Source organism: Ursus americanus, chromosome X, assembly GCF_024610735.1.
Source record: "Ursus americanus isolate L20-20 chromosome X, mUrsAme1.1.p, whole genome shotgun sequence".
Classification (NCBI taxonomy): Eukaryota; Metazoa; Chordata; class Mammalia; order Carnivora; family Ursidae; genus Ursus; species Ursus americanus.
The window spans coordinates 9,045,239-9,117,327 of NC_142164.1; positions in this window are offsets into that span (position 1 = coordinate 9,045,239).

Here is a 72,089-nt window from a genome sequence, read left to right on the forward strand (position 1 = left end):
ATGTGGAAAAAATCAAGAAGGATCTTCTCTAAAGTCACTTCTAGGCAGTACCTTAACCTGGGCTTTCAGAAGCAGGGTCAGGTGGATTAGGGGCCTTTTTCTTTGCACAGATGTTCTTAGTTGGAGCTTTTAGTGCCTTCTTCATCTCATGGGATGGTTCCTCTTGCCTGTGTTGAACAGTATGGTGCATGCACTGAGGAATCTCAACTTTTTCTTTTGTCAGCTGTTAGAGAGTTGGCTGCCGCAGCTGGCTACCCAGAAATGACTTTCATATATCCTTTAACATTTGTTTCTTATGAGAAAATTGCTTTTCACATCCATTTTTAAGTTAGCTGTGGTTTTTCAAGAACATATCCCTCACAAAAAAACTACTGTATGCCAGTAGTAAATGCATTAGTAGCTAAGAAGCTCAGTCTTGCAACTACTATGTCTGTCTTAAGTTGTGGTGTAATACTTTCAAGAATTTACCTATTCTTGAATAGTCCCCTGATAATATATTTAGATATAAACAGATACATTTGGCCTAACAGTGTATACCTTTCATCAAAATGGCTGTCATAAATAAGAAAGGCACTACGGGAGTGTTATTCATTGGTAGCACCTTGTATAGATTAGGGACTGTGTTAATTATCATGTTTCTTTCATTTAATATTTAAAATATTCTTAAAAGTTCAACATTAATATTCTAGTTTGTCAAAGGAGGCAAAGGAAGAAGAGAGTTTCAGTAATCTGTGCAAGGCTGTAGAGAAAGGATTTATACTCAATTCAGACTCCAACACCCATGAATTGTGTGGAGCTCCTCAGTGACCTGTCCTGTTGGTGCCCCCCCTTTCCTGCTTCTACATCTTGATCACTATGTTCAAAATCAAAATATAATTCTCATGCTTATTTTTTAAATAATATTTATTTTGTTGTATTAGTCACCATACAGTACATCCCCAGTTCTTGATGCAATGTTCCATAATTCATTACTTGCATATAACACCCAGTGCACCATGCGATATGTGCCCTCCTTACTACCCATCACCAGCCTGTCCCAATCCCCCACCCCCCTCCCCTATGAAGCCCTCAGTTTGTTACTCAGAGTCCACAGTCTCTCATGGTTCATTCCTTCTGTTTACCCCCTCTTCTTTCTTCCCTTCCTTCTCCTACCGATCTTGCTATTTCTTATGTTCCATAAATGAGTGAAACCATATGATAATTGTCTTTCTCTGCTTGACTTATTTCACTTAGCATTATCTCCTCCAGTGCCGTCCATGTTGCAGCAAATGTTGAGAACTCGTTCTTTCTGATGGCTGAGTAATATTCCATTGTATATATGGACCACATCTTCTTAATCCAGTCATCTGTTGAAGGGCATCTCGGCTCCTTCCACGATTTAGCTATTGTGGACAATGCTGCTATGAACATTGGGGTGCGTATGGCCTTTCTCTTCACTATGTCTGTATCTTTGGGGTGAATACCCAGTAGTGCAATGGCTGGATCATAGGGTAGCTCAATTTTTAACTTTTTAAGGGACCTCCACACTGTTTACTTTATCCAGTCATATTTTTTATGTTAATGCCAGGCATAGAGAAATTCATGTTCCTTATATCTTTTTGACAAAGATACAATTCAAATTTCCCAGCGCACAAATTTAATTCTTAAAAAAAAATTCTTACCCATGTCTCCCTTGTGAGCAAGAACTGTAATTAAAACAGTGGTTAGCAATTCCTGGTCCAGTAGTCTAACAAATAGATATCTCCTAACCTTGGTGTTTCATTTTGTTTTTCATTGTGTTTAAATAATTTTTATTGACATTCACGTATTTAAAATGAGAGCAATTTAAAAATATAATTAGCTCAAAGCAGGATTCCACAAAATTAGCCCTTCATGCATGAGCTGAATGACCTGTTCACATACAGAGAAATATGGCAGCGCCTATCTCAGAAGGACAAAATTTTAAGGCTTGAAGATCCTCACACTGCCTGTATTGAGAAACACAGCTCTTACATGATTGTCTTTAAACTGAACCCCAGCAAAAGAATAAAAATGATAAGAAATTTATAATTCTTACTTAGGGAAGGAAAGTACAATTCTCACTGCCCCACCATTCTATTATTGATTATTACTATTGTTATAGTTATTTTTATTGAAGCCATATAGTTATTTTATTGAAGTTATTTTTATTGTGCCAGGCATTGTGCTAGGTGTTTTATTTACATTCTCCAAGTACCCTTGTGAGGAGATATTATTAACATCATATTTTTTGATTCGGTAATGCCAAATGCTGACGCATATAGCATTTGTCATACAAAAGGAATCAGCCAACTAGTAAATGACAGAATTGGTATTCAAAAAACATTCCCTTGACTCTAAAAGTCCATGTGCTTGTCACCAGGTTGTAGCTGCTCCACTGAAGTAAAGGAGAGGAAGAGCTAGGAGATGTACCTGCTATGCCCAGCTTCTTGGGTTAATGGAAAAGAAGCACAGAATAGTTGAGAAGTGTGCTTGCATTTCTATATGCAAACCCTTGCAGTGTTAGTTTGAAAACATCTAAAAATATTCTTTGCTTATATTGTACAGCTTGGAGTGTCAGGAGTTATAGATGAAAGTATCATGAGTTTTTTGTTTGTTTTTCTTTCAAAATTGTGTTTAAATTCTAGTTAGTTAACATATAGTGTAGTATTGGTTTCAGGAGTAGAATTCACCGATTCATCACTTACATGTAGCATCTATTGCTCATTACATCACGTGCTGTCCTTAATGCCCATCACCCATTTAGCCCATTCCCCCATCTCCCTCCCCTCCAGCACCCTCAGTTTGTTCTCTATAGTTAAGGGTCTCTTATGGCTTGCCTCTCTGTTTTAATCTTATTTTCCCCTCATTTCCCAGATGTTCATCTGTGTCCTTTCTTAAATTCCACATGTGAGTGAAATCATATGTTATTTGTCTTTCTCCGACTGACTTATTTTGCTTAGCATAGTACCCTCTAGTTCCATCCACATTATTGCAAATGGCAAGATTTCATTCTTTTTGATGGCCGAGTAATATTCCATTGTGTGTGTGTGTGTGTGTGTGTGTGTGTGTGTGTGTGTGTGTGTATATACTTCATCTTCTTTATCCATTCATCCATCGATGGATATTTGGGCTCTCTCCATAATTTGGCTATTGTTGATAGTGCTGCTATACATTTATAGCAGCAGTATCATGGGTGTTTGTTTGTTTATTTTTTAGAAAAAACAATTTTGTCTCTGGAAAGAAAATGGAGAATTGTGTATAGTTTACAAGGGTCATTCCTACAGAGACACATATAACCAGGCCCTGAATATTTTCACTGATTTTGTGTAAGACTTTTCAGGAGAGGCTTGTTTATCCCAATGAATGATATAAGGAAAAGTCATGTTCTGGTATTCTAATAGCCATAAATAAGTGATTAAGTTCACATTATGTTAAATTTCTAAATAAGTGAGGAATGACATTAAATGTGAACTAGTTGAATCATATATACTTATTTATTTGTAAGTTCTTATATTTTAGGAATATTCACCCACTGTCTTTGAAACGTCCCTCAATTCCCATGTAGTTGTAGTTTTGCTTGTGTTTGTTAGAGTTTGTTTACTTTTTTGATTTGCCTTGCTGAAATTCTTATTATGTAGTCAAAACTGTGTATCTCTTCCTGTATTAAATTTAACTTAAATATTAGGCTTCAAAAGGCCTTTTACATCTATCCAAACATTACTAAACCATTTGCTAATATGTTTTTGTACTTTAGTGGTTTAACATTTTAATTAAAATTTAATAGGTCTTCATCAGATTACAGAAATTGGCACGTGATCATCTTGAAAAATTTAAAGAATACAGAAGTGTATGATGAAGAAAGTAAAAAGAGCCCCAAACAGTAGAATTAAAAACTTAAGATATGTTGAAAATATTTTTTCAGATATATTAGTGATGTGTACATTATGTGTGAGAGTGAGAGTGTGTGTGTGTATTGCTCTACACACTTATGCATTCTGCTGTCACTCCTTAGTGACAATATGTTGTGGTGCTTTTCTTGTGTCAATTAATATAAATATTCCTCATTATTGTCAGTGTCTTCACAGTGCACCATTTAATAGATTTACTATAATAGTTTATTAACCATCTGTTTCCAATTTCTCATTATTTAAACAAGTGTTCAGCTAAATCATTTGTGAGCATGTGTGTGTGTGTGTGTGTACCTTTACCAAATTGTCATATTATTTCTTTATGATACATTTCTAAACTTGGAATTGTTGAACCAAAGAATATTGCTATTTAAAATCTTGATAATATATTTCTAAAAGAGTCACTATAAATATTGAGCCATTTTCAACTTATAACATCTGCTTAATCGTTACAAACCTGATACTCAGAAGCGCATATCTCATTAAAAGTATATTTAAATGCCAGAGAAGTTAACACACACATCCCAAGTGTAAGATTAGATAAAGTTCTCAATTTAATTTGCCAAGAATACAAGTTTGTATTTTAAGTAAAATGGCCACACAAGGTAGGAACAGATGTAGCATATTTTGATGTAGTTTTTCTTGGCTCCATGCAGTTGCCAATTATACTTTCTAGACAAATTTGCATCTTGCCTGATTCATGAAACTCTAGACTTCCTTTCCCACTGCCCTTTTATACCCAGAGTTTGTAATCCCATTGCAGAGGGACTGACAAAAACAGTCTACTGTGTTTTATTTCAGGGCATGTGTGCACAGTTTTTTAACCAAAATTAACACAGAAAATCCATATTCTCACTTGGGTGGTGATGAGCATGGTGTTGGACTTGAAGAAATGAGAGTAGAACCTAAATATCCCTAAATAATGTCTGCTTCTCTCTTCCTGGTATCCCTAGATAAACAGACAAAGCGAGTATTTCATGCAGAGAAAAAAAAATATGAACAAAATCATGAAATAGTAGAGAGTGTGTTGGAATTTCACAATGTTGTCAGTCCATCAAGCATGGTTGTATACAACCATATGCCATGGCTCAAAGCATTTCAGTGTTGCAGCAGTGTAAAGTGTAAGTCCAAAGTTGTAAGAAATGAGAATTGGAAAAGATGTAGTCTATTTTAAAGAGTTTGGATTTTCTTCAACAGGCAGTTGGGAACTATTAGTCTTAGGCAATGCAGTGATATGGGTAGATTTGAAATGCAGGTAGCTCTGGCATTTTTGTGGAGACTGGATTAGAGGAAAATGCACATGAAGAAAGTAGAGTGAGAAGAGTGATGGAAGTCATACTGGCAAGAACTGATGGTGGACTGCAGTAACTAGTGTTAATAGGAAGAGAGAAAATAATCTTTGAGAAGATAAAGTTGACAGGACTTTGTGAAAGATTTTATGAATGGAGGAGGGAGGAAGTACCAAGGATTACTGGTTTATATGTTGAATAGGGAGAGTTAGATTTAGTACAAGTTTTAATTTCACCAAGAACAAATGAAGTGATAGGTGGCAGAGGTATTGAGGATTTGTGCAAAAAAGTGGTTATTATAATTTAATATCAAGTTTATATGGATAAGGAGGGAAGAAAATATATGAAAGAAATAAGGGATATGAATAGATGGTAGTATCTATGGTCCTGGAAGGATGTTGGAATTGTATTTCTAGACGAAATGAGCTGGAAGGATAGGAAGTGTGAAACAGAGAGCGGGCTATTTGAAATTGAGATTATGGAGGGGTTAAAATTATCCATAGTTGCCAAGTACAAGTATGACCATCTACAATGGGATGGAGGACAATGGAAGGAAGGAGGTTAAGATACTGAGAGCTCAGAGTATTGTGAGAATTTTCTATGGGAATATTAAAATCACGAAGAATCATGAAAGGAGTAGGGAGTACAGAGCCCAGAACTGCATGGGATAGAGTTCTGAAGGAGTGAAAATTCTTATGGCATTAAAAACTTAAAAGGCAGCCATGGCACTGTTTATTTAGAGATGACCATTGTGACCATCCAACCCATGCCACAACCTTAGAAAATACTGCCAATCTACAGCCTAGAAGGGTAGATTTACACATGTATTACATAATGGCGTCAACCCTGGGCCACAGATTAGTGTAATAGGGGTGGACACCTGACCATCAGATTTTTTTTTAAAGATTTTATTTATTTATTCGACAGAGAGAGAGACAGCCAGCGAGAGAGGGAACACAAGCAGGGGGAATGGGAGAGGACGAAGCAAGGCTCATAGCGGAGGAGCCTGATGTGGGGCTTGATCCTACAACGCCGGGATCACACCCTGAGCCGAAGGCAGACGCTTAACCACTGTGCCACCCAGGCGCCCCTGACCATCAGATTTTTATCAGATGACTCAAATTCTTATTTTTGGAAGGTGTAATTGACACCCATTGACTGAATCAGTCATTACTAGGGAATCAAGTTTAAGAATCCTGTAGATTCATGGGTTGAGGCTTCAGTTTGGGGGTATCCTTCCTGATTAACCATATGTGTTTCCTGAGAATTAAGCAGAGAAGGCACATCTGAAAGAGAAACAGGAGAACAAAGCAACACCCACCCACCCACACACACTCACGTAGAAAAAAGATCGTTTGAATTCCAAATTCCCATGAGCCCTTATTTTTCCTATTATATTCCCCAAAATTCTCATATATCTTTATAATACATCTTATATTTGGTTGAGCTGGTTTGATTGGGTTCCTCCTCCATGCAACCACATTTGCTCTAATAGAGCAACTATAATTTACTCATTTGTTCTATAAGCATTTAATGAACACTTAGTAAGGGCCTGGACTTTTGGAAAATACCAAGATGGGCAAATGTGGTTCCAACCAGTAGGAAAATCGATAGTAGAGAAAAATATATAATTAAAACACAGGTTTACTTAATGAGTGCTAGACAAGAGGTAGGTGCTAAGTATTATGACGTCAGCTGACAAGGATAAAATATGTTAGTTGAATCTGAACAGTCTCATAGAGTCACGTCAAATGAGACTTGAAATATAAATTTCTTTTGAAGGATGAGTAGATACATGCAAAAGAAAATAGAATAGCTAGACTGAGAAGAGAAGGAGAGATGGTAGCTTAGGACTGCGTCCTTGAACAATTCCAACATTTAAGGGTGAGGTAGATTGGATAAATTGGCAAAGGAAATAAGAAAGGGCAAAGGGAGAGTGTGGTGATGCAGGCTGAAGGAAAAGAGAGTTCAAGGGGACAGATGTCACTAGACTGACCATCACTGAGAGGTTGAGAAAGTTTACATTATTGGCATACAGTAGATTCATAACTCTGGTTGGACAGGTTTCAGTGTAGTGGCGAGAACAATATCAGGTTGGAATGCTGGTGTAGGAGGTGAGGAACTAGAGAGAGTCAACAAAATTTTAGAAATTGGCTTTGAAGGCTAATAGAGCAAAGGCTAAAGTGAGCAGTGGAACCACAGGATAACTAAGATGCTAATGCTTGACTACCTTATAATGAGACTAAATATGGTATATATCAATGTCTACAGGAGAAGTTATTAAATGATGTAATTAGATTTTTTTGAAAAGGTTTAGATTATTCATAGAGATGTTTAAACTTGGCTTTCTTTGGACTAGTCCAAAAAGAAGGGACCCCAAATGTCCCAAAATAAATAATGAAAAGCTTGAATAGTATCTTCTTAGGATTTGGGTGGATTATTATGAAGCCTTTTAAAGTAATGTCTAGTAATAACAATGATAAAAATAAAACTGCTTAAAAATTAATCTTAAGTCAAAAACAAAGTGCAATGCAATATAGAAACAACATGATTTCTATTTTGTCATTCAAATACACAGAAACAGTGGAAAAGACTGGAAAGAAATAACAAACTGTTGAGCAGTCATCTTGAACAGTGAGATTACTGGTGATTTAAATTTTCTTTCCTTTTTTAATATACAACTCACCAATTTTAACTTGTAATAATAAGCATGTGTTAATTTTATAACCAGAAATAAACAAATATTTTTATATACTAGATGGGTTAATCATGCTATATATTTCTCTAGAAGATACAAATCATGTGCTTTTAACTGTTATACATTCTCCTATTTATTATATCATCATCATCATCATCATCATCATCATCATCATCATCATCATCATCTCTTTTTACAATGTATCTCCAGCCCTACCCAAAGTGCATGCTCCAGGTCTCTCAACTCTTGAATATTGCACAGAAACAATGAAGATTTTCAGAATGTGCATATGTCTGTATGTGTATACATGTGTTTAGATGATGATGGAAACATATTTCAGATTCTTTCTTAACTGAAACAATTTTACATCTAGTTTAATTTTTCAATTCTGTATTCAGACTAATATATTTAGAATCATTTCCAATGAAGCCATGGAAACTAATGTTATGTCAATTAATGGTGAGTGTGTGGGCAAAAGGGAGCCTATGTGACTGATTGGGACTTCTTACTCCTTTATAAAAAAAAATGAAATCTTGAAGGGATCCAATTTACTGCTATTAATGATGCAAGTGAGCTTAATTTATAACTCCACGAAGAGCAAAGAAAGAATTTTTTTCGATGTGGATTGCAAAAACTGTGAAAATCATGACACCAAGATATTACCTTCCCATTGTATTCTCAAAGTATTTCAGCTTCTTCTTTTTAGAAATAATTTGAGATGAAAATCCCCAGCATTAACATTTAAAGTAGTGAGCTTCTCTGAAGTGTCTTATTGTCTGCAAGCCTTTAATTTAACTTAATGCCTCAGTGCGAATACTATCAGGGTCACATGTTGTCTCTAGTACCACCTGGATATACATAGAAATCCTTTACAACTACTGTGGACTTGGGGGTTCAAAGCAAATGCCGTGCTCTACCTGAAACTGTTAGCTTGCATTGTGGGTTACCTACACATTTCTCTGAAATACAAGATGGCCATCTATAGTGAGTGACCCTGAAATCAACCAGATCAGTGATCTAATGTGACAGCCTATCTCTCAATGGGAATAATGACAGCCTAGGATTGTCTGCCTTTCTCTGATGCAAAAAAGAGACAAAAAGAAAGAAATAGCTTAGGATGAACTTTCACAAAGTGAATTAAGGATAAGCTATTTGCTTGATTGTGCTGTTTGAGTCAGTTATTTAATAGAGAGCTCAGAAAATTTAAATTTAAATATCAGCAAGTCCATAAACAAGAAACCAGATGAGTTAGAGAAATTGAAAAATCCACTAACTAACCTCCAAATATTCTTTAAAATCATGGCCATTTTTCTATTAAAAAAAAACATAAAACTAGCAAAAGTCCCTATGAAAGGTACTATCTGAAACGATTACAGAGGCATACCAGATCTGGTCAAGATGGTGCAACAAACACACACTTTTACGCTCCAAGCGTATGGCAGTGACAGATAAAATATTAGAAAGGAAACCAAACCAGACAAATGAAAAGTCAATTTGAAAACAATGTAATATCTGTATGAACCAAAAGAACAACAGAAAACCAGGATACTAAGATGGACTGAAGCTGCAGCTCTTCTAGACTCTGTTTGTTAAGCAGGCAGATGTAACCAGCAGTTGTGCTCCTGTGTGGTATTAGAAACTTAAAAGCCCTTCTTTAAAGGTATTGTGCCAGAGAAAAGTTCATTGATGGAAATCAGACCCTGAGTTGGCACTCCCCATCTTTAATTGGGAAATTGTCTGTTATTCGAAACTTAGAGGGAGATCAGTTTCTATGGAGTCAAAAGTATAAAGATAAATGAACAGAAAGTGACATTATCCATTTGTTGGCTCTGTGACTCTCTGAACGATGGCTAATGATTGACATCATAAGTAAAACTAGGGTCTGGGTGGGACCTGGTGGGTTTGGTGGATACAACTATATAAATGTGAGACAAAGAAAGATTATCAGAGAGAAATTGTGTGTGGGGTAGGGAGAGAAGAGGAAGAGAATGAGAAAGGAAAACCCTCTATTAAACATAAGCCTGCACACCAAAATTCTAAAATATAGTAAGAAACATGCTAAGAAAGGCAGACAATGAAATCATATTTAAAAACATATATTTATTATAAATGAAATCAATTTTGTGAAGAAATATTAAAAAGACTGTAAAATTAGTATGTTTAAAGAAAGGAAAACTACAGATCAGTATCCACAATGTCATTTATCTGCCACCGATATACAAAAATCATTAAGACAATTTGGAAGAACAGTAAGTATGGGAATTTGTCCTGTCAAATACTAACATTATTTTTTTAAAAACGTGGTAATTGAGACAGAATCATATTGGTAGAAAGATGGCAAATAGACAAGTGGAACAGAAAACAGTCTAGAAACAGATCCACTTACATGTGGAAACCTAATATATGAAAGAGATGGCAATTCAAAGCTGTGGGAGATAGTAGAGATTATGCAGGAAAATTAGTCATCCATATGGAAAAAATTAAATTAGATTGTGTATAACACCAGGCACAAAAATAAATCCAGGTGGATTTAAGAACTGAATGTGACAATCAAAACTTCAACACTTTTAGAATACAGTAAAGAAGACTGGCTCCATGGTTATAGGATAGGAAAGTATACATTAAAAAACACAGAACAAAAGAAAAAATAAAACAATTCTAAATCTGGTTCACATTATAGTAAAGAGCTTTGGTTAAGATCCATAAAGAGTGAAAAGTTAAGTGACAGGTTGGGAAATTTTATTCGCAACATGTATTGCTGAAGAAGGATTAATATTTGAAATTTATAAAGATCTACAATAAAAAAGGAAAAAATGCTTAGATGATGGTACATCAAAATGGAAAACTCTGCAGCTGTTAAATAATAAAGCAGTTCTGTACCTTCTGATAAGGAAATAAATATAAAAAATGTTAATGGAAATAAGTCTCAGAACAGTGTGTATAGCATGCTACCCTTTGGATATATATATACACATATATATATTTGAATATTTGTACATATTGAGTATATTTGAATGTATATCTAGCATCTTTGTTAGACTATCTTATATATTCATAGGCTACTCTAATAAAGAAGCAACAGAAAAGAAAAAAATGCTTGCCCCATAAGAAGGGAATTGTGTAAAAATTTGAAAAATTAGTCAATACCAAGAGATAGAAGTGGGAAATTTAATATACTGCCAGTGGGAACATGAATTGATATAACCCAGTTTGGAGTATTTCACAGTTTGTAGTGAAGTTGAATATGTGCACACTTCAACCCAGAAATTTTACTTTAAGAAACGTACGTACTAGAATGCTGGTTCTCCAAGTGTGATTCTGAGCTCAACATGGGGAATGGTCTCTGAGATTCTTTTAGAGGGTCGGCAAAGGCAAATGTTATTACCGTAATATTACTAAGATATTATTTTCCCTTTTTACTCTTTTGGCTTTTGGACTGATAGAGTAAAGTCAGTGCTGGTGCATTAGTGTAACTCAAGACAGTAGTACCAAAACATTTTGTTTTAAAAGACAAGAAAAAACAAAATCTTACCTAATAATATCTTTAATGAAACAGTAAAATTTAGTAATTTAATTATATCTTGGACCTTGAGTACAAATCTTTTAAAAATATTGGTGACAAAATGAAAACATAGAGTACTTCTGCTGCATACCAAAATAATATATTCTCGAGGAAAAGCACCTTCATGATTATTAGAGTTCCAAACTAAAGTAGCTGCTCTCATTCGTGGTCCATCATTTTACTTGACAGACTGACTGACAGACAAATAATTATTATTTAGACTTGGACTTTTGGCAATATTTTCTTAGAAAATGAAGTCTATCACTTCAAGGAAAATAAATGACAGCAGTTTTTGCCAATGATAATATTTGAAAATTCAAGTGAAAATTGGAATTTTGGAAAATTTATATTGACCTCATGAGCCTGACAACTTCCCAGTACTTGAAAACTTTCTGATAAGATTGATGGTGATAGCAACAAGTATCCCTTTTTATAGTGCATAAATGAAAAGTATCAGCATTTGGAAGATCTACATAGCTCAGTGAACTGCTGTTTTCCAAATGACCACTGCATGATATCACAGATCAGGCATTGGTAAAGGATCCACAATGTAAAATAAACCAATGGAGTTTAATGCAATTGAGTATAAAAAATCCATTGATTTGGTTTCAAATTCCATATTACAAGTAACCTTTAAGAAACTATCGTCTGTCGAGTTTTGGTAGAGTATCAAAGAGAAATACCCACGGTTATCCAAAAAGGCTATTGAAACCCTCCTGTCTTTTCTGATTTGATTTCTGGGTGTGGCTGCATTTCATTGATATACTTCAATCAAGACATTTCATTCCAGATTCAGTGATGAAGTGGAAATGAAAACCCAGATGTCTTCTTTTAAACAACACATTAAAGATATTTTCAGAAATGTAAAACAATGTCACCCTTCCACTACATATTCTATATTTTGAAAATGTAGTTATTTTTCATAAAAGCGTCATTTAGGCTAATGTGTAATTATTTATTATATTTAATAAAAACATGAATATATTAACTTGTTTTTCACTTTCAATTTCTAAGCACTAAATATTAGTAGGTGTAACCCATATAAACAAAAGCTAACTGAATAGGGTGATGATTGTGAGAATAATGGGCAGGAGTTGGAGAACATTTTCTAATGAGATGATATCTGCATAGTAATAGGAAGTATGCAACAAGTGAACCATGGATTCCTAGCAGAAAGAAGAGTAAGTACAAAGGCCCTGAGCGGGAACATGCTTGCTGCATTTGAGGAACAGTAAGGAGGTCAGTGTGATTATCACAGGGTGAGCAAGGCAGAGTATTTGGCGCTAAGATCAGTATGGTAGCCAAGAGCCAGATCATGGAGGGCACTGTCCCAAAGGAGGATGTCTCTGTAAATGTCTGTGACATGATTTTATGCTACTAAAATCATATTGAACTTTCTCCCTTTATCCACTTGAGGCCACTGCACATTACTCTTCAGTCAGATTGAGTGGTTAGTAGGGCTCCAATCCCAGCAACTGAAAGTAGAGATGGGGAAGCAAAGTCTCTGGTTGGTTGGGCTTTTACATTCAGACACTGTGACAGGAAACGAGACAGCCAGAACACAAGAGGCATGCTTAGCTCACTTAGGCCAGGTCACAACACAACTTGAGAAGGAGGCAACCCCTTCTATTTGATGCCAGATTCAACCAGTCTTTTCTATATGTCTATGGTAAGCACTTGCTTGTCAGTGCATTGGGGAAGATAAGATGTATAAATGTGTAAGTCTTTAGTAGGTCTTGCACCAAGGCAACATCCAGGCTTTCCTTGACTTTGTGAATGTATAGCAAAGGAAATGTGTAATAAGATAGGTCTTATTTATATTAATTTAATTATAAATTATCATTTTGATGATAATCTACGTGATACACAGTTTTCCAAATTATCACATATAGCCTTATTTGATCCTTATAATAACGCTATCTTTATACTAGCCCTGGTTTGAGTCTCATTCACTCAGTTGGGTTCTGTTAGTATTCTGAGCTGATTACTCCCAAGATCTATTTTTCTTGCTTTTCTTCCTCTTCTCTAACTAGGCTCCAGATTTCTATATGCTATATGCTAGAACCTACTAGATGTTTCCAAGTGGATTTTTCTTCCACCAAGAACCTATTCCTTCTCATCTTCATTTGCTCCTCATTCTCTTAAAAACTATTGCTAAGGATCTGTAGGGCATGGGGATGTGAATGGTGAGCAAAAGCAAGCATAGTCTCCATTTCCTGGGTGTTCAGATCTGTGAGGAAGGCATACCTGATCAAGTAATATCACTTAGAAAGGCAGAATTATCTACTTACGTGAGTGCCCTGAAGAAAAAGAATCCTGTTTCATGACAACATATAACAGTGAAAATGGGTTTAGACTTAATGGAACCATAATTAACCTGGTTGTACAAAATACAGACTTGTCCATCACCATTAAACTCCTTTTACCTCAAAGCATGGGATTAAGAACAGAGATTCTAAAGTTAGACTATCTGTATTTGGATTCTGACTCCATATTTACTTTTTATGTATGTATGTTTGTATGTATGTATGTTCAGTTAGCAAGCATATAATACATCATTAGTTTTTGATGTAGTGTTCAGCAATTCATTAGTTGCCCATAACACCCAGTGCTCATCACAACACATGCCCTGTATTTTCTTATCTGTGTGACCTTAAGCTAATTACCTCATTTCTTTAAACCTTAGTCTCCCCTTATAAAATGGGTCTAATAATCAATGCATTCTGTAGGATTATTGTGAGAATGACATGTAATAATTCATGGAAAGCTCTTAGACTCCTGCATGCCCAATAGTGTTTAAAATTGTTGTCTATCATCATTTTCATTGATATTATTATGTTTGTAATGGTAATTGTCATTATCGCATTTCCATTACTTCAGTTCACCTTTCACCTGATATAATACAACAATTTCCTAAGTATTCTTGCTGGGGAAACTGCCTTCAGCCATAGTTAGTTCTCAGCATTGCAGTCAGTGTGATCTTTCTAAAGCTTGAATACGATCATGTATATGCTCTTGCTTAACAATAGTCAATGTCTCCACCACCCCCAGGATAAAGTTCAGACCTCCTAACATGACTTCCTAAGTATATCGTAATCTAGTCCTGGTTTTCTAGATTCATCTCTCATCACTGCTCTCCTTGGATGTGCCAAAACTCTTCTTAACTATGTGCAATATTTCAAGTGTACCATGTTCATCTCTCTTGGCCTAGAGCAGTGGTTCTTAAAGTATGGTCCCTGGACAAGCACCATGAGTATCAGTACCACCTGAGAACTTGTTGGAAATGTGAATTACCAGGTTCAACCTTCAACCTACTGAATCAGAAACTATGGGTGTGGTCCCAGCATCAGTACTTAAGAAGCTCAGCAGGTAATTGTGATGGCACAATAAGTTTGAGAGCTGCTGGTCTGGGACTCTCTCTTCTTTCCAGCTTCTCATCTTTTTGTCTAGCTAATTTCTAAGAAACTTTCAGGACTCACATTAAATCTTAGTCTCTTACTCTCCAAGAAAGCTCTCTGCATTTATTTTCTAATGTATGTGTTCATCTATCACTTTAAAAACTGATACTTTGAGAAGCACAGATAGTGTCTTCATTGGTTTTACATTCCTAGCATAGTGCTTTAACATATCATAGTAGGGTCAGTAAAGAATGGACAAATGGATGAGTGAATGAATGGGCAGGTAATATTTGTGAGAAAATACTATCTTAATAGTGGGCAGTATTAGGGAGAGAACTGTGTTTAGGACAGTGTCTCCACATGTGTCACTTGAGAGTGGAAAGTGACATCTTGAGGGTATGAGAAGGATGCAAGGGAACAACAGAGACAGTTAAATTGCTCTGTGTAAGAGATGAACAAGAATATCTGAAGTCAGAGAAAACAAAAAATAATAGAGGTTAGCCAACATGACAGAAAGATGGAGCATTTTATGGAAAAATGTTGACTGAGAAAAGTCCATTGAGACTTTTAATAACAGATATGTCCAGTATTTGATTCTAGGTCTGTGATATTCTGTCTCTCCAATTACCATTACGATATAATGCAGCTAAAGAGGCTGGGTGGCTGTGTTGTGGGGATCACTAAGACAGGCCAGTAGAAGTAATTGTGCACTGCCCTGCAGTCACCTCTCTACGATGTCTCTAGAGATAACGGAGTTGTCAGGGAGAAGACAATAGTCTGGAAGTCCCAGATAGTGGACTCAGGGGAGGTGCAAAGAAGCAGCTGCCACGTGAAAATAATTCAGTTATAGATACATTTGTGTTGTTGCCATTGCTGCTGCTGTTTCCCTCAAATATGCTAGATGGAGGTCACTTTAGAAGGTGGAGGAGAGTTCATATCAGTGCTATATATTTGATGGTTTTAAATTATATTCACAAGTTCTTTGGCACTCCTCTGTTCAAGAGGTGAAGCTAAATTCACTTTGAGTGTGCAGAACTTAATAACTCGCCTCCAGTGAAGAAAATATGGCAGGAATGATAGGATGTCACTTCCAGTGGTTACAAAAGGACTGTAGGTTTTTTTCTTGGTTCTGTCTGCCTATTTCTCTACTTCTCCCCTTCTCCTCTGGCCAGTGTCCAGTAAGAAATTGAGGAATTGAGGCCAAATTAGTAGGCTTGGGAATGGATCCTTTAGTCCCATTAAGCCTGCTGATGACTGCAGCCCCAGTTTACAGCTTTACTTGTAAGCTCAAGAGAGATCCTGGGCCAGAACCACCCAGCTAAGCCATTCCAGGATTCCTGACCCACAGAGACTGTGAAATGGCAGTTTCTTTTGGTTTTAAGCTTCTAAGATACAGATGATTTGTTACACATCAATCAATAACTAATACACATATGGTTACTTTTTCTGATAGAGGATAAACCGAAATCCCAGCGGGTCAGTGGACTTATCCCATGAACACAAAGCTATAAATTGTCAGAGCTGAAATTCAGACCCTAGTTATATTAGACTGCCACCAGTCATATGTAAGTAAAATATTTCTTATATTTCGAGACCTGGTGTATATAATTCTAAAAGCAGTGTTGAATCTTAATAAAAAATAACAAAATTCAAAGATCAATGATTTAATTATTCCCTCATATCTTAAGCAAAATAGTATCAACACTAACATTCAAAAAACCAATTCTTAGAACCAGAAAGCAGCAAAGAACTTTATCTGTCCTAGAGTTTCATTATATAAATGGAGAAAATTGAGTCTTGTGAAGGAAGAGTGCTGACAGGGGCCACAGCATGAGTTAAAGAGGAAGCAAGGACTCAAACTTAGCTGTATGAAGAGAGCATTTTTGAGATTTGGTATTATTGTAGTTTGTTCCCTGAGAACAGAGCCTTAACAAGTTCATACATGTGAACCTGGCACAAAGACTGGCACAGAGAGTCCAAATTTACCTGATCTCTTACTAGATTAATAATGTTCTTTATTCCTTCTGTAAAACATACTGATTAATACTCTAAGGTACAATGAAAACTCACAGCTAATAGTCTACCCACTTGTATACATCTGGTTCTACCTGTTGGGTTTCATGCTTACTGAGAGCCATTATGGTTGATTCCAAACCTCTTTCTGCCAAGTGTACTTATTATTGTAATAATTTTATTTAATTAAATATTATATAAAGTAATTAATATTGATTTTGAAAGAACTGTTATTTCTATGAAATGTAAATTAATTAGGGAAGACTTCATATATACAGATTGTTAAGGAGAAAATTGTTCTAGAAGTAGGTGGGGAGAGATTGGAAAAGAATAAAACAAAAATCTAGAAGCATTTTGTACCTTAATTCCTTCATAAGTGTCCTCAAATTGCTGCTGCACTTCAAAGAGAGTGAAACTTGATGTCAGAGATGATGCCATATCATGGGGTTGATGTAATAATGACTGTGAGAAACTTAAATCAAAGGACCCCCACTCAATGAAAAAGCCTTGACTCTTTATCAAGAAAGAGAAGAAACAAGGTCTATTAATATGATTTAATATTAGATAAATTGTCTAAGATATATATATCGTTTAAAAATGATTTCCACTTTCAACCAATATTTTCAATTAGTCAACCAAGTATTAAATCGCAAGAACATCAGATAATAAGTCCCAGATACAGATAATAAGTGTTTAGTGAATGAAGGAATGGGAAGTTAGATGGGGTAGATAAAACAAAGAACCCTACAAACTCAAGGCATTTTTCAGTTTATTTGAAAAATTTGTGAATACTCAACTAATACACACCTAATTATCAACTGTGTTTTCCATCATTAGAGGATGTTTGAGCTAAAATAAAAAACTTTTAAATTTCTCCTTATTTCTTTTCTTAAGATTTATTTTTTTATTTATTTTAGAGAGAGAGAGAGAGCAGGGGGATGAGCAGAGGGAGAGGGTCCCAAGCAGACTCTGCCCCAGGCACAGAGTCCCACGCAGGGCTCGATCTCTTGACCCTGAGATCATGACCCGAGGCAAGAGTTGGGCGCTCAATCGCCTGAGCCATTCAGGTGCCCCTAAATCTCTCCTTATTTCATGTAGCACTTACCTCCCTCCTTGACAGAGCAGATTTATTTTTTGGGTGTCTTGTGAAAGTTCTCCTTTGGCAGCTGTAGCTGAGTGGATTCCATGCTGGGCGAGAGTTTCCAGGCAGCTTATTTTTCCAATGCCATCCACAATGTGATAGTGGTTTCTGACAAAGGAGTTTCCAGGGCTGCTAAGCAACCATTTCCGATGGCTAAAAATAGGGGACAACCATCATACTTTGGGACTGTGGAAGCTTAAGAAGCTTTTAAAGCCAATAACTCTGGTCGATAATTACTATTGGATTGTGCTTTTGAAATGGATTAAAAATATGTTGTGTGTGAATCTAGTCATTTGCACAGCAAAAGCTGTTCCTCAAATTAAAGCTTTGTTTGCATTGATTTAGTTTCATGTGAGTTCTGTTTAAAAACATTAATTACATTTGATTTGAGTAGACACTGTCTTCATATGTACTTATTTCCATGAGTTAAAGACCTGTAATAACATGTAAAAGCATGCAGATATAGAGCATGGGCTTAAAACTTCGTTCTGTTTGAACCACCCATCAATTTCTCCAGAGTTTTAGATTTACATATCACCACTATAGCGTGGATCTGTTTACTTCTGCATTTCTTCATTTAACATCAATTGCTTATCTATACTATCATTTTTCTATCTCACCAGCAACTATTTTTCTTCTGTTCTTGGCATTCATCTACTTAGTTCTATTGCTCAGCATATGCCTATCCCTATCAACTTTTGATCGCTGTACTTGTCCATACAGTATCATATCACTCGTCTCTTTATTTTGGAGTTTTACTGACCACCTTTCCTAAACTTGCATCGCCATCCTTTTCTGACCTTTTGATTTTTTTTTTTAAATTCTAGCACCTAGTGCCCTCATAATAATATGTCTAACTCTGAGCTCAGTGAAGACAAAGACCATAAATCTTTCTATTCTTTCTTGTGTCCTCAATGCGTAATATGCTGATTTACACTTAATAATCATTCAGTGAATATTTATTGAATGAATGCATAAATGTCTGCATGTATTTGTATCCTCATCCACTTCTATCTCCTTTCCACCATCACTTCATCATCAGGTTCTCTTATCATCATCTTTCCATTATCTGTTATCCTTCCAACAGGCTGTCTGTCAAGTTCACCACTCTTAATCCCAACTGTACATCTATCCATCTTTATCTGTAAGTGTCTTTAGCTACATCTAAGCAGCTATCTAACATTTTATTAATATATTACAAGATTTTCCATCGATTCATGCTTGTACCAATGTCTCTTTAATCTCTTGTCACTCATCAATCCATCATTCTCTCTCATGCTTTCCTACCTAAATTATTTAGTGTATCATTTTAATGTAGAGTGATAGGTGTGTACAATTTTCAGTGAAAGGCTCAACGAAAGGATTACAGAAAATTTACATCTTTCTTCCATTCATTTTATATGAATTCAATTATATGAACTCAGCAAATAAAAATGAAAGAGGAGAAATAACAACTAGTGCCTGTCACCTGACATAATCAATATAGTCCAGAAATGGAACATGAGCTATCTGCTATTTCCAAAGGCATTTTAAATGAGATTACAAAGTTTAAAAACAGGTATTTTTCATACTACATGGCCTAAAAACACAAGCCAACTATTTTTTGTGCAGCTTACCAAAAGAAACAGCAATCTGTTTCAAATTTAGAGGGAAATTGACTGTGTTAGATCTACTGAGACACAATATAGTGGTTTCTGTTACAGCATTTTCCTACGGGAATGTCAAGTTGAATTTCGACTATTGATAATTTTAGCTGTAGTGGCTGCCTTTTGGAGCCTAGCCTCTGTGTAGCACATGACTCCATCATGGTCATTAGTCACAGGGCAGGATAACATTGAGGGAAATAGTGATGCTTGAGCTTAGTCTTGAAGGGTGATTTAGAATGTTTCAGGCACAAGGGGCGCCTGGGTGGCACAGCGGTTAAGCGTCTGCCTTCGGCTCAGGGCGTGATCCCGGCGTTCCGGGATCGAGCCCCACATCAGGCTCCTCTGCTATGAGCCTGCTTCTTCCTCTCCCACTCCCCCTGCTTGTGTTCCCTCTCTCGCTGGCTATCTCTGTCTCTGTCGAATAAATAAATAAAATCTTTAAAAAAAAAAAAAAAAAGAATGTTTCAGGCACAAAAGAAAGGCAAGAGTAGTCAAGAATGAGAGACAACAAACACTCACCAAGCTTATCCAATTGAGTTTCCCAAAGATATATGCATCTCTCCATCAACTCTAGATTTCTGCGGTTTTCTATCTACTTGAGTATTGCTATCTGTTCTCCTCATTCAGCTCTCTCTCTCTCTCTGCATTTTAGAGTTTTACATGACATTTAAGTGACAAATTGTTGGCATCGGGGAAATACAAATCAAAACCACACCAGTCAGAATGGCAAAAATTAACAAGTCAGGAAACAACAAATATTGGCAAGGATGTGGAGAAGGGGGAAACCTTTTACACTGTTGGTGGGAAGGCAAGCTGGTGCAGCCACTGTGGAAAACAGCATGGAGGCTCCTCAAGAAGTTAAAAACAGAGCTACCTTATGACCCAGTAATTGTACTACTAGGTATTTACCCCAAAGATACAAATATAGTGATCCAAAGGGGCACCTGCACCCCAATGTTTATAGCAGCAATGTCCACAATAGTCGAACTATGGAAAGAGCCCAGATGTCCATCAATAGATGAATGGATAAAGAAGATGTGGTGTATATATACAATGGAATATTACTCAGCCATCAGAAAGGATGGAATCTTATCATTTACATCAATGTGGATGGAACTGGAGGGTAATATGCTGAGCGAAATAAGTCAATCAGAGAAAGACAATTATATGGTTTCACTCATGAAGAATATAAGAAACAGTGCAGAGGGTCATAGGGTAAGGGAGGGAAAACAGAATGGAAAGAAATCAGAGAGGGAGAAAAACCATGAGAAACTCTTAACTATGGGAAAGAAACTGAGGGTTGCTGGAGGGGAGGTGGGTTTGGGCATGGGCTAACTGGGTGATGGGCATTAAGGAGGGCCCGTGATGTGTTGAGCACTGGGTGTTATATGCAACTGATGAATTATTGAACTTGACATCTGAAACTAATGATGTACTATATGTTGGCTAATTGAATTTAAATGAAAAATAAGTGATTAATCATTGTGTGATATATCTAACATTACATATCCAGGTTAAAGTTATGTTTCATTCTTTTATAAAGTAATAAATTGCCCTGTTGTATGAACTTCACTTGTTATATTAATTTCCCAAAGTAATTTATGAATAGGATTAAATATTAAAGAGTACAATGTATAATAAAATTAATAGTTCCTTTCTTTTAAATATCAACTTTAGACATTGTCTAAAGTTGTTGTGAGAAGCAATTTGCATATAGGCTAAAAACAAGAACTCTAGAGTTGGTTTGTCTAGGTTTAGATATGATTTCACCACTCTGCAGCTGCATGACCTGGAGCGGGTTACTTTATCTCTCTATGCCTCTTTCTTCATCTGTAAAGTGGAATTAAAAATGGCGTTTTACAGAGGATCTCTATGAGAATTAAATGATTTAATATATGTGAAGTCCTTAAAACAGTGGCTCATACTGTTTTAACTTTTGTTATTGTTGTTGATATTATTGTTTTCCTCCTTTTAAATATTGGGAATTTAGCTCACTGATATTATCACTTACCTTTTCTGGCTCCCTTCTCGCAATATGGTTATATGATGTCATCTGCAACTTTAAGCAACATCACATGAAGTGCTTCATTTCTCTTGACTTCCCCCTTTCCGAGATGAGGATGATGGTGCTTCCACATTCCCTTCTATCTTGTCCACCTTCCAATCTCTCTTAGTTATATTTTTATGTTTACCTTCTCAAAGTTGATGATTTTAGTCTGTTCTGTAACCATAATTAAGACTTGTATGCTTCGTCCAAAACTCTGAAATGTAAAAATATAGTAAAAATCAACTGAAATTATTATGAGCCTGTAAGTGGTAGTCACTGCAGGCAAGTACTACGCTTAAGACTACATTTCTATCTCTACAGGTCCAATGTCAGTCACTTATGGGAGACTGTTCCAAGAGTAAATTGTGATTGGATGTTCCTTTTCCATAAACCACAATTGATTTTACCATGACCTCAAATTTTCTCAGATAGCAATCATTGTATCTTATCTATCAGTTCCTTTTTATATTCCAGAATCTTCCATCCTGGATCCCTTGTCCTCAGTCCCAGTTGGACTGCTGAGTAACTGTAATTCTGCAATTTCTCTTACTGTTTACTGGATCTCATTGTCTTCTTCCTGGTTTACTCCTTTTGTATTCTACCAGAAGTACATTTTCAAATAACCAAAAATACACGAGATGCAAATTTTCAAGTCTTTGCTGCCTAAAAGTTTCTTTATTCTGCTTTCATGTTTGATAGTCTGGTCCGCATAACATTTCTCCCCCACATACACATTTTCCTCTCAAACTATGAAACATTTATTGGCTTCTTGTATCTAGCATAATTGATGAAAAGTTTGATACTAATCTGATGCTTATTTTTCTGTATGTGGTTGGGTCCTCATATACCCCAGGCCTCTGGGAAATTTTTTTCATTTTCTTTGTTGTTTAAAGGTATTTTTTGCAATTATATTGATAGGAAAGATTCTTAATTTTTATTTATTGTTCTGGGCCCTTTGATCTAAAACTTGTATACTTATTCTTTGGGAAATTCTATTATTTACTGCATATTTTATACTCACAGATTTTCTGTTCCCCCTTTGTAGAACTCCTGTTAGTCATAATTTGAAACTACAAGATAAATTTTCTTTATATTTTCCTTCTTATTTTTGTCTTTTGTATTTTCTACTTTTTCGAGATTTGTTTAAATTTATCTTTGTCTTTATATTGAAAATCTCACTGTCAATTATATTTTTAGCTTCCAAGCCCTCTTTCCTTGTTTCTGATTGTTCTTTTTCCATAGCTTCCTGTTTCCTTTTTATGGATTTGCTGTCTTGTACCCTCTCTGGAAATTAATTATAGATCTTTTTGAAATTATTTTCATTCCTTTATTTTGTCTGTTTTTCCAAACTATTTACTTTTTATTTTTTTGGTTCCTTTTCTGCATTTTTTTTAAAGATTTTATTTATTTATTTGACAGAAATAGAGACAGCCAGTGAGAGAGGGAACACAAGCAGGGGGAGTGGGAGAGGAAGAAGCAGGCTCCCAGCAGAGGAGCCTGATGTGGGGCTCGATCGCATAACGCCGGGATCACGCCCTGAGCCGAAGGCAGACGCTTAACCGCTGTGCCACCCAGGAGCCCCTGATTTCTGCATTTTTTAAATCAAATGTCTGGTGATACTCCTTTGTTCATATTTGATAATGAGGTCTTAAAAGGCTACTAGGAAGCGCTGTGTACATGGGCAAAGATTTCGACTGATGGGTTTCAATTTATTGCAAATGGTGGAAGCTTGGATGTATGTTGGGGAATCACTAAACCGTAGAAAGCCCACTATTTTACTGTGAGATGCTGATATCCAAATGATGACCTCAGTTCTCTCTAATTAATTCAATTTCCCTAGTGGAGAACATAATTTTTTTTGAACAGTTAAATATCTTCCTGCTGGGTGAATTCCACTTCTGGCCTGTTATGTATATTTAAGTCTCTAGAGATAATCCTAAAGACATACAGAAAAATGAAGACACATTTATTCAAGAAAATCTAAAATTCTGAAAGAACAGGGAGAGTCTGTGGTTTTTGAGCTAAGAGCCATTTCCTCCCTTTTTCTCTCCAAGCTCAGTGAGACAGAAACTCCGTGCCAAACTGTTGCAGCCAAGAGCACAGCACCCTCTGTGCTCCAGCTCCCAGTCAGAGGGCTATCTTCCTGGGAATGGCAGGATATCAACATTTCTCATCTTGCCCCCAGCCACCTGTTGCTAAGTGTAAATTGTGGGTGATTGCAACTGAGAGACAGAGGAACCCTTCTTCTGCACAGCCTAACACTTGTGGGACTAAGATTCTACTTTGGGTAAAATACTGCTAAGAATAGTGAGGTACTGATCACCCTGGTCCTGCTTTGTTGGATGGTAGTTCCATAATGAAAGAGGCAAGCCAGAAGAAACAGATACTACTGCCCCTCTCCACTTAGTATCCTGCCCCTAAACTGTGGGTGTCACTTATCGGTAAGTTTGACATTATCCCCATCCCAGGTCCAGAGCCTTGACTCAGAGATTTTCCTTGGGGCAGAGAAGCAGGCTATTAAACAGAGAGCTCCAAATTTCTTCCAAAAGGAACTGACTTCATTTGCAACAGAGTGTGAAGTTCAATCCTAAGGATATTACTATGGGATTGTGTCATTGTCCCCCTGCCACCCCAAGTCATATGTTGAAGCTGTAATACCCTGTGTCGTGGTATTTGGAGATGGGGCCTTTAGGACATAACAAGTTTAGATGAGGTCATGGGGGTGGGCCTTCATGAAGGGATTAGTGCCATTATAAGAAGGGGCACCAGAAAGCATGCTCTCTCTTCCTGTCAAGTAAGGACACAGTGAGAAAGTGGCTATCTATAAGCCATGAAGAGAGCGCTCACCAGAACCTGCTCATGCTAGCCACAAAAACTATGAGAAAATAAATTTTTGTTATGTAAGCCACCCTATCTATAGGATTTTGTTATGGCATCCCAAGCTGACTAAGAGAGGTGTTCTCAAAAACAGTAGAGGTTTGCTGAAAGGCAATTGGGAGGAGATAGGTAGATTAATTTGACATACGGCTAAACTGTAGGCTGACTAATTTTCTAGACATAATTGGGAAAGAGTAATTTGGAAGGAGCCCTCCTGTCATCAAAACAAATCTCAAACACTGGTCTTGCAAACTATGCTTTTTTTTTTCTATTTAATTTCAAGTTTGCTAACATACAGTGCAGCACTGGTTTCAGGAGCAGAATCCACTGATTCATTACCCACATCTAACACCCAGTGCTCGTCCCAACAAGTGCCTGCCTTAATGCCCATCACCCATTTAGCCCATTCCCCACCCACCTCCCTCCATCAACCCTCAGTTTGTTCTCTATAGTTAAGAGTCTCTTATGGTTGTCTCCCTCTTTTTTTCCCTTCCCATATGTTCATTAGTTTCTTAAATTCTACATATGAGTAAAATCATACAGTATTTGTGTTTCTCTGACTGACTAATTTCCTTTAGCATAATGCACTCAAGTTCCATCCATGTCATTGCAAATGGCAGGATTTCATTCTTTTTGATCACTGAGTAATATTCCAGTGTGTGTGTGTGTGTGTGTGTGTGTGTGTGTGTGTGTGTGTGTGTGTGTATACCACATCTTCTTTATCCATTCATCAGTTGATGGACATTTGGGCTCCTTCCATAATTTGGCTATTGTTGATAGTGCTGCTGTAAACATTGGGATGCATGTGCCCCTTCAAATCAACATTTTTGTGTCCTTTGAATAAATACTTAGTAGTGCAATTGCTGGGTCACAGGGTAATTCTATTTTTAACTTTCTGAGGAAACTCCATACTCTTTTCTAGAGTGGCTGTGCCAGTTTGCTTTCCCACCAACACTGCAAAAGGGTTTCCTATTCTCTGCGTCCTTGCCAACACCTGTTGTTTCCTGAGATGTTAATTTTAGCCAGTCTGGTAGGTATGAGGTGGTATCTCATTGTGGTTTTGATTTATTTCCCTGATGCTGGTAGATGTTGAGCATATTTTCATGTGTCTATTAGCCATCTGTATGTCTTCTTAAGAAAAGTGTCTGTTCATATCTTCTGCCCCTTCCTTAACTGGATTACTTGGTTTGTGGATGTTAAGTTTGGTATGTTCTTTATAGATTTTGGATACTAACCCTTTATCATATATGTCATTTGCAAATATCTTCTCCCATTCCATCAGTTGCCTTTTAGTTTTGTTGACTGTTTCCTTTGCTGTGCAGAAGCTTTTTATCTTGATGAAGTCCCAACAGTTCATTTTTGCTTTTGTTTCCCTTGCCTCAGGAGATGGGTCTAGTAAGAAGTTGCTGTGGCCAAGATAAAAGAGGTTGCCCCCTGCTTTCTCCTCTAGGATTTTGGTTTCCTGTCTTACATTTAGGTCTTTCATCCATTTTGAATTTATTTTTGTGTATGGTGAGGAAAAAGTGGTCCACTTTCATTCTTTTTTTTTTTTTTTTTTTTTAATTAATAATGATTTTTTATTATATTATGTTAGTCACCATACAGTACATCCCCGGTTTTCGATGTAAGGCTCGATGATTCATTAGTTGTGTATAACACCCAGTGCACCATGCAATATGTGCCCTCCTTACTACCCATCACCGGTCTATCCCATTCCCCCACCCCCCTCCCCTCTGTAGCCCTCAGTTTGTTTCTCATAGTCCATAGTCTTTCATGTTTCATTCCCCCTTCTGATTACCCCCCCTTCCTTTATCCCTTTCTTCCCCTACTGATCATTCTAGTTCTTATGTTCCATAGATGAGAGAAATCATATGATAGTTGTCTTTCTCTGCTTGACTTATTTCACTAAGCATTATCTCCTCCAGTGCCGTCCATGTTGTAGCAAATGTTGAGAACTCATTCTTTCTGATTGCTGAGTAATATTCCATTGTATATATGGACCACAACTTCTTAATCCAGTCATCTGTTGCAGGGCATCTCGGCTCCTTCCACGATTTAGCTATTGTGGACATTGCTGCTATGAACATTGGGGTGCATATGGCCCTTCTCTTCACTACGTCTGTATCTTTGGGGTAAACACCCAGTAGCGCAATGGCTGGATCATAGGGTAGCTCAATTTTTAACTTTTTAAGGGACCTCCACACGGTTTTCCAGAGTGGCTGTACCAACTTGCATTCCCACCAACAATGTAGGAGGGATCCCCTTTCTCCACATCCTCTCCAACAATTGTTGTTTCTTGCCTTGTCTATTTTTGCCATTCTAACTGGCGTAAGGTGGTATCTCAGTGTGGTTTTGATTTGAATTTCCTTGATGGCTAATGATTTTGAACATTTTTTCATGTGTCTGTTAGCCATTTGTATGTCTTCATTGGAAAAGTGTCTGTTCATATCTTCTGCCCATTTTTTGATTTGTTTATTTGTTTCTCGTGTATTGAGTTTGAGAAGTTCTTTGTAGATCTTGGATACCAGTCCTTTATCTGTAGTGTCATTTGCAAATATATTCTCCCATTCCGTGGGCTGCCTCTTAGTTTTTCTGACTGTTTCCTTGGATGTGCAGAAACTTTTAATCTTGATGAAGTCCCATAAATTCATTTTATCTTTTGTTTCTCTTGCCTTTGGGGATGTGTCATGAAAAAGGTTGCTTTGGCTGATGTCGTAGAGGTTGCTGCCTATGTTCTCCTCTAGAATTTTGATGGATTCCTGTCTCACATCGAGGTCTTTCATCCATTTGGAGTTTATTTTTGTGTATGGTGTGAGATAGTGGTCAAGTTTCATTCTTTTGCATGTAGCTGTCCAATTTTCCCAGCACCATTTATTGAAGAGACTGTCTTTTTCCCACCAGATGTTTTTTCCTGCTTTATCAAATATTAGTTGCCCAAAGAGCTGAGGGTCCATTTCTGGGCTCTCTATTCTGTTCCATTGGTCTATGTGTCTGTTTTTGTGCCAGTACCATGCTGTCTTTGTGATCACAGCTTTGTAGTACAGCTCGAAGTCCGGCATTGTGATACCCCCAGCTTTGTTTTTCCTTTTCAACAGTTCCTTGGAGATTCGGGGTCTTTTCTGGTTCCATACAAATTTAAGGACTATTTGTTCCAGTTCTTTGAAAAACGTTCTCGGTATTTTGATCGGGATAGCATTGAAAGTGTAGATTGCTCTGGGTAGCATGGACATTTTAACTATGTTAATTCTTCCGATCCATGAGCATGGAATATCTTTCCATCTTTTTATGTCTTCCTCAATGTCTTTTAAGAGTGATTTATAGTTTCTAGAATAAAGGTCCTTTACGTCTCTGGTTAAGTTAATTCCAAGGTAACGTATGGTTTTTGGTGCTATTGTAAATGGGATGGATTCCCTGATTTCTCTTTCTTCGTTCTCGTTATTCGTGTACAGAAATGCAACTGATTTCTGAGCATTGATTTTGTATCCCGCCACGTTACTGAATTGCTCTATAACTTCTAATAGTTTGGGAGTGGCTTCTTTTGGGTTTTCCATATAGAGTATCATGTCGTCTGCGAAGAGAGACATTTTGACTTCTTCTTTGCCGATTTGAATACCTTTGATCCCTTTTTGTTGTCTGATTGCTGTTGCAAGGACTTCTAGTACTATGTTGAATAATAGTGGCGAGAGTGGGCATCCTTGTCGTGTTCCTGATCTTAAGGGAAAGGCTTCCAGCTTTTCCCCATTGAGAATAATATTTGCAGTAGGCTTTTCATAGATGGCTTTTATGAGATTGAGAAATGTACCTTCTATTCCTACACTCTGAAGGGTTTTAATCAGGAAAGGATGCTGTATTTTGTCAAATGCTTTTTCGGCATCAATTGAGAGGATCATATGGTTCTTGAGTCTTTTCTTGTTGATATGATGTATCACGCTGATTGATTTGCGAATATTGAACCACGCTTGCATCCCAGGTATGAATCCCACTTGATCGTGGTGGATAATCCTTTTAATGAACTGTTGGATTCTATTAGCAAGTATCTTGTTGAGGATTTTGGCGTCCATATTCATTAGGGAAATCGGTCTGTAATTCTCCTTTTTGAGGGGGTCTTTGCCTGGTTTGGGGATCAAGGTAATATTGGCCTCATAGAATGAGTTTGGTAGCTTTCCTTCTGTTTCTATTTTTTGAAATAGCTTTAGGAGAATAGGTATTATTTCCTCTTTGAATGTTTGGTAGAATTCCCCAGGAAAACCATCCGGGCCTGGAGTTTTGTTATTTGGAAGGTTGTTTATCACTGACTCAATTTCTTCATAATTAATTGGCCTGTTTAAGAAATCAATTTCTTCCTTTTTCAATCTTGGTAGTTTATAGGTTTCCAGGAAGGATTCCATCTCTTCCAGATTGCTTAGTTTATTGGCATATAGCTGTTGATAAAAATTTCTAATAATCCTTCCAATTTCAGTGGTGTTCGTCGTGACCTCTCCTTTTTCATTCATAATTTTAATAATCTGGGTCCTTTCTCTTTTCTTTTGGATAAGTCTTGCCAGTGGTCTGTCAATTTTATTGATTCTCTCCAAGAACCAGCTTCTAGTCCTGTTGATCTGCTCTACTGTACTTCTGGTTTCTGCTTGATTGATTTCAGCTCTAATTTTGGTCAACTGCTTCCTCGTGCGTGGATTAGGCCTGTCCCTCTGTTGCTGTTCCAGCTTCTTGAGGTGAGAATATAAAAACTGCATTTTAGATTTTTCTATTCTTTTGAGTGAGGCTTGGATGGCTATGTATTTCCCCCTTAGGACTGCCTTTGCAGTATCCCATAGGTTTTGGACTGTTGTATTTTCATTCTCATTGGTCTCCATAAATTGTTTAATTTGATTTTTGATTTCCTGGTTTATCGAGTCATTCCTGAGCAGGATGGTTCTTAGTCTCCAAGTGTTTGAGTTTCTTCCAAATTTTTCCTTGTGGTTGAGTTCCAATTTCAGAGCGTTGTGGTCTGAGAATATGCAGGGGATAATTTCAATCTTTTGGTATCGGCTGAGACCTGTTTTGTGTCCCAGAACATGGTCTATTCTTGAAAATGTTCCATGGGCATTAGAATAGAATGAGTATTCTTTGGTTCTGGGGTGTAGTGTTCTATATATATCTAAGAGGTCCAACTCGTCGAGTGTGGCATTCAAAGCCTTTGATTCTTTGCTTAGTTTTTGCCAGGGTGTTCTGTCTATTTCTGAGAGTGGAGTGTTGAGGTCCCCTACTATTAATGTATTTTTATCTATATGTCTCTTTATTCTGGTTAAGAGTTGGCTTGTGTATCTTGCTGCTCCCCTGTTGGGGGCATATATATTTATAATTGTCATATCCACTTGTTGAATACTTCCTTTAAGAATAATATAGTGCCCTTCTGCATCTCTAACTATAGTCTGTAGTTTAAAATCCAATTTATCTGATATGAGAATTGCTACCCCAGCTTTCTTTTGAGGTCCATTTGCGTGAAAGATGGTACTCCATCCCCTTACTCTCAGTCTGAATGCATCTTTGGGTTCGAAATGAGTCTCTTGAAGACAGCAAATGGATGGGTCATTTCTTTTTATCCAATCTGCAACCCTGTGGCGTTTGAAACCAGAATTCAAACCATTAATGTTCAGGCTGAGTACTGAGAGATATGCTTTTAATTCTGCCATGTTGTCAGTAAAGTCTTTGTTTGTATTGGCTGTGACTTTCTGTTTTGTATCACTCTTGGGGCCTTTTTACTTTTATAGAACCCCCCGTAATACCTCCTGTAGGGCTGGTTTCGTGGTTACGAAATTGGCTAGTGACTGTCGATTCTGAAATGTCTTTATTTCTCCATCAATTCTGAATGACAGCCTTGCTGGATAAAGGATCCTTGGCTGCATGTTTTTCTCTGAAAGAGCTTTAAAAATGCTCCCCCAACCCTTTCTCTCATTCCAGGTCTGTGTAGACAGGTCTGATGTAATTCTGATGCCTTTGCCTTGGTACGTGAGAAATTTCTTTGCCCTGGCCGCTTTCAATACTGTTTCTTTGGATCTCATATTTGCGAATTGCACTATGACGTGACGTGGTGTAGGTCTGTCATGGTTGAGCTTGGGAGGGGTCCTCTCTGCCTCTTGGACACGAATTTTTGTTTCCCTTGCTAGATTAGGGAAGTTTTCAGCTACAATTTGTTCAAATATCTCTTCTAGACCTCTGTTTTTCTCCACCCCCTCGGGGATGCCGATGATTCTAACATTGGATCGTTTCGTTGAGTCAGTAATCTCCCGTAGCCAACATTCGTGGGCGTGGATTTTTTTAAGACCATCTTCTAATTTTATTTTTTCCTCTATTAACCCATCCTCCAATTCACTAACCCTTTCCTCCGCTTCCGTGACCCTGGCCGTCAGAGCCTCTAGTTTTGCCTGCATTTGGCTCATAGAATTTTTAATTTCTGTCAAATTCGCTCTCATTTCCGCCCTTAGGGATTGTATATTCTCAGTAATATTTTCCTGAATACTTTTTTCAAGTCTACTCATTATCTTGACCATTGTTACTCTGAATTCCATTTCTGATAATTTGGTTACATCCATATCCGTTACTTCTGTGGCAGAGGCCCCTGACTCACTGTCTTTTCTTTGCTGGGGGGGGCTTCTCCTTCTTGTCATTCTGATGAAGAGAGGTTGCGGGGTTTCCAGAGCCCAAAATTATTGACTGGGTCCCAGGCCGTGCCTCTTGTTTTATAGGGATCTTAGAGATGTGGGCTTCTTCTTTAAAGATTTTATTTATTTACTTATCTGAGAGAGGGAGACAGACAGTCAGCAAGAACGAAACAGAAGCAGGGGAGTGAGAGAGGAAGAAGCAGGCTCCCAGCGGAGGAGCCCGATGAGGGACTCCTTTCCGGAACGCCGGGATCACGCCCTAAGCCGAAGACAGGCGCTCAATGACGGCGCCACCCAGGCGCCTCGGGTTGTGGGCTTCTTGATTTTTCAGCCTGCCTTCTGTGTTCTGGGGGAGGGGCCTGCCGCGCCGATACTCAGGCAACCCTGTTTGGTTAGAGTCTCCGTGTCCCCTGCGAGGGAGGATGGGGATGGGCACTCTCTGAGCTGGTATTTCCAGGCTTTTGTTCTCTGGCGGCTTTCCCTGGCGGCCGGCTATGCCTCTTCTGAGGGTCAGAGCAGCAGAGGCTGCATTGTCGCAGAACAGAGGGATTGCGGCCCGTTCTCCACTGATGTTCCGGCCACTTTAACTCTGTTACTGTTGGTGCTGCTCAACCCTGCGGCGTCCCGGGATGTGCGCACCAACTCGGCGACCCTGCCCTCACTTCCAGGGCCGGCGCGTCTCTGTCCTTTGTGTTTCTAATGCCGCCAGCCACCGGCCGCCCAGTCTCTGTCCTTTGTGTTTCTAATGCCGCCAGCCACGGGCCCGCGCGTCTCTGTCCTTTGTGTTTCTAATGCCGCTAGCCACCGGCCGCCCCGCGCGCTCCCGGGTCTCCCGGTCTCAGTCTATGCCCGGTGAGCACACCTCGATTCCGGAGTTTCGTGAGAAGCCTGGTGTCGCGCGCACCCGGTTCAGGGTCTCAGTCTGCTGTTTCGCGGGTGCCGACCGCGAGTCCGCCCGCTCCCCCGTGCAGGTGGCCCGCCAGCCGCCAGCCGCCCCGCGCGCGCTCCGGGAGTTCCCGGTCTCAGTCTGGATCCCGTGAGCACACCGGGATTCCGGTGTTCCGGGAGATGCCTGGTGGCGCGCGCGCGTTCACGGCTCACCGGTCTCAGTCCGCTCTCTCGCGGGTGCCCTCTGTGTGTCCCCCGCTCCCCCGTGCAGGTGGCTGCCGCTTCCCGGCGCCCAAACGCGGCGGCTCCCTCCCCCTTCCGTTTATCTTCCGATATCCGTGCACGGTTTACAGCTCCCCTCTTAGTACCTCAATACTCAGCGCTGGAGATGTTCATTTGTAGAGATCCAGATGCATCATCCTGCGTCTCAGGCTGATTCCGTGGTTATTTAGGCTGGTCTGGTACCTATCCAGCTCGACTCAGGGGACCGGCTGAAAAAGGGGTCCCCTACTCCTCCGCCATCTTAACTCCCTCCCACTTTCATTCTTCTCAATGTGGCTGTCCAATGTTTCCAATTGCATTTGTTGAAGAGACTGTCCTTTTTCCATTGGATATTATTAACTGCTTTGTTGAAGATGAGTTGGCCATATAATTGTCGGTCCATTTCTGGGTTGTCTATTCTGTTTCATTGATCTATATGTCTGCTTTTGTGCCAATACTGTCTTGGTGATTACAGATTTATAATACAGCTTGAAGTCTGGAATTGTGATGCCTACTGCTTTGCTTTGCATTTTCAACATTACTTTGGCTATTTGGGGTCTTTTCTGGTTCTATACAAATTTTAGAATTGTTTGTTCCAGTTAGGTGAAAAATGCTGGTGGTATTTTGATAGGGATTGCACTGAATGTGCATATTGCTTTGGGTAGTATAGCCATTTTAACAATGTATGTTCTTCCACTCAAAGAACATGGAATGTCTTTTCCATTTCTTTGTGTCTTCTTCAATTTCTCTCACAAGTGTTCTATAGTTTTCAGAGTACAGATCTTTTATCTGTTTGATTAGGTTTATTCCTAGATATCTTATGGTTTTTGGTACAATTCCTTGATTTCTCTTTCTGCTGCTTCATTATTGGTGTATAGAAATGCAGTATTTCTGTACATTGATTTTATATTCTGCGACTTTGCTGAATTCATTTATCAGTTCTAGCAATTTTTCAGTAGAGTCTTTCGGGTTTCGTACATAGAGTATCATGTCATCTGTGAAGAGTGAATGTTTGACTTCTTCCTGCCGATTTGGATTCCTTTTATTTCTTTTTGGTGTCTGATCACTGAGGCTAGGACTCCCAGCACTATGTTGAACAACAGTGATGAGAGTGGACATCCCTGTCATGCTCCTGACCTTAGGGGAAAAGCTCTCAGTTTTTCCCCTTTGAGGATGATATTAGCTGTGGGTCTTTCATAAATAGCCTTTATGATGTTGAGGCATGTTCCTTCTATCCCTAATTTCTTGAGAGTTTTTATCAGGAAAGGATGCTATAGTTTGTCAAATGTTTTTTTTCTGCATCTATTAAGAGTATCATATGATTCTTATCCTTTCTTTTATTAATGTGGTGTGTCACATTGATTGATTTGCAGATACTGCAGACCAGGAATAAATCCCACTCGATCAGGGTGAGTAATCCTTTTAATGTACTGTTGGATCCTGTTGGCTAGTATCTTTTTGAGAATTTTTGCATCCATGTTCATCAGGTTTATTGGCCTGAAATTCTCCTTCTTAGTGGAGTCTTTGTTTGGTTTTGGAACCAGGTAATGCTGGCCTCATAGAATGAGTTTGGGAGTTTTCCTTCCATTTCTACTTTGTGGAAAAGCCTCAGAAGAATAGGTATGAATTCTTCTTTAAATGTTTGGTAGGATTCCCCTGGGAAGCCATGTGGCCCTGGACTCTTGTTTGTTGGGAGATTTTTTGATTACTGATTCCCTTTCTTTACTGGTTATGGGTCTGTTCAAATTTTCTATTTCTTTCTGTTTCAGTTTTGGTAGTTTATATGTTTCTAGTAATTCATTTCTTCCAGATTGCCCAATTTGTTGGCATATAATTGCTCATAATATGCTCTTATAATTGTTTATATTTCTGCAGTGTTGGTTGTGATGTGTCTTCTTTCACTTGTGATTTTATTTGGGTCCTTTTTCTTTTCTTTCTGATAAGTCTGGCTCGGGGTTTATCAATTTTGTTAATTCTTTCAAAAAACCAGCTCCTAGTTTTATTGATATGTTCTACTGGTTTTTTGATTTCTGTATCATTTATCTCTGCTCTAACCTTATTATTTCCTTTCCTCTGCTGGTTTTAGGCTTTATTTGCTGTTCTTTTTCCAGCTCCTTTAGGTATGAGGTTAGGTTGTGTATTTGAGACTTTTCTTCTTAAGGAAGACCTGTATTGCTATGTACTTCCCTCTTAGGACCACCTTTGCTGCATCCCAAATGTATATGGACTGTTGTGTTTTCATTTTCATTTGCTTCCGTGTATTTTTTTTATTTCTTCTTTAATTTTCTGGTTAGCCCATTCATTCTTTATTAGGATGTCCTTTAACCTGCATGTATTTGTGTTCCTTCCCCAATTTTTTCTTATGGTTGACTTCAAGTTTCATAGCATAATAGTCTGAAAATATGCATGGTATGATCTCAGTTTTTTTGTACTGGTTGAGGCCTGATTCGTGACCCAGTATGTGATCTATTTTGGAGAATGTTCCATGTGCACTCAAAAACAATGTGTATTCTGCTACTTTAGGATGAAATGCTCTGAATATGTCTGTTCAGTTCACCTGGTCCAGCATGTTGTTCAAAGCCATTGTTTGCTTGTTGATATTCTTCTTAGATGATCTGTCCATTGCTGTGAGTGGGATGTTAACATCCCCTATATTTTTGTATTATTATCAGTTTTTTTGTTTTTATTAATTGATATATACATTTGGCCGCTTCCAAGCTGGGGGCAAAAATATTTAAAATTGTTAGAACTTCTTGTTGGATAGACCCCTTTATTATGACAAGATATGAAAAGGAAATAAAACTTCACTCAGTGAAAAGGGTTTACTTACCTTCGGGGCACCATGACTCCCCCTCCCCGCCATGGCTCTGAACCTCCCATCTGCCAGTTCTCTCCCTCTGGTTGTACAGATTGTTTTTGTAATCCTCAGACTGGTTTCCCAGTTGTTCAAAATGATTTGATGTTGATCTAGCAGTGTTCGACGGAGGAGGCAATCTCAGGATCCCCCTATTTAACTTAACTCCTCCTTGCAAACTATACTTTTTTAAATGAACTGCATTTGACTGAATTAATCTGTGGAGCAATTATGCCCAAGGACATTTTTGAAAACGATAGAGCAATCAGCCAGTGATTAGTAAAGATTAACAGCTGGGGGTGGATAAGGACCAAGGGATTCAAAGAGAGCCCTGCCAAAACCACTATCATCCCAGGGAGAACTTGGGTGTAGCTAAGGTTTTGCACCATGAAGTACGAAATCAGAGGCTTCAAATTTCTGGGGGAAATATACTTTATTAAATTAACTCTACCAGTCACTAAACAAAAAAGGGAAATAATAACAAGCGCAGTAGAGGATCCAGAGTTGTTACAGTCTATTATCTAGAATGTCCATGTTCCAACAAAAATTACAAGACATGAAAAGAAATGGAAAGTATGGGCCATACACTGGAAAGAAAAAAATCAGGAAGTAGAAACTGCAGGCCAAAGCAATCCAATGTCAGAATTAACAGAAAAAGACTTCAGAGTATCCATTATAAGTATATTCAAAAAATGAAGGAAATGATGATCAAGGAAATAATGGGAAGTATGACAACAAAGTCACATCAAACCAAGAACATTAATAAACAGAAATCAGAAAAAAAGAACCAAGTAGAGATTCTTTATTTGAAAGCTATAATAACCAAAACAACAACGACAAAATCCTAGAAGGGCTCAACAATAGGCTTAACTGTCAGAAGAATTAGAGATTTTGAAGATAAACCAATAGAGATTATGCAATTTGAACAGCAAACAGAGGAAAGAATGAAGAAAAATCAGGAAAGCCTGAGAAAAATGCAGGGTACCATTAAGTGCACCAATATAGATTTTACTGGTTTGTTTTATGAGTCAACTTGGCCAGACTTTAGTACCAGGTTATTAATTCAAATGCTAATCTAGATGATGTTGTGAAGGTGTTTTATAAATGTAATTAACATCTACAATCAGTTGTCCTTAAGTAAAATACCATCAATAATGTGATGAACATAGTCTGTTCTGTTGATAGACCTTAAGAGCAAAACCAGGCAGGTTTCCTTAGAGGAAGAAATTGTGCTTCAAAACTGCACACCCAGCTCCTGTTTGAGAGTTGCCAGGAGGCAGTAGAAGCACCAGCTGCATTGGACTAAGGAAATGACTCCACGTGGTTAACTTAAAACCATAAGAACAAATGAAGAAATCAAGAAATGACTCTTTAAAAAGTTACAAAACAGATGCTATAATTATTTACTCTTTTACATTGTTGTCTCTGAGCTTCTTTAAAACACAAAATTATATAAAGCAATAATTTTAACAATTGTAATTTTATATAATGGTTGCATAATTTTTATTTATGGATGCAATATGTATAACAATAATATCACAAAAACAGAAAGAGAGTAGAGATATATAGAAGTATTATTTCTGGATCTCACTGGAATTAAATAAGTCATTATAAATCTTAAGCTTATTGTGATAACTTAAGATTGACATGATAAACTCTATACCAACCAGTAAGGAAATCACTACAAATATCAGTGAAAGAAATTGAATAAATTAAAATGCTGCATTAGTCCCCTCTTGTCACTCCTTTTCAACATTGTATTGAAAGTTCTAGCAAATTCAATATGACAAGAAAAGGAAATAAAAGGTATACAGATTGGGAAGGAAGAAATAAAACTGTTTATAGATGATGTGATCATCTATGTAGAAAATTTGAAAGAATTAGTCCAAAAAACCTCTCCTAGAACTAATAAATGATTATAGCAAGGTTACAGGTATGAGTTTAGTATAAGAAGTCAATCATTTTATGTACCAGCAATGGACAAGTGGAATTTGAAATTGAAAACACAATACCATTTACATTGGCACCTCCCAAAATGAAATACTTAGGTATAAATCTAACAAAATATATGCAAGATCTCGATGAAGGAAACTACAAAACAGCTACAAAACTCTTATGAACAAAAGGAAAAAACTGAATTAAATAAATGGAGAGATATTCTATATTCACATATAGGAAGACTCAACATTGTCAAGATTTCAGTTTTTCCCAAATTGTCTATAAATTCAGTGCAATCTCAATCAAAATCCTAGCAAGTTATTTCATGGATATTGACAAACTAATTCTAAAGTTTATATGGAGAGGCAGAATATTGAAGGAGAACAAAGTTGAAGGACAGATATTACCTGACTTCTAGACTTACTAATAAAGCTATCAAGGCAATTTAGTATCGACAAAAGCATAGACAGCTAGATCAATTTAACAGAATAGAGAGTCCAGAAATAGAGCAATATAAATATAGTTAACAGATATTTGACAAATGAGTAAAGGCAATACAGTGGAGCAAAGACAGTTTTCAACAAATGGTGCTGGAACAACTGGACATCTACATGCAAAAAAATAAAATCTAGACACAGACTTTACATACTTCACACAAATGTACTCAAAATGGATCACAGACCTAAATGTAAAATGCAAAACTATGAAACTCCTAGAATACAATGTAGGAGAAAACCTGGAAGTACATGAAAGCGGGAATGGCTATAGTAATATCAGAAACAATAGAACCTACTAAAATTTATAGGATGCAGCTAAGGCATTGCTTAGAGGACAATGTTGAGCTGTAAATGTTTTTATTAAAAAACTAATGTCTCAAATTAGTATCCTAGCTTTCCACCTTAAGACAGTGCAAAAAAAAGAGTATACCAACCCTAAAGAAAGCAGAAGAAAGTAAATGATAAAGATTTTGATTCTAGAAATTAATGATATACAGAATAAAAAAAACAGTAGAGAAAAATCAATGAATGGTTTGTGCCTGTTTGGTGCATCTATTCTGTGTATTTTTAATACCTTTATTTTCAGATACATATACCACAGCTGATGTCCTTCATACCTGAGTTTGTACATATCAGTCTTGTCAAGAACTGAGCATGGCAGGCAGGTATTTTCACTGATTGTAGGTCCCCAGCATGTATTCTAGGCTGTGGCTTCCTCTGCTTTGTGTCATCAGTCCTTCATTTGTTTACCGACTTCTAGGTATTTGTCGAAATTAATTCTTTTTGGTGGTTCTTTTCCTATTCTGTTTGTTGTTTTTGTCATTTGAAAGATTTTTATTTATTTATTGGTCTGCTAGGAGGGAAAATATATAAATGCATATGATTTTAATTTTGAACTTGAAGCCCTAACTTGGTTAATTATACACTGTATCATCACCAGAATGGAGATTCATCAATTTCATGTGCCTAAGTCAGTGACTACTGTTTTAAATACAAATATATACTTAGTTTCAGGGATTGTTGTATTGGTTAATCTATTCTTTTTACTTTTGATACATGTGTTATTGGAGAAGAAATTTTTATAAAATTCAGGGGCACCTGGGTGGCGCAGTTGTTAAGCGTCTGCCTTAGGCTCAGGGTGTGATCCCAGCGTTCTGGGATCGAGCCCCACATCACGCTCCTCTGCTAGGAGCCTGCTTCTTCCTCTCCCACTCCCCCTGCTTGTGCTCCCTCTCTCGCTGGCTGTCCAATAAATAAATAAAATCTTTAAAAAAAATTTTTTTTATAAAATTCAATGCTTAAGTGGATTAAACTCTTCATATACTTGAGAGATGTCTACATGTTACTGCATTGAGTTTTCCACCATTTATGCTATAGAATTAAGGTGAATAGCATAACATAATAAAAAATTAAAAAAATAAAGGTCAAGCATTTCTGTCTTTTATTAAGAAGCTATGTGTTTAAATTTTGAAATTTTAAAATTGATTGCTCTTTTAAAATTACATGTATTCTAAATTAAGAATTCTGCAATAAAATGTTACTATGACACTAGCATTTTTCATATGGTGACATTCTAAATAAAATACTTTTTGTATTTTTATATGAATGTGACTACATCTTATGGCACTTCAGTGAAAAATAAATTCAAACAAGAGTGCATATGTTTACTTCTGGGCTTCAATGTCACCCTAGTTCTATTTTACAAGAACAAAACATTGCCACATTATGTTAGTATTGATAACATCTACACGGAGTTATAAATATAATATTTCCCATATCTACAACTCAAAATTCACTCATATAAATTCACTCATAAAGCTATGCTTAAAAAAGTACATCCAACCATAAGTCTTCTGTGCTTTAAGTGGTGACAACAACCAGCTCACATCTGCCATATCATCAAAGTACACTTGCTATGTATCCACATTATCATAGAAATAATTATATGAAAGAATAAACAGACCAATGTTGTTAAAATACACAGTTTGCAATTTGGATGAATAATGACCCATAAGTATAAATAAGAATTGCCATATTAACACAGATTATATAATCAAAGTCTCTTAACTTTGGTTTTTCATTTGTTCAGAATGGCTTAACTAATTTCTGGTATCTTGTAATTTAAATTGTCTTTAAGCATTATAAAAATTGATGTCAGCCTCTCCCTCATTGCCTCTTTTAACCTGAGAGGAAGCTTAAGAGGAAGAGCCAGAACACTGGCCTTTAACTTTGGCTTGTTTTTTGCTTCATTTACTTAACCTTACCTGTCTGATCTTTAGGTTTTATTATATATTAAATGAAAATATAACAGCTGGACTCCCCAGCTCAGAAAGATATTGGATGACTACATGAGATGCCTTATAGGAAAGGGCTTTGAAAATTATCGTTTCCAATCTGGGAAAATTTTATAGAATAGAGATTTCTAAGTTATAAATAAGCAGGGAGGGACTGACTTCCTTATAGGAAGGGGTGTCCTTCCAGTGTCATATATGTAGCTTCAGTGAAGTTTAAAAAAACAAAATATAATTACTTGTATTTATATGAATGGTTTATTTTATAACTTTAAGGTCAAAACCATTAATCTTATCTTATTTCAAGACAATACCCAATCAAGGGTATAAATTCACAGCTTTAGTACTACCTTTAACATTAAATATATTATCTCCAGGCAGGAAAATGAGGATGTGGTGTTTTGAATAAAAAAAGAAAAAAAAGAGTAAGACAATGGTTTTTGTTTTCTGTGTGCTAGAAAGTAGAATAGATTTGAGTTATCTCCAGAGGATAAGCTCTGGAGCCAGACAACCCTGGGCCTCAGTTTTAGCCCTACAGCTTAGTACTTACACCTGACCCCTTTCCTCATCTGTCAAATGGGGATAATAACTACTTTCCACATAAAGCTGTTGTGGGGATTATATTAGTTATTGCATAGGAAAAAGCACTTAGTACAAAGATTCAGGACCTAGTGACTGGTCACTGAATGTGTCTCATCTGTATACTAGTGGCCAAAGCGAAAAATGAAAAAGTACACTAAACCATATCACTAAGACCATTATTGCTCTGCAAGTGGATTCCATTCTGGGCACTTCTGTCAAACAGCTGTGTACTGTTTCCTGAATTGTAGGTTGTGAATAGTTATACCTAGAACAGCTTTATAAAGCATAAAATATGTTATGGTGGCAACAAAGGTATCTGGTTTTTTATCTGACCACACAGAGATTTATGCTTTTACTGAAATTTGAGACAAGATAGTTAACCAGGCAGTACTTTGCCAGGTACACAAAGCAGGAAATTCCACTGTCCTTCTGTCATCTTGCCTGTCCCTGTCTTCTGCCTGTTACTTTTGTCTTCTCTGCCTCTCAGATCTTGACTTTCAGCTTCTAATAGTTGTCTCAGATTCTTTTGGCTTTTTAAAAATTACAATTTTCATATGCTCTTTGGATTTACTGTTTTGATCTGCTCTCTGTGACTTTCAAACTCTCTTACACCATGATTTCATGAAGCCCCCACTGCCAGTCAGATATGCTCTGGTCACTTATTCCTGTGTTCCCCCCGCCTCGAAACCCTACCCCACCTATGGAGCTCACAGGAACTGTGCTGGCCCTCAGGCTCTCTGATGGAGATGAATGAATACATAGTTTGTTGTTTTCTCCTAAAAAAAAATTAATTATACACTAGACTAGTTCCCAAGCCTGGATATATACCAAAAAGTGCACTTGGCAAGGCTTTTATTTTTAACTATAAATCACCAAATTCCATCCCAAATCTACTGAAATGGAATCTCTATGGGTAGGATCCAAGATTCCATATTTTTAAGTATGTCCCCTAGTGTTTCTTATGCCACCAGCCTAGCATCAGGCCACAAAATGGTGTTTGTGGAAACCAATATAGTTGACATTTATTATGCTACTCTAACCCAAAATGAAAGGCATGAAGGCATGAGTTTCGTTGTGTTCGTCATTGAATACCCTGTAAAAAGCATAGTGACTGACTTGTCTTAGTCCTTCAATAAATAGTAGAATGAAAAATGAATGTGCTAATGAATTTAGTACCAAGATCACTATAAAGCAAGTGGAAGGAATAGAGAATCAGAGAAGAACTCATCCTGGATGGAAGGAAGACAACTGAGTGACAACTACCCTGTTGTCAAGTAGAAGGATAACTTCTTATGGAACTAGCAGGACCATTTGACCCAAAGTGTTTGGCAATCTGATTTTACGAGACTGTAAGTGTTTCCTGGTAATTTTCACATCATTGTTTCATTCAAGAGAAAATCTCAGAAACCTACTGTGGCATCAGTAACCTAGCAAAGAGGATTATGGATATATTGTCTATACTGTGAAATTAACCCAGATCATTATGAATGAATCATTTCTTTACACGTGCATATCAGCTCCACTATATTTAAGATGTAGATACTTAAATATGTTTTTATTATGACCACTTCAGACATTTTTCTTCTTGAGTTTTGTGCTTGCTTTTTTTGTGCTAACCATATTTAGAAGAGTCTCAGGACAATCACATATATCCACACCTCTAAACAGGCTCCATTTCTCATGTCACATGGTAGAATACTACTGTGTTTTTTGATGACTTCTGTGATTGCTGTACACAAGTATTTTTAAACCCACACAACGCCCTCTAAACCAGATCAAGCAGGGTTGATTGATTATATACCCATCAGCATCATCTTTTTCTTACCATATTCAGAAATGGAAGCATAGGCTTGAAAAGCTTATTAACGTTATTATAGTTCAGCTGCAAAACACTGGTGATCAATGTCAAGATCTTCTTAAAAAAATTCAGTAGCTTAAGTTCTTAAAAGATTCATGTTTTATATTTTCATTTTTCCTTTTTTTGGTGCACAAGAAAACAAAACCTTCCTTCATGAACCTTTTAAAGCTATTCATGTTTATTTCTCTATAACACTTTTTAAAATCTCCTGTATTCTAAATACCCATAAGAATCATTTTTTAAAATCAAGAGGATGGAGTTGGGGTTAGGGACAGGCTTATGTTGGTTTTAAGTGTCTTTAAAAGAAAATCTATAATTGAGAAAAGTGGTTTCCAGAGAGAGGTGTTGATTTGGGTTTTGACTATAGTAGTATAAGCTTGCAAAAAATTTTGCCTCTTAACTGATATGAATTTTTTTATTTTCTAGCTTCATTGTTCTGGTATGTTGTACTGTGTGTGTGTGTGTGTGTGTGGCCCTGTTTTGGACTTGTGAGCTAGTAAAGTAGATAAGAGCAACTTAGTCTACAATAGTCATGCAGAAATTAAATCACATTCTAGAACCATATGTTCTCCTACTTTCTTTCAATCTTCAAAAGGTTGCATGTGTTCAAGTCCAATGGCACTAACACCATGTTTGGAAATCTTTACCTGGCTCTTCAAACTCAATGTACTAGAAATTAAATTTAACATACTACCATGCTCCCATCCCCAGATAACCTATCTCCTCTTGTACCTGCCTGGAGCTTTGTTTATTATCCTTGAGAAGTGCAAGTGAAAAGATATCGAAGACATTGTGTCCATTTATGTATGTGAGTACTATAAGGTAGAGCCTCCTTATCCAAGGACAGCGCACAGTGAACTCCAGAGCTACCAGGCTCAACTAAAATACAGTTGAACTTATTTTACAGTGCTCTAGGTTCGCACTATTATTTTCCCGAGCTCAGTTAACACCATCTCCATACAGAAAGAGACACTGCAAATATTCTGAAGAAAACTACCTTCCTGAAGTAAGTACACAACAACTATTACTGAGCCCCATACCCATGACAGACAATGTTAATGAAAAAATTGGAGATGACACCATATTTTCCCTCAAGGTACCCAAAGTCTGGTAGAAAAGTTAGTTACAAACATAGATATTTATAATGCAATGTAGTAACAGCTCTATTTAATAAGTGGGAGCAAGTAACTCAGCCACGAAAGTCTGAGAAGATCTCATACAGATAAAATTATTCTGGGTGGAATAGATCTTGCTAGACACGTAAGAAAGGAAAAGTTATTTCAGATCTAGTGCAGCTGATTTTTAAAGAAACGGAATCGTGAAAGAACACAGACAATTTGGCAGAGAGAATGAAGTTCTGTGTAGTAGAAGTGCAGGGTATGTGTGTCGGTGGTCAGATGGGCCATGTGGAAATTAGCCAGAAAGGCTAATGGAGATCAGTTAGACCCAGTGGGTAAGGGACTTTGGACATAACACTACCACACTTCAACTTTATTCTGAGGGCAGTGATGAGCCATTGGAGACTTTTTTTTTTTTTTTGAGCCATTAGAGACTTTTAATCAAGATTGTATTTATGGTCTGGAAAGAATTCTTTGGCTAGAGTGTGGAGGATAGTTCAGAAGTACAGTGAGCTGGAGGCAGGGAAAAATAAGCAGCTTGAAGTGTTCTTTTATGCTTCAGGTAGAGAGTGAGGATAGAGAAAACAAGATGAATTGCGAGACATTGCCTTTTATAACCCTTTTCTGTCCTTTCAATGTGTCTCTTCCCTTCACGGCATCTTCTGTCCAAGTGTCTTGCTCACCTTTGGCATTCACATACACATTCACATCTGATTTCTGGAATCAGAATCAGGCAAATCTATTGATGTCCGTGGATGGTTGCCATGCCAGTATCTGACTATAGAAACAAGTTTCTCTTTGGAACAATAGCCCAGATTTGGCTACTCACACTAATAATTTAGGTACAGCTAAATGACTCTCACCTCTTTGCAGGTGGAAGGATGAAGACAGTTTCTCCTGAATGCCAAATGGTGAGGCTGTGCCAGGAATTTCTGATGAAATTCCCTGTGCTATGAAAGTGAGCAGATGAGCCTCACGTGTTCCTCCTCTGGGATACCTGGAAACCATTGGTGAAATTCCTTCTTATTGTACTGAGGTTCATTCCACAGTATGATAAGTCCTTTTTTTCCTATAAAAAGACTTTGCTGGGTTTTGTCTGATCAAAATGATAAGTGGCATTTAACTGTTCATGTAACTGTTCATAGATTTAAACAGACATCATCCAAGTTTAATCCTTTCTGAGCATGTTGATTGCTTGATTTAACAACACAGTATTCTGACAGTGTTATGGACTTATCTTTTCTGTGTCCACTGTGAGTTAGTGCCCAACAAGGGCATTAGTATTCATATTGCAACCTTGGAGATTTTGCCCCTACCCCTTTCCTGTTCTTCACATATCAGTATGATTAACTTTTTTCAATTACAGCTCTGTGTACGAATAAGGAGGGACATAGTCCTTTAATACATGATCAGACATGGATTTGGTCCTTTGAAAATCAGTAGTTGTTAAATCCAAACGCTAACATATTTCAAGAAAGAGAGTGGTGCTTAAAACCAATGGTGGTAAGAGAAATGTAGAATGGTTTTGGAGGTTCGTTCAGGAGACTTAGAAAGGTTGGTATCATTACTGAATATCTTTATTCCTTTCCACCTGCCAAAATATGTCAAGGGACTAATTTTTCCCTTGCTTGATATTTTGGTCTATGTGCTATGTCCCATCAGACATTTTGAGTAGATATTTAAATGGACGGAGTATCGTAGCTCATAATATCTGTTTTGCACTCAGCCATTTATTTGCCATTATGACTTTAAACAAAGCCTATTGCTCTCTGACTTGGTTTACTTCCCTTTAAAGGTGGCGCTAGAGTATAGAGATTTCTCTGATATGACGACACTGTTTCTTGTTATTGTTACTTTCATAACACACTTAAAAGATCCCTAAGGAGAAGAATTATTAGACTCTTAGGAAAGACTAAGGGCATGATAGCACAAAAGCGCATTAATTGAGCAAATGTTTGTTGAGTCCATATTATTGTTTCATTGCACTGACAAAATGTCACATGTAAGGAAGGAACATTCAGGGTCTCTTTTTCTAAAGGTTCAAGAGAGGATCCAATTGTCAAATACATTACTTACTTTTAAAAAGCATATTACTTAGGTATGCCTGGGTGGCTCAGTTGGTTAAACATCTGTCTTTGGCTCAGGTCATGATCTCAGGGTTCTGGGATTGAGCCCCATGTCGGGCTCCCTGCTCAGCAGGGAGTTTGCTTGTCTCTCTCCCTCTGCCTGTCTTTCTGCTCATGCTGTCTCTCAAATAAATAAATAAAATCTTTTTTAAAAAAATCATATTACTTAAATAACATTAAGCAAATTTTGGACAAGTAGGTTTCAGATCAGTTACAAAAAGGATCTGAATAGCAGAAAAATGGACCTGTCCCCCAAAGAAATCCCAGTGGACTTCCTAATAAAGTGTGTCTGTTATCAGTTGACATGCTAATAATACAGAAGCCATTTTTTAGGAGTGCGTTTTAAGAATAAGACACAAATAAGAAATACACAATTTATAGAACATCTGATTCAAGAAATAGAGGGGAATGATTTATATAAGGTGATCGGAATTCCCCTTTAAAATCCCCATCATATATCTTACTGCTACACTTCATTTGACTCCAGCCACTGGGTTTTCTTTTTCCAAAACTTACCTTCAAGTGCCCCTTAATCTTAATCTTGCCTCTTTTCTCCCAAAGTCCCAATAGTAGCTCCTTGATCTTCCAAGATCTGTATTTTATATGTTTCTCTATTATAGGCAAAACTGTTTAAAGCTATAAAGCTCTTCCAGTTCTCACCTTCCACAACTATGAATTACTTCCTTCAAGAAAATAAAGATCTCTCAGTCACCAGGATCCATTCTTAGGGACATTTATGAACAATAAAACATGCATTTCTCCTGTCATAAAACATTTTGCAGGTGTATATCACATAGTAGCCACTCAACAAAGAGTAGTTGCTATTATCATACTATTTTATTCGTGTGTTCATTCAAAAATACTTATTGTGTGCCATGCACTTAGCACTCTTTTAGACACTTAGACCATGCCTATGAGCAAGATAAACAAAACCCCTCTCCTTCTTGGTATTACATTCTAATGGAAGGAAATACTTTGTAAAAAGGATACATGCTGTGATATCAAGTTGATAGATGACAAGTACTAAGAATCACAATCAAGCAGAATGAGGGGTTAGATAGAGATATAGTTCACTTTTTAAAGTGGGGTACTCAGGAAAAATCTCAAGAGTCTTGTGGACCATTTAGAGTATCTGCAAGAGGAATATCCAGAAGACTCTCTGAACCTAAACAACTTATATTATCAACTATTGAAATAATTCATTTTACCCAAAATAAAGTTCCTTTAAAATAGCCTTTCCAGTGTGCCTGTGTTGCTCAGTGGGTTAAGCATCTGCCTTCGGCTCAGGTCATGATTCCAGTGTCCTGGGATCCAGCCCCATGTTGGGCTCCCTGCTGAGCAAGGAGTCTGCTTCTCCCTCTCCTTCCCCCTGCCGCTCCCTCTGCGTGCACTCCCTCTCTCTCTCTCTCTGTCAAATAAATAAATAAAATCTTTTTTAAAAAAGGAAAAAATAACCTGTCCAGTCTTGAATACACTCCCTCTCTCTCTCTCTCTCTCTCTCTCTGTCAAATAAATAAATAAAATCTTTTTTAAAAAAGGAAAAAATAACCTGTCCAGTCTTGAATATATGTGCATATGTACACATACATATACACGCATATAGGCATGCATTTTTTAAAAAAGATAATCACCTTCAGTTTGTTTCCCGGAGTCCAGACAAACTGAGGGTTACAGAGGGGAGGAGGTCCCTGGGTGATGGGTATTAAGGAGGGCACGTGTTGTGATGAGCATTGGGTATTACGTGCAACTAATGAATCGTGGAACTCTACATCAAAAACTAATGATGTACTATATGCTGACTAACTGAACATAATAAAAATAAATAAGATAATCATATGGTCAGTCTCCACACTGCAGACATCTATTAAGTATTTGTAGAACTTCACAACATACTCCGAAAAAGATCCATTATGTAAAATTTCTGAGTGTCAGAAATAAGTATGGGGTTGGGGAAAGAGTCTGCTCAGTAGAGTTCATCTCGCTTGTTTGAGCCCAGCCTCAGACATGCCTCACCAGAACACTAAAACTCTGTGTCACAACAAGAACCACTAAGCGAAAAAAGAAAATAGCGTGCATGCCAGTTGTTAGAAATGTGACCAAAAACCTTTTCCCTAGACAATGCTTTGAACTGCTTTTGGCTATCTTTTATTGGTTTGTGTGCTGATGCAGCCTTATTTTCTTAGAGAAATTTTCTAGAATGTACCGTCACTGAATTCTAGGCTACCCCTATATAGCCACCTGAAAATATTGTAAGGGTAGAAAAATAACAGAATTGGAGATTTAGCAATTGACACAGAACTAGTTCTTATCATATATGCCATGCCTTCCCAAAGTGAAAAACTCAGTCACATTAAGTTGGAATAAAGCTTTTCCTCACTAGCCGGGGTCCCTGTGCTGGATTTTTGATTAATCGCTAACACCTAAAATGGACTGAATGGAAAAGCAGTTAAAATGCAAACTCTGCAACCCTGTGTTTATCTGTGAGGGCTTGAGGCAAGGGACTGCTGTTGATGGGGAGTTTCTGAATGACTGTGGCCAGATTTAACAAAGAAAAATACAGGGTGCCCTGTCGAATTTGAATCTCACATAAACAATGAATGATTTCTTAGTATATGTATATACCAAATATTATATAGGGCATATTTTTGACAAAGTATTTTTGGTTTATCTGAAATTCAAATTTAATTGGCATCCTGTATTTTATTTGGAAATCCTACTCAAAACCACTGGCATATGATATGCGAGGCTGAGCAAAGGTGGACAGCAGAGTGAAGTTCTGGAGATGGGAGTCAAAAAAGCTCAGATCTAGGGGCACCTGGGTGGCTCAGTTGGTGAAGCGTCTGCCTTCAGCTTAGGTCATGATCTCAGGGTCCTAGGATCAAGCCCCGCATCAGGTTCCCTGCTCAGCGGGGAGTCTGCTTCTCCCTCTCCCTCTGCCCTTTCCCTGTTTGTGCTCTCTCTCTCCCTTTCTCCCTCTCCCTCTGTCTCAAATAAATAAAAAAAGAAATCTCAAAAAAAAAAAAGGATCTAGAGATCAGGAGTCCCTACAAAGCAGGACAGGGATGGTGACAGGGGTGTGTTCACTGTGTGCCAAGAGATTTAGTCGGTACTGGTTTCCGAGCTACTGAATCATGGAGCAGGTTCAGAACCCAGGTAGTCTCTCACCAGAGTCCATGCCCCTCATCCTGAGGCAGCACCCTTCACTTTGGCTCAGGGTTATTATCAGGCTGGTGTTACAGCATCACTTAATGGTTGGTTTCAAGTTCTAGTCCTCTGGATCTGTTAAAGAAATGATAATGACCTTAAAGTTGGGAGATGCTTAGGGGTCTCGTCGATTTATAACTCCCGAATCATTCCCTGGACTTGGGTCTTTTAAAAATAAATGAAAAGAGTTGATGTATTCCACCAAGAGGTTTCTACAATGTTTTGAGGCAAAATTCCATAATGGATGGATTATTGATGCCATTTAATGTTCTTGGTTTTTTTTTTTTTTTTTAAGTAGAATGATCAACACTCACTCGTCAAACATCTTCTTAGCACCTGTTTTGTGTGAATCACTGTGCTAAAGGCCATGGGAAGGGAGGAAGACAAAGAAGTCAGAGCCTTTCCCCTCAAGGAATTCACAACTTAACTAGAGAGGCAGACAAATAAACAACTGACTTCAAATACCAGGCCATGTGGAGTAAGGCCTTTTCCAGAAGTATCGGCAGCATGCAGTGGGAAGAGACCACACTAGATTCTCTCTGAGTGAGAAATAGGGGGAGGGCAGGGACGTGAGACAGACAGAACAAAGAAAAAGACAAATGGGCATCTTTATGGTTATTTTGCTATGGAGAAATTAGTGATTTAGATATATAGGAATTTGATAATCATACAATAATATTGGTTTAGAATTAATTTATAGTGCTGCTATCATATTGTCAATCTATATTATTTTTTCTGATGTCACCTCATAGGACTTTAATATGAAAATTTTTATTCAAGTCTTGTGTTCTCAAACTAGTGTATTGGCTATTATTAATCATTTTAAAGTCATGTGGTCACAGGATACAGACCGGTATTAAGTCCCAGAGATCTGACTGAATAATGCATGCTGTGAAAACAATCGACAAATACGTTATGTGGATGTTTTGGATTGCATGTTGAAAAAAAAAAGTTGAGATTCTATTTATGTAAGCCTAAAAGAAAATTATGCTAGATTTGAAATGTGGTGTACATTAATAAAAGAATGGGTCTGGTATGTTTTCTCTATCATAGCACGGTTTGTGCTACTTATTTATAACATGTTATTGGATTTGACTATTTAATGGTAATAGTTTTCTTTTTGAGAAGATAGATATATTTAGGAACTTCTTTCTTCTGAGATTCTTCTTTTCCATTGTGGGAATCTTTCCTTACTACGCTTTATAAGAATATATTGATCTATCACCTTCAGTTCAGAGAACACTTCTCTTTTTTTTATTCAAATATAATTAATATGTCAGTGATATTAGTTTCAGGTGTACAACATAATGATTCAGCAATGCTATGCATTTCTTAGTACTCATCAAGGTAAATGTACTGTTAATCTCCTTTATTTCACCCATCCCCCCTACCTCCTCTCTGACAACCACCAGTTTGTTCTTTGTATTTAAGAGTGGTTTTTTTTCTTTTTTTCTTTGGTCATTTGTTTTGTTTCTTAAATTCTACATGAGTGAAATCATAAAGTATTTGTCTTTCTCTGACTGACTTATTTCACTCAGCATTATACTCTCTAGATCCACCATGTCATTGCAAATGGCAATATTTCATTATTTTTTTATAGCTGAGTCATATTCCAGTGTGTGTGTGTGTGTGTGTCTGTGTGTACGTACGTGTACATAAACATACATACACTCACACCACATCTTCTTTATCCATTCATCTGTGAATGGATACTTGGGTTGCTTCCATATCTTGGCTACTATAAATAATGCTGCAGTAAACATAGGGGTGCATATATTTTTTCAAATTAATGTCTTCATATTCTTTGGGTAAATAGTAGTGGAATTACTAGATCATACGGTAATCTAGTTTTAACTTTTTGAGGACTCTCCATACTGTTTTCCACAGTGGCTGCATCAGTTTGCATCCCCAGCAACAGTACAAGAGGGTTCCCTTTTCTCCACATCCTTGCCAGCACTCGTTTCTTGTGTTTTTTATTTTATCCATTCCGACCATTGTGAGGTGACATCTCATTGTGGTTTTGATCGGCGTTTCCTTGATGTTGAGTGTTATTGAACATCTTTTCATGTGTCTGTTAGTCATCTGTGTGTCTTCTTTGGAAAACTGTCTACTCATGTCTTCTGCCTATTTTTTTAAAATTGGATTATTTATTTACTTTTTTGGTGTTGTATATGCTCCTTATATATTTTGGATATTAACCCCTTATGGGATATGTCATTTGCAAATATCTTCTCCCACTCAGTAGACTGCCTTCTCGTTTTGTTGATTGTTTCCTTTGCTATGCACAAGCTTTTTTTTTTTTTTTGGTGTAGTTTCAATAGTTTATTTTTGCTTTTGTTTCCCTTGCCAGAGGAGACATATCTAGAAGTATGTTTCTGTGGCCGATGTCCAAGAAATTACTGCCTATGTTTTCTTCTAAGAACTTCATGGTTTCAGGTCTCACATTTAGGTCCTTAATTCATTTTGAGTTTATTTTTATGTATGGTGTAAGACAGTGGTCCACTTTCATTCTTTTGCATGTAGCTGTCTGGTTTTCGCACACCATTTGTTGAAGAAACTGTCTTTTTCCTATTGGATATTCTTTCCTCCTTTGTAATGGATTGACTACACAATTGTGGGTATATTTCTGGGCTTTTATTCTGTTCCATTGATCTTGTGTCTATTTTTGTCCAGTGCCATACTCTTTCATTACTACAGCTTTGTAATATATTTTGATATCTGGAATTGTGGTACCCCACCTTTGTTCTTTGTTTTTTTTTTTCAAGATTGCTTTGGCTATTCAGGGTCTTTTGTGGTTCCATACAAACTGTAGGATTATTTGTTGTCAATCTCTGAAAATATTGTTAGTATTTTGATAGGGATTGCATTAAATCTGTAGATTACTTTAGATAGTATGGACACTTTAACAATATTCATTCTGCTAATCCATGAGCGTGAAATATCTATTTGTTTGTGTCATCTTCAGTTTCTTTCTTCAGTGTTTTATAGTTTTCAGAGTACAGATCTTTCACCTTCTTCATTAAGTTTATTCCTAAGTATTTTCTTCTTTTTGGTGGATTGTACATGGGATTGTTTCCTTAATTTCTCTTCCTGCTTTTTCATTATTAGTATATACATATACGACAGATTTCTGTACATTAACTTTGTATTCTGTGACTTTACTGAATTCATTTATTATTTCTAGTAGTTTTTCGGTGGAGTCTTTAGAGTTCTCTGCATATAGTATCATGTCATCTGCAAATAGTGAGTTTTACTTCTTCCTTACCAATTTGGATGCCTTTTGTTTCTTTTTCTTGCCTGATTGCTGTGGCTAGGACTACCGTTTGATAAAAGTGGTGAGAGTAGACACCCTTAACGAAAGTGGTGAGAGTGGACATCCTTGTCTTGTTCCTGATCTTAGAGGAGAATGTTCAGAGATCTCTTCTTGCTGTAAATGCTGGGAACTTTGCAACCATAGCATAGCCGGAATGACAGCAATTATAATGTTTCAAAAGCTCTGAAATTTAAGTCATGAAAAAAAGTTTGAAACTTTGTGGAAAATTATATGTACCCCTCTGTTCCTCAATGTCCCCAGTGTAAAAATGAGAATAAGTTTGGCTACTTTGGGTGGTATTGAAGATTAAAAGAGATAATACACATCAAGTACTTACTACAGTGCTTACTGCAAAAATAAGCACAAATGAATTGCCATCTGCTGTATTATCTGCATTTTTTAAAGCCTTTGTCTTATTTTTTCATGGCTGTACCCCAAAATAGAACAGTTTTGGTCATGTCACAGGTGTTCAGTAAGTAGTTTTGAAAAAAAATAGTTTTAGAATGCATGGAATTAAGTTGTGGTGGTAAAAATACCCTCTCTTGTTTACCTTCATGGATAAGTGGTTATGAAAGACAATTATCTCTCAAAATTGTCTTTCCACAAATCTGTCCATATTTTATAGCCCAATCACTACACATGTGTCTGTGCAAAATAGTTGATCTATTCCAATAGAAAAGGTGGCTTGGATAAGACTAAGTCTCCAGAATTAAAGACTTTCAGTGTTCACTAATTTATATATGAGTTCATTCAACTGATCACATATTAAGTGCCGAGCAGTAAGAAGATGTTAGAAATAAAGATAAATAAGGCACTGGTTCTACTCTAGAAGAGCTGTCAGCTTGCACACTGAGCCAGAAGTATAAACATGATTGCAATATGTGCTGTAAGTGCTACTTTAAAAGTAGAAATGGTGGTGGTACAAGGGAGAGAGGAACCAGGATTACTTGGAACCAGTGAGCTGTGTACTGAGGGATGAGCAAGACTTGAACAAGTGATTAAAGGCAAGGCGAGCCATTCCAGGCATGTTCACCATGGTTAATTGAAGGGCCAATTTTAGGAATATCATGTCTGAAAAGTTGAATTATGGTTTTCTCCACAGAGTCTTCAGTTGGTGAAATATCATGGCCTATCCCCTGTCCTCCGCAGTTTACCATTTCACCCCATGCCTGTTGCCACACTCTGATGAAGAACACCAAATAAGTCACCCATGGAGGTATGGCAGATAACTCATAAGGCTTTCAAGGTTACTTATTTCAGTTTCATAAATGCTTTAAAGGGAGATAAAGATGATCACAGATGGCATGGAGGACATATTTGTGGGGCAGAGATTGGTAGAAAGGCTTTATTTGAAGCCTGAATCTATAACTTCATGGCTCGCTTTCTTGTCTTGTCAGATCTTGCCACTGAGCCCAGTTTTAATTAGGTCAATTGTCGCTCTCCTCAGAGATGGAGATAATAAGTGTTTGGGTCTGAAATAGATGTTTCATTTGCAAATAGTGTTTGTAAACAAAACTTCCCTTTTAACCTGCAGAGGATGGGTTCTGCTCCCTAAATGCTTAGAAATCCTCATCGAACATTCTTGAAGTCTAGTGCCCCAGTTTCAAAGTTGCTAAACCATGGCAACAATAATTCCATAATATGTCCATCAACTCAAGTGTAATATATGTGTCACTTTCAGCCAGACAGTGACAGAATTTCTGTATATGGTAGTCGAGAAAATAATAGTGTTGTTAGTGTTCTGAGTGCAAAATGACATTGGAATAATTTACAGACACCGTGGATCCTGGCTGTGTCTGAAACATAACGTTGATTTCATCAGGACAAATAGAATCGCACAGCTGTAGAGATGGCTGTGCAAACAGAAGAGGGGCTTTCACATGGTGAACATTTTGCCTATGGCAGCATGAAAGGAGGTACATTTTTCAACAAAGAAATATAAAACATAAAATTTAATTTTAAAAGCATGATATTCATTAATTCCAACCTGATTCTTTAGATATGCTTTGGACTCTGCACTTTTTCACTCTCCCAATGTATCTTGGTAGCATATAGTAGGACATGTCATTGTTCGTGTGCTTTTGACTGGTAGAAATTTCAAAATGTTAGGTTGGAGGGTTGGTAAATAAAAGTTCCATCTTGCATCTTGGAATTTGACCCATACTTGGAAATTGCTCGAGTCATGGTATTGGAACCCAGGATATGAGGAAGGGGCTAAAAACCTTGTTTTAGTGAACTGTTGCAAGGAACTTCCTAAATGCCTTGTGCTTGGAGTGTATACTAAAGAATTAATATGGACTGATGTCTTAGGGGAATGGTTGATAATAGCACCTTGCCTTCCTCCTTGTTTTCTAAAATAAAAACAAATATGGTTGCTCCAGAGCTAATGTTTCAGATGTCAAATCTTTGCCAGGGGATAGGAAGTGATAATATGTTGAAAAGCAGCCTAAGATCCCCATGAACTTCGGTTGGTTACAAGTTCAATCATTGTTTTACGATCACAGGTGCTATCCTTGGCCCCTGCTTCCAACATAATGAACCTCTACAGAATTCAAATGAGAACTGCCAACATAATTAAAGAACATTTGACATAATTTATATATCTTTTTATCTCTAAATCCCTGCTCCTGGAATAGAAACTTCATTTTTCTCATCTATCCTGCTAAAGTGATAAAGATTTATACTTTCTTCTGCTAGGCAGGACTTTAGACATATCAAATTGATTTTCTCTACTATAACTAAGTTTTACCTTACAAGATTGTGCCCTTTGACATACTGAAGAAATGGCACCACCAAAATCTTGCTTGGCTTGCCAAAGGTCACATTGAAAATTAGTGGCAAAGTCAGCACTGGGACACAGGTTATCAAAATCCTACTTAACAGTAAACCACACACATCTTTACATGACAGAATTTTGTTATGAATTTGTATAGAACAGGACATGGGAGCTGGTATCAAAAGGGCTGGAGATCAAAAGGAAAAACAGGATACTGTGAATATTTATGTATTAATGGGCCCTTGATCTTATAGAACATGATTTCTCAATAGAGACTCTATCACTCCCAAGGGGACAAAACTGTTTCTGTGGAGAAGGAGGAGCATAATCTTACTATTTTATGTATAAAGCACAGATATACAGCATAAAATCAGATATTCAGTGTATCTGTGGCTTTAAAATTTATTGGGCAGTATGTTAGAGAAGAGAAAAACAGTCTAAAAAGGCCCCTTAGGGGAGTAATAATAAACAGACCGAAAGGTTGAGAAACACAGTTATAGAACATTTTCTGGATCTGGGCCAGAAAAAAAAAAATGCAGCACATGAATGAGAGAACATGTAGCCAAAGGAGAAGAAGGGGAAGATTTTTCATGCCCTTATAAATGAGTAGTTATTTATAGATAACTCTATCAGAATCTTGGATAACCTGGAGTTTTATTGTTTAGATACCGACGTAGGCAAAATTCTAGGATGGCTTCCAAGATACCCCCCTGTTCTTATATAATCCCCTCCCCCAGACCGTGGACCGAACCCTTCAATATGAAGGAATATCACTCCCATGAATATGTTACATTATATGGCAAAGGAGAAAGATTTTTGCAAATGTAATTCAGGTCCCTAATCAGTTGACTTTGAGTTAATCAAAAGGGAGGATTGTCCTGCATGGGCCTGACCACATCAGATGAGTCCTTTCACAGAAGGCTCAAAGTCTGGAAGCAGCAGACAAGTGTTTCTGCTGGCCCTGAGGAGGCAAGCTGTCACGAGTTCTACAGCTGCAAGGAAATGACTTTTTCCTACAACCTGAATGATTTTGGAAATGAACTGCAAGCTTCAGATGGGAAAGCAGCCCTTGCTGAAACCTTGATTTCAGCTTGCGAGACCTTGAGCAGAGGAACCAGTTAAATCCTGCCTAGACCCTTGACCCATGGAGATTTCGAGATAGTAGATGCTTATTGTTTTAAGCCACTAAATTAGTGGTAATTTGTTACAATCAATAGAAAACTAATATAGATATTTTAAAGCGATGAAGGGAGAGGAGTTTCTTGGTGTTTCTTATCTCTCCACAACCATCTCAGAAATCTGACATTATTAATATCAAGTAATTTTATCTCGCCAGGAATGATTATGCTGTTTCCTTTCTTCTTCCGTCTACATTTAACATTTTGGCTTTCAATTCAAGGAAAATACATTTTATGCCAAAAGCCTTCTGAGAATCTTTATGTGTATTTGAAACTAGTAATGCTCTTCTTAGAGAAACCAGAATGATCATGTTGCCTATTTTAAGGGCTTATTAATTTTCTTAACCTATCCTCTCAGGGTGCATCACCTATTTCAAAAATATAATGAGGATCCTGGAAGATAGTTAATCCCACTACCCATCTAGAACTGCCTGTGTCAGTCTAGAACTCTCTCAGAATCATCCTCAATCCACATTACTCCTGCCTCTTGAGAGACAAGCCTTGCCATCCTCCTGAATGCTCTGGGAATAATCAAATTAGAATACTTGCAGCTCACTGCTTTGTAATGTCTCATATCCTTGTCATCCGTAGTTATCTCTAAAAATATAAGCCATGTTCTTCAGTTTATCTTGCTCGTATAGCTCTGTGCTTCCTCCTGTCTCACTGCTTCCTATTTTTTTGTACTTTGGAAACTTGTCATGATGTTCTCTTTGACTTTCCTGTTTTAACCAAAACCTGGCTGTAGTCCACGAGCACTGCCTTCCCAGGAGCCATGTCAAGTAGAGTCTGTTTATTCTCCCACTTCTCAGTTACCTCAGGTTAAGGGGTAGAGTTGGTATCTAACTTGTTCTATATCCTGGTACTCTTTGCTGTGGACTAAATGTTTGTGTCCTCCAAAATTCCTATGTTGAAGCCTAATTCCCAGTGTGATGGTATTTGGAGGTGGAACCTTTGGGAGGTGATTAGGTCATGAGAGTGGAGCCTGCATGATTGAGATTAGTGCCCTTATAAAAGAGACCCCAGAGAGTTCTCTTGCCCCTTCTGCCAGGTGAGAACACAGTGAGAAAACAGCCACCTATGAACCAGGAAGTGGGCTGTGACCAGACATCTACTGACAGTGTAGGCTTCTCAGCTTTCAGGACTGTGAGAAATAAATGTTGTTTAAGTCACCAAGTCTATGGTAATTTTGTTAGAGCAGCCCAAACTGACTAAGATACTCCTCTAAGTTGGCAAAACCTCCTACTCTTATAAACTTCAATAGTTGTATAACCCCCTACTTCTCTTCTTGCTGTCACCTCTAAGCATTCTGCATATTCCCCATATTCATTGCAGAATTTGGGCCTTATTCATAATTTCAGCTTTGCATCAAGTTCTGTTAACACATAGATGGGCCATTCAACTCCTTGGTCTCAAAATATTTAAACCTTCCCATTTCTTGATATTCACTTTCACTGTACATGAGCCAGCCATTCCCATGGTCACTTTCTCATCCTGATAATAACCTGGTACTTCTCCTCTCCTAATATATTAGATTGAAGTATTTCAATCTTTGACTGAAACCATGTCACTTCCATTTATTCACATGACATCTCATTATTTGCTTTCAGAATGACCACTGGCCATGAATCCATCTACTTTCTTCCTTTGTTCACTTCCTTTCTTAATCCCATGATGTATCACTTTATTCTCCAAACAATATTGTTAACTTTCATTGTTCCGTAAACTTCTTGTGCTCATCTGTATTTTAGTTTGTATAATTGACTTGTATTCATTTATTGTTACATCAAACATTATAAGTCCATGATCTGTGCCTCATCACAGTGAAGATCTTTGTAATTTTCTATGTTGCCACATTGAACAGAAGGCATGCAAATGGGCCCTGCTATGCTAGTAAGGCCAAAAGCAGCAATGAGAGTGATTACGCATTTCCTGCCTTCCTATTATCTTTAAGTGAATCTCTCCCACAGTTGGTTATACTTGAGTACTCTTACTCAACCCTAGAAGATCTCCAGGAGGTGTCATTTATCTTAATTTCTACTGATAATAGACACAGATGTTTAGAGTAAACAGAATGAATTGTGAATACAGAGTAGCTCTCCAAAATCACCTACATATTTGTGTCCGGGGAACCTCTTGTGGAATAGAAAGGACATTGGAAATTAAAAGTCATCAATGGCTTCTTCACTTGCTTGTCAAATTTAGAACTTTTTGTTTTCATATTCAATACTTTAATTTGAAAACCTCAAGCAATTTCATCAAAATTTTTGCTAGAACATTTATTTTTAATTTCAATTCCAGTATAGTTCACATACAGTGTTATATTAGTTTCAGATGTGCAATGTAGTGATTCAGCACTTCTATGCATAGTGCTCGTCATGATCAGTGTGCTCCTTAATCCCCTTCACCTATTTCCCTTTCCTCCCCCCCACCTCCCCTCTCCTATCAGTTTGTTCTCTATAGTTAACAGTTTGCTTCTTGGTTTGCCTCCCTCTATTTTTTCCCTTTGCTCATTTGTTTTGTTTCTTAAATTTCACATATGAGTGAAATCGTATGGTATTTGTCTTCCTTTGATTGACTTATTTCACTTAGCTTTATACTCTCTAGCTCTATCCATGTCATTGCAAATGGCAAGATTTCATTCTTTTTTATGGCTGAGTAGTAGTCCATCACACACACACACACACCCCCCCTCATCTTCTTTATCCATTCATCTATGAATGGGCACTTGGCTGCTTCCATATCTGCTATTTTATGATTTCCTGTCTCACATTTAGGTCTTTCATCCATTTTTAAGTTTTTAAAGTTTTTTTATTATGTTCAGTTAGCCACATATAGTAGCACATCATTAGTTTTTGATGTGTTCAATGATTCATTGGTTGCGTATAATACCCAGTGCTCATCACAACATGTGCCTCCTTAATACCCATACCCATTTTGAATTTATTTTGTGTATGGTGTAAGAAAGTGGTCCAGTTTCTTTCTTTTGCATGTAGCTGTCCAGATTTCCCAACACCATTTGTTGTACAGACTGTCTTTTTCCCACTGGATATCCTTTCTTGCTTTGTTGAAGATTAATTGACCTCATAATTGTAGGTTTATTTCTGGATTTTCTATTCTGTTCCATTGATCTATGTGTCTGTTTTTCTGCCAGTACCGTACTGTCTCATTACTACAGCTTTGTAGTATAACTTGAAGTCTAGAATTGTGATACCTCCGGTTTTATTCCAGTTTTTTGTCCCTAGCTCCATCACTGCAGACAGGGTCTTGGCAGTGGATTCCACCGGCATCCTACTTATGGTGCAGGGGAGTCGCAGCCAGCATTCTCACAGCCCAGGCACCACTCCCTCTGCAGTGTGGCAGGGTGCTCTTCACGGGGGCCAATGGAAGTATCTCACTGCAGCTCACTGTGCCTCATGACCTGCTGATGTTCCGTGCTTGCTCCCTGCTGTAGAGGCCACAGCCCTCCCGGCTCTCCTCTGACAATCACCCTAAATCCTAGCCAGCCTCTTCTCAGACCCAGCCCAAACCCCTTCCTTGCTCTGGACTTTTTGGGTATGCCCTGGAAGAAATGGGATAGAGTAGTGAGCTTGAAGGTAGCAACTCCTGAATAAGCCTGGGACAGACCATCTTCCTCCTTGGAGAAGGGGCCCAGGTGAGGACTAGGAGCTGACACTCCCCTTGTATTCTCACCATACCTGTGTCAGGCTCTCCTCAAGGCAGGAGGCAGCAGCTCTGTTCCAGCCTATAGTATTAGTCAGGCTGGTGAAATCTATGATTAGCTCAGCATCAGTCACAGCAAGAGGGTAGATAATTCATTTCCAAGAATAGGGTTCTGACGTTGGGACTTCCCATTTCCTCAGCTGCAAAGGAGGGAAAAGGGTAGGTCTGTGGACTAATGTTACTCATTGTCACCCTTGGGCTCTGTCAAAGCAATTAAAGATCACTTGTGTTGAGGCCGTGAGGTAGAGCAGTCAGCCTTTAGCGTTACAGTCCCTGAAGTGGGCTGACAGAGCCCTTCAAAGACAGCTGTCATGCAGGATTCTTTACCTGCACGATGAGAGATCAGAAGAAGGTCACTTACCAGATTCAGTCTCTTCTGACAAGGAACACAGGCCTAAGCTGCAGTGGGTTGTAATTCCCCCTACCAAGCATAATTAGAATGGGAGCATTCTATGCAACTAGCTCAAGTTAAGCATTATCGGGTGGAAATATGCCATAGAAGACTTACATACCTATAAGGGCAAATTTATCACCACACTCCACTGGTTTGAAATTTTGATTATTTCAATTTACCTATACTAAGGTTTCCATTTTCAGGATCTAATGAGAAATTCATTTGGAATTCCTAATTTAGGGAATAAATTAGGTGATGGCATTGCAGTGCTGCCTTTTTAAACCTCCTAAGAAAGTTCAATTTGCTAATTTTAGCACATTGGTTGAGAGGAAGAACCAGAAGGAAAATTCTGAATATTTGTCCAGTTAATAGTGATAAAGCCCAATTCTATAAGTGTTTATTAAATATCTACTCTGCCAGATACTATGAGTGGTGCTGGGAATGAATGAGATAGGTGGAATAGCACCTTCCTGGGAACACGTCATAGTTTGGTAGGGAAAACAGACATGTATAGTCTGAAATGCACTGTAATAAAAATATGAGAAAAGTTATATGAGATATCAGAGAAGTAAGTGTCTACATATGTCAAAAGTGAAAAAAAAAAGGCTTCACAGGGTGCTGATGTTTCATTATTTCATTCTATCAACAAATAACTAATTTGTGCCCACTAAGCATTAGGCAGGAGCTCTAAGCAATGGCATGTTCTTATTTACCTGGGACAGCAGAACTTGACTGAAGCCTCAAGGCCATCCACTCTGTGACTCATATCAATCCAAGAAACAAAAGCAATCTATGAGATCATCTCTTCTCATTGAGTTGTCATGATTTTTCAATTAAATTAAGCAGAAATGACGACCAGCTATGTGTCCAGCACACTGGGTGCTTTATATAAAATGTATGATTTAATCTTCAAGACAAATCATAGTTCAAAGAATGATTCAGTTCTGTAAACATTTCTTATTTAGCACATCCCCCAGACCAGGAATGGTACTGGGTGCTAGGGTTTCAAGTGTAAGAAGGCATGACTTTTGTCTTCATGGAGCCCCTGTTCAGTGAGAGATGGGCACATAAATCGAATTCCGATTGGCTGTGTTACATGCTGAAATACCAATATCGCTCACGGTGTTGAGGGAACATAGAAGCAGCCCTCACATCCTAATGTGTGGGCTCTGGGAAGACTTCTTGTGGTAGATTTGAAGGGTGGGGAAGTAGGGGTTACTTGAAGTGCAGATTTGAAGGAAGGACCTTTCAGGAAGAGAGGTCAGCCTGACCGTATGCCTGGGGTTGTGATGATGAGAACCAAGGCAGGTGTTACTAGCTCCAGTTCAAGGTGAAGAAACTGAGCCTTGGTGAATTTACAGAACATCTCCTGACCTCCCCTCCCGGGATCACCTCACCGGTAAGTGGTGAGCCACTAGTCAACCCCTGGCTGGTGTGTCTGCGATGTCCATGTTCTTTCCATCACCTTAAGCTGCTTCTTTGTCAAAATTTAACGCTTAATCCTGAAGAAGTGGGAGTCTAAGCACTTTAAGGGGAGGAATTAAATTGACTGTAAATGCCAAGAAGCAAGACGTCAGACAGTTAAGTGAAATTTAATGAAAGGAAAAAACAAAAGAGAAAGGGCAGGTGACAGAAGGTAAAGAAAGAAGAAACAGCGGCAAGAATCCAAATGACCCCGTGAATAGTCTGTATTAAAAGCTCTTGAAAGCTGCCATTGCGAGGGTTTATGTGTGTCTGAATGCAGCCTTCTCCAACTCAGACTCTCTTTGATGACACACTCTTTACCCCAATGATTGCAGCGCTTATGTTCCAATAATGTGAAGTCTCATGGAAGCCTTGACCTTTTCATTTAGTAATTGTTTTCCATACCCATATAAGCCATGCATGTAAAAGCTCCATAGTAATTTTCCTTTGACTTGTGCACTGAGACAAACTTCCTTCATAGAGGAATCACTGCACTGACCACCTTGAAAGGCAGAAGAAGTTCCCCCAGGGTATGAAAGGAACCAGTCATTATTAACATTGGTCTTTTCCTTCTCTTCCTTTGTACCTTTTGTCAGGGTAAAAAGATAGACAATACAAAGCCAAACCAAACCACACAACATCATCTATCCACTAAGGGAAACAAGGCAAGCTGGTGACCCTCCATTTAGAAAGGAGCCCGTTTTGGGGTGGTAGCCAGCTGCTTTTTTATATACCTACACGTTCGGTGGCTCAGGAATGGAACCAGTGTGCTGTCTGACCCATTGCTACCACCATCGCCAGCCGGTTGTTAGGATTTGGCATTGTTTTGTTGCATACTTTCCCAGGAATATGACCCAAGGTCATACATTCAAGTAAAAAAGGAATAAAAGTTAATGCACTGTTCAGCTTGGTATTGGGGAAATTCGTTTATAAGCTGTTGTACTGAAAACGCTGCATCCAAAGTAAGGAACAGCCTGGTATCAATTAAATATACCACAGTAGGAACACATCCCCACCAGTTTTCCACTTCTCAATTTCTTTTCTTTGTCACAAAAATGTGTTAATTTCTGTTAATCACCTGGCTTCATTGCTGTTGTAATTTAACTTTTCTCTGCTTCAGTTCATGAAGCGACTTTCTGTCTCTTTATTTTCTTTCTTAATGAAGGGCTGATTGTGTACATTCTCCATTAGAAGTCTGACAAGGAGAATGCAATTCAGCCTTTTCTCTTACAGTCAGTAAAAACAAAGAGGACAAGGGCAGATGCTGGGGGAAATTTGTAAATATAACAAACCAAAAGTTTACTGTCTGCTTCCTTCCCCTGTTCTTCCACTCCAGCTCTTTCCCCGCCTCCTGTTCGGTAACAGTTGGCCTCAGCTATTCACAGGTTCTCCACAAGGAGGCCATGTTTAACTTTTGTTTGCACTGAAAGAGCTTTAGCAGCGTTTTGGCGTCCTACAATACTGCCAAGGTATACTGCATGACCGTGCTCCAGTTCTCATCGCCGTCACGCATGCACACTCACACACGTTTCCAGAAAGAGCTTAGGCTCCATATCCTAAACACCAAAAGGACTTTTAAAAAGTGTTTTGCAGTTAACCAAATTGAGAAAACACCACTTGCTTGACTAAATAGTAGTGGGCTGACCCCTCAGATACAGTGGATCTAGAAGTATCTGTGGCAGGTGTGGATGCTGAGTGGAAATCGAGGCAAGTCCCAAGACAATTACAGTTGCATTTTCAGCACGGTCATGACTCTTTCATCGCATAACTTTTTTCATTAAAAGGTTCTACCATGTTACCGGGGTTTTCTGGAGATCGAAAGTCTGACCGTGAACATTATGCGACTGTATAATTCAATCTGCGCTCCACAAACTCTGTACATTCCAAACTCCTAGTGATAAAACCAGGCCCAGCAATAAACAACCTGCCATCAGGTGGAAGTGTGATTTATAGAACCAGTCTTGAGCAGATCCAGAAGGCAAAAATAAGTCATAGGAACCAGGTAACTTATATTCCCAGTGTGACTACTCCTGCCATTTGGTTAAAACTCCCTCAGTGCACATGTATGACCTCCTAGGTAATTTCTGATGGCCAGCTGACTATGGAGGAAAAACTGCGGCTGTTATAGGTGGAACCACATTAAATCCTGGCACTAGCAAATAGTAGACTGGTGGTGTTACAACTGCACTCGGAAGGGGCCCTGATAGACTTAGATCAAGGATGTGCTCCCAATGGGCAGAAACTCAAGCAGTGCATCAAATAGTCCAGTTCCTTTAGGAGAGAAAGCTGTGAATATGGATTCATGGGCATTGCTGGATGCTCAGGAATTTGTAAAGAATAGGATTCGTTGATTAATGACAAGAATTTCTGCAGAAGAGGTATGTGAATAAACCTCGCAGTACGGGCAGAGGCGTTGAAGATGAAATCTCTGTCCTATGCAAAGACTCACGAAAGGTTATTCAGTGCAGAAGAGTTCCAATAATCAGATGGACAAAATGGCCCCTTCTGCAGATGTTGAGAACATCCCTAACACAGTGGGTTCATGAACAAAGGGAACATAATGCCTAAGCTGAAGGTATTTCATGGACTTCCCCCAACCAACATGATCTGGTTACTACAATCCTGAAGGCCCAAACTGCCAATCACAGAGCCCGATATTATGCATCTTTCCTGGTATTGCAAACCAGCCAGCTACATGAAGCAGAATTAATACGTGTGGATTCTTTCCATCATTGTGGTGCTGTGTTACCTACATCGGAATAAACTTTATTCTGGATTTGCATGTGGTAACCCTGCCTGTCTGTAAATTTACAAATTACTTTAATGTCCAGTGTTGCTCTCCAAAGTAATGGCTAAATCTCTTCCTAAAAAAGTGAAACATGGGCATTTGCCTATCAAATTCACTGGCATATAACACAGAAGCAGCTGCTCTTATAAAATGATGAACTGGGCAATTGAAGACCCAATTAAGGAAACATCAGGGAGATGACTGTTGGAGTTTGGAGTACTGTCCTGCAGAATATTGTAAAAGCTCCAAGTCCAAAACAAGTTTACAGTGTTGTTTCTCCCATACCAGAATATATGGGTCCTGGAATCCTAGGGTAGAGTGAGAAAGAAAGGAAACACGGTTCATTGTATTAATCAACACCAAATCACAGACCATGGCTAGTGTCTTCTCTGGTTAAATGATCGAAGAATTGGATGGACAGGATCTGAAGATGTCTGACAAAAAGATTTGGGGAAGAGATGTGGATAAGATTATCTGAGAAGATACCCAGAATGTGCGAATATTTACTCATGTGATTCTCACCCAAAAGGCCCCAGTTGTTGGGGAGACTCTCTTATAAAGGATTTCAAACATTAAAAAGGTATCCATACAAATATAATGACAACCTGTGTACCCACTACCCAGATTAAGAAATAAACCCTTACCAGTACTATTTAAGGTCCCTGATAACCTTTCATGATCTCATCTTCCTTACTCTGTATACCATGCTCCCAGATTTAACCACTACCCTGAATTTATTTTTTTATTTTCCCATTCATACTTTCATAAGTTTATTACACATGTATATGTCAATAAAAATGTATAACACTGATTTTTATATTTTTACATTTTATATAAACGGGATCACACTATCTCCATCTTTCTGCAACTTTATTTTTTACTTAAGATTAGGAAAATCATCTGTATTTAATTTTCAATTACGTATAATAATCCAATGTGTGAATTTATTTCAATTACACTTATCCATTTCCTTTTGAGTATTATGTAAGTTGTTTCTAAATTTCTTTTTAGTATTATAAATAATTCTGTAATTTTTGTACCTGTATCCTTGTACATTTAGTTTATCTTGGGTATTCTGTGTAAGTAATCCTGGTGTTTGAATAAAAACGCTTATGAACACTGATTTCTACTTTATAAAGTGTGTTATATAGTGCATTAGAAATACACCTACATATGTGCATATATATATGTATGTGAGTATGTGTGTATAGTCGGTGTGTGTGTGTGTGTGTGTGTGTGTGTGTGTGTTAACAGATTTATTAGGTTAAACAGTCCATGATGGGTATTTGTTTCTTCTGAGATTTGTTCTGGAGTTTGAAGTCAGCAGACTGGCAGGCAGGAAGAACATTTGGGAAGTGAAGGGACAAGAAAAACTGGAACCTTCATGGATGAGCTAGAACTCATAAAGATGGACTGGAACCCATGTTGGCTGCTTACTGCATCCAGGCTTGCAACTTACATGATGGGAGTGTCCTGCAGTAGAAGCTGATGCTCTGAATCATAGAGTTGTTTCATATATGTGGACCAGGAGTTGGAGAAGCAGAAAGAGTAAATCTAGCAGGTGCTGGAGGACCTGTATACCCAGTTGCTACTGCATATAAATAGGTGAACCAGTACAAGCTTCATGTATGAGCTGCAACAGTGCCTTTTGCTGAGCTTCAACCTTCTGAGCATATACAGAATATGGCTTATGTTGCATTTCTGCTTACAAATCATATGCAAGATGTCTCTTATAGCCCATAGTAACTGGGACTGGTGCAGGGAGGGGGGCTATGGGAAACATATTTTCCATATTTTAACAAAATGCAAATCTACCAGATTAACCATATTCTATATTCTCTTTTGTCTCCAGTTCTCTTTGATCTCTATTGCTCCAACTATTGATATGGGTTTACTGATGGTGATTATCTTTACAAATTAGTCCGTAAGTTGAAGACATCCTGACTTAAAAATGAAATAAGTAAGTCAGGAGAATTTGGGTCTTCTCTTAGAGAATGGATGAGTGTGATTTTGGTTGTATGATGAAGAGTTGTGTTATGTTGGAAAGGATACTATTTGGGGGAGATTGGCAGAAGGACCAATGAAAGGAGGGGACTGTGTTGGGCATTAGGACCTGGTGACAGTACAATATAAGATAAAACCCTCCTTTTGGGAATTTTTCTCATTGTGAATAGATTCAGTGGTAGGAAATATCCTCATGCCTGACTTCTTACTGTATAGAACAAAGAGGAAAGACCCTCTACCTACTTATAAATCATTCCTGGGACTTTGAAACTTTAATGAATATCATAAAGATGAAATAAACAACAGGAAGTCAGATTCATCATAATAAAATGAGGGTCACACAGTATATATAAAGAACAATGAAATTTTTTTAATACTTAAAGTGAATAATGAGGACTCTACTATTAATAGCCATTCACCATCCATCATTAGTAACAAACTTTTCAGGAATATTTGTTCTTTCTAAAGAAACTAACCGATCCTCCATTCAGATATTCAGTTTATTGGGGAACCTGGGTGGCTCAGTCAATTGAGCGTCCACCTCTTGATTTCAGCTCAAGTCATGATCTCAGGGTTGTGAAATCGAGCCCCGCATCGGGCTCCATGCTCAGCGTGGAGTTTGCTCTAGATCCTTTCTCCCTCTTCCTCTGCCCCTCCTCCTGCTCACTCTCTCTCTTTCTAAAAATAAATAAATAAAACCTTTAAAATATATATATTCATGGGGCGCCTGGGTGGCACAGCGGTTGAGCGTCTGCCTTCGGCTCAGGGCGTGATCCCGGCGTTATGGGATCGAGCCCCACATCAGGCTCCTCCGCTATGAGCCTGCTTCTTCCTCTCCCACTCCCCCTGCTTGTGTTCCCTCTCTCGCTGGCTGTCTCTATCTCTGTCAAGTAAATAAATAAAATCTTTAAAAATATATATATATTCATGGTGATGGGTATTAAGGAGGGCACGTGTTGTGATGAGCACTGGGTGTTATACGCAACTAATGAGTCGTTGAACACTACATCAGAAACTAATGAGGGGCACCTGGGTGGCTTAGTTCATTGAGTGGCTGCCTTGGGCTCAGGTCATGATCCCAGGGTCCTAGGATCAAGTCCTGCATCGGGCTCCCTGCTTAGTGGGGAGCCTGCTTCTCCCTCTGCCTCTGCCCCTAACCCCTGCTCGTGCGCTTGCTCTCTCTCTCTCTCTCTCAAAAAAATAAATAAAATCTTAAAAAAAAAAAACTGATGTACTATATGTTGGCTAATTGAATAATTGAACATAAGACAAATACTCAGTTTATTTTAATTTTATTTACTTAAGTGAGTTTTTTATATATTTTTATATATTAATAATATATAATACACTGTTAATGTGAGTATTAAAATATTATATATATGTGTGTGTATATATATATATATTAAAATGAAGGGAGTGAAGAATTATATGGTGATACTTAATTTATCTGATGGTCTGAACCCTGACAGTTGCTAGAGTTGGGAGCATCACTTACTTCTTGGTAGGCTGCTTGATTATCAGCAGTAGCAGTCCTCTGGCTAAACAGAATGTCAGAGGGCCCTGGTAGCCATTCAAGTGTAATGGCATTAAATCTGACACTGCAGTGGGCAAGGCGTCTGGCCCGTCCAACCTCTTAATGACTAGCCCCAAAATATCAGAGACAGCAGGTGTTTCTAGGTGTTCCTACAGAAAAAGACAAAATTGAATTAATTTCAGGTAGAAGCATCTTGCTTTAATTTAGCCTCTAAAAAGAGTGAAACAGAAAACTATATGGTAATGAATTTAAAGTATCAGGAGAGTCAATACCAAATTGCTTTCTGAATACTGATTTCTAGTATTTGTAAAAAGTCTTGTAATGAAAAGCTCTAAATTTCCACCTTCTGCCTCCAAAAGCCAATTATGAACAGTAAATAAGCTGTATAATAACACTCAGTAAATATTGCCAGAATATATTACATAAATTGCTATCAACAATGGCAGCTTAATAAAAGACGTATTATATGTAGGAGAAAAAATCATTTTTCCTCCTTAGAAATATCAGGTGAGCTATGGTTGTCAATATATAAATAAATATAGTGTTGGTATGAAAACAATCATATTCTCAATAATTGCTAGTGCATATATATCAAGCACCTACTTTGTGTTAGCTAGGGTGTCAGGTCTATTATATATACTGTCATTAATCCTTACAACCTCTGTGTGGGCGATAATTGTTTTTCCTACTCACAAAAAAGTACATTAAGCCTCAGAGAGGTCAGTTTTCTTGCGAAAGGTCACAGAGATAATTACTGGTAGATCTAGTATTTAAACACTCTCATTCTGCCTCTAAAAACCTTACTTGTAACCATTACACCATCCTGCTGCTTCCACTTAAAATATGCTGTTCCATTACAACCCTCTTCAAATGGAGAATCGCAACAAGAGTAAAACCAGTGGCGGGGCGCCTGGGTGGCACAGCGGTTAAAGCATCTGCCTTCAGCTCAGGGCGTGATCCCAGCGTTATGGGATCGAGCCCCACATCAGGCTCCTCCGCTATGAGCCTGCTTCTTCCTCTCCCACTCCCCCTGCTGTGTTCCCTCTCTCGCTGGCTGTCTCTATCTCTGTCGAATAAATAAATAAAATCTTTAAAAAAAAAAAAAAAAAAAGAGTAAAACCAGTGTCTTTGCTGAATGAATGGGACCATTTTATGAATGGATTAGAATTAGGAAATTCCATGGTTTACAAATATCTCAAGATAAGCTTCCGGAGAACGCTTTGATTCAGTCAGTTGTCCCATGAATACTTCAAGGATTTGGAATCATCATTCAAGTTCCTCCATCTCGTGAGAAGCAGAAATGAAATCAAATCTGTACATCTAGATTTTAAGATCAAGAAAAATACCGAAACGTGAAATCATGACAAAATAATAGCTGTTGCACTTTAAGAATAGTATCAGGATGAATACAGGGAGACTTGACTATGGAAAGTTTACAGTAGATAATGCATCTCTCAGATCATCATCACTTTTAATATTAACAGGAGAATGTGTTATAAGCATGGCATAAACCAGAGCCCAGGATGCCAGGTTTCTACATTATGGTATCAGATTCAGGCAGCCCCAATGTACAGCTTTGTCAGCTGTCTTCACCATCAAAAACTGGGACGAGACTACAGAGACAAAGTTGAATATAATTGTGCCTTTTAGGCTGTCAGCAGAACGATGACATGGAGTTTCAGTGACTTGGAAGACAAAGGACTGTGGGCCATCGTGTGTGTGTGTGTGTGTGTGTGTGTGTGTGTGTGTGTATGCCAATGATTGTGAGATAATTGAGATTGTGTCTGCATTTTAAAGTTTTCAGCAACTTCCTTTGGCCTCACTCCCACACTGAACTGCCAGAGTGTTGATCAGCTCCTTATCTTAAAAGCACAGTTCTCTCTCCCTCTCTGCTCATCCCTCTCTCTCTCCCTCTCTTCTCCTCATTCCTCTCACTCCCTCTCCCTCTCTCCATTCCTTTTTCCCTCTCCCTCGCCCTCGCCCTCGCCCTCCGGACTACATTTAGATTTTTCTCAGTTTAAACCATTTATAAATTTAGGACAAAGAGAGACTTTGGAAACTCATATGACTTACAAACAGCATTCGCTTAAGGGACAGAAGATTTAATGAAATTCATGTCAAAATGTTTCTCTTTTCTCCCCAAATGTATTCTCCATTTGCTCAATGCCCAAGTATTAAATTTGATTGTCATTTTTCAAGTCTTTCTCTGAGCACAGAGTTTGTAATCTGGTAACTCAAGGAAATAATCATTTTCCAGAAAAAAAGAATGGAAGGCTATGAAGTAAAAACACAATATTCATTTTTCCTGTTCCTTAAATTTAAAAGATCATAATATCATGGTATTTATAATGGGTATGTAAAAGTTTTTGTAATTAAGGCGGCTTCATTAATGAGATAGTGCTAATGGAAAAAAAATTGGGCTGACTCCCATAAAACTGATGGTTTCCTAAACCCAGAAATTAAATCCATTTAGTGTACGCCTCACCATAGAGAAGTTATAAATGAGATGCTGTGTTCATTGATTATGTTTGAGTAGATAATGAATATGGGTATGTGAAAATCTGACCTTAAAACAGTCATAAATGAAAAAAAAATGTGAATAACAGTCAATGTTATGAGGAAACCCAATTTCAAAGTAAGAAGCTAAATGAAGTTCTGTAACACCTCTAAGCAGCCATATTTCCATAGCTCTCAGAAGCTAATCTAAAAAATATATATCCTTTGCTATAACATGAATTTATAACAAAAGCTACATGAAGTCTAAACTATTTAATAACTTAAGAGGTGTTAGATTAAGTAAATAGATCTTTACTAAATAAACATGCTATTAGTTTTCTTAATTTCCTATTGCTTCCTTTCTCCATGGTATTGATTATTCTTTTTGCATATTCACTGAACACACTGGCATTTTCTTCATGGTTTGTAACTTTTATGGTAGGCGTCATCCAATTAAATTTCACTATCAGCAGCCAAATTTTGTAGAAAGGTACAAAATTGTGGAACCATCATTACTCCTTTCTCATCTACTACCCTTGCCTGGTATTGCCAGGGTGATTAATATAACATGAAAATCTATACCACGTCACTCCCCTAGTGAAATCTTTACTTATTTATTAATCGGCATTTGCTAAGCTTCTACTACATGCCGGACACTCTAAGGCGCTGGGGCTTAGAGGACCTCACAGTCTAGTCAGAGAGACAAACTAGGAAACAGTTGATTACAATGTACTCAAAATAAACACTGTACTAACTTTGTGCTCTAAATAAGGCAGTAAAGGAAACTATGTGAACATTCGGAAGGGGCTCCTAAAGCAAGGCTCCTTGTTTCCTGTAGAATAGAGTCAAGTTCCTTACTGTGACCAGAAAAGTCATCCTGGTCTGGTCCCTTTCTCCCTCCAGGGCTGTACTGCCTCGCATTTTGTACTCCAGACCCTTTGTTATTGTCCCTCCCATGCTTTGTTGTTTTCTGTTTTTCCTCATTTTATCCCATCTGCGGGTAAACACCTACAGTAACTTGAGTGCCAACACTTAGTTCCGTGCTTTCTGCCTCCACATTGCCTTCCTGACTTTCCTTACCCCCTACCACTTCGTTCCCCCTGCTGAGCCTTCTACTGCTTCTGTGCTGGCACCCACACTGCATCCATCGCCTGGAGTGATGTGACTCACTGCCTCACTAGACTAGGTATTGCATGAGATTAGAAATGGGGAGTCCTCATGTTTGCACCTCGGGGTCTCACGTACCATCAGGTGAGTTAATATTAGTTCATAATTTTCCTGTTACTATAGCACTGTTGCATCCATTATCTCAGCAGCAACTCTCTTAGGCAGGTGGGTTGGGAAGCCCTCCCTTTCATTTAACAGATAGGAGACTAATGTTTAAGAGAGTTGAAGTGACTTGCTTAAGGTCACACAACTGGTAAGTGGACAAGTCCGTTCTACAACCCATTTCTGTCTGGTTTGTATTCCAGTCATCCTGAGGTCTGTCAGCTAAATGAACACGATTCCTCCATACCAACACATCTCTCATCACAGTGGACTGTGCAGTCCTGTGCCAAAATGATAGGATGAATAAGTGAAGCAG